This window comes from Cherax quadricarinatus, chromosome 8, assembly GCF_038502225.1.
Source record: "Cherax quadricarinatus isolate ZL_2023a chromosome 8, ASM3850222v1, whole genome shotgun sequence".
Classification (NCBI taxonomy): domain Eukaryota; kingdom Metazoa; phylum Arthropoda; class Malacostraca; order Decapoda; family Parastacidae; genus Cherax; species Cherax quadricarinatus.
In genome coordinates this window covers 25124142-25190014 of record NC_091299.1, presented here as the reverse complement: position 1 = coordinate 25190014, position 65873 = coordinate 25124142, and the positions used below count along the sequence as shown (strand labels likewise).

Below are 65873 nucleotides of genomic sequence, written 5' to 3'. Positions count from 1 at the left end.
AGTGGAGGCAGGATCCATACATAGCTTTAAGCAGAGGTATGATAAAGCTCACGGCTCAGGGAGAGTGACCTAGTGGCGATCAGTGAAGAGGCGGGGCCAGGAGCTCGGACTCGACCCCCGCAACCTCAACTAGGTGAGTACAACTAGGTGAGTACATGTGGTAATGCTTTATTTACAGCTAGCAAAGTCAGGGTATTTCTCCAGAATGGTCTGTAATATACCACTGTGGATAAAATACTTAGCCATTTCTTGAACACTTCTGAGTGAGTTGTTTCTAAATTCATTAATTTTATCGCACTCCAGTACATAATGACGCAGGGTGTGACAATAATCCATCTGGCAAAGTTTACATTTCGTTTGGTCTACATCTGGTGGTGGTGATTTAACCTGCCAAAGATACTTGTAACCCAGCCGGAGCCGGGCGGTAGTGACATCCAAGAGTCTGCTTATTTTGTTGGATGCACCATAGACATGTGGCTCCTCCTGCATGATAGAATGATGATAGATGGACTCACTGGTGTCAATCTCCCTGAGCCTTAAGTTTACCTGGAGTTTACCTGGAGAGAGTTCCGGGGGTCAACGCCCCCGCGGCCCGGTCTGTGACCAGACCTCCTGGTGGATCAGCGCCTGATCAACCAGGCTGTTGCTGCTGGCTGCACGCAAACCAACGTACGAGCCACAGCCCGGCTGATCAGGAACTGACTTTAGGTGCTTGTCCAGTGCCAGCTTGAAGACTGCCAGGGGTCTGTTGGTAATCCCCCTTATGTGTGCTAGGAGGCAGTTGAACAGTCTCGGGCCCCTGACACTTATTGTATGGTCTCTTAACGTGCTAGTGACACCCCTGCTTTTCATTGGGGGGATGGTGCATCGTCTGCCAAGTCTTTTGCTTTCGTAGTGAGTGATTTTCGTGTGCAAGTTCGGTACTAGTCCCTCTAGGATTTTCCAGGTGTATATAATCATGTATCTCTCCCTCCTGCGTTCCAGGGAATACAGGTTTAGGAACCTCAAGCGCTCCCAGTAATTGAGGTGTTTTATCTCCGTTGTGCGCGCCGTGAAAGTTCTCTGTACATTTTCTAGGTCGGCAATTTCACCTGCCTTGAAAGGTGCTGTTAGTGTGCAGCAATATTCCAGCCTAGATAGAACAAGTGACCTGAAGAGTGTCATCATGGGCTTGGCCTCCCTAGTTTTGAAGGTTCTCATTATCCATCCTGTCATTTTTCTAGCAGATGCGATTGATACAATGTTATGGTCCTTGAAGGTGAGATCCTCCGACATAATCACTCCCAGGTCTTTGACGTTGGTGTTTCGCTCTATTTTGTGGCCAGAATTTGTTTTGTACTCTGATGAAGATTTAATTTCCTCATGTTTACCATATCTGAGTAATTGAAATTTCTCATCGTTGAACTTCATATTGTTTTCTGCAGCCCACTGAAAGATTTGGTTGATGTTACCTTTGTAACTTGTGAGCTCATTACCTTTGTACCTAGTTCAGCTATCAAAACTTTGGGGGCCCAGTCCCTGGACCCATTACGTACCTCTGTAATCTGTAAATACCTTTGTAACTTGTCATGATTGTGACCAGACTTACCTGGAGTTCATTACCTTTGTAAATTGTGAGTTCATTACCTTTGTAAATTGTGAGTTCATTACCTTTGTAAATTGTGAGTTCATTACCTTTGTAAATTGTGAGTTCATTACCTCTGTAACTTGCTCAGCTATCAAAACTTTGGAGTCCAGTCCCTGGACCAATTATGTACCTCTGTAATCTTTTGACTACCGCCCACAGGATGGGTATGGGGTGCATAATAAACATATTAAACTAACTAACTGTCCGCCTGGAGCCTTGCAGTGTCTGCAATGGAAGACACTGTCATGCAGATTCGGGTGTCATCTGCAAAGGAAGACACGGTGCTGTGGCTGACATCCTTGTCTATGTCGGATATGAGGATGAGGAACAAGATGGGAGCGAGTACTGTGCCTTGTGGAACAGAGCTTTTCACCGTAGCTGCCTCGGACTTTACTCTGTTGACGACTACTCTCTGTGTTCTGTTAGTGAGGAAATTATAGATCCATCGACCGACTTTTCCTGTTATTCCTTTAGCACGCATTTTGTGCGCTATTACGCCATGGTCACACTTGTCGAAGGCTTTTGCAAAGTCTGTATATATTACATCTGCATTCTTTTTGTCTTCTAGTGCATTTAGGACCTTGTCGTAGTGATCCAATAGTTGAGACAGACAGGAGCGACCTGTTCTAAACCCATGTTGCCCTGGGTTGTGTAACTGATGGGTTTCTAGATGGGTGGTGATCTTGCTTCTTAGGACCCTTTCAAAGATTTTTATGATATGGGATGTTAGTGCTATTGGTCTGTAGTTCTTTGCTGTTGCTTTACTGCCCCCTTTGTGAAGTTCTTTTCGTATTATTGTTCTCAAACTACTACCTGACAAGCCAAGATTGTAATCTACTCCCTCTTTGAAAGCATACAGCTTAGCCAATTTATCAGTTCTTTCATGCATCTGAAGACCAATGTGAGGTGGAATTAACAGCATGTGCACTCTGACTCCACTGTCCACAATCCTACCATACCTGTGTCTGGCTTCTGACACAAGCATGCCACAATTTATGCTTAATGAGTTGAGAGCATTTATGGATGACAGAGAATCAGCTACAATTAAACTGTCAATCTTTGATACATAGATGCATTTCAGTGCAAGGAGTATGGCAAACAGTTCTGTCTGAAGGGTAGAGGCCCAATTATTGATGCGTGCTCCAATTTCTTTAAGAGAGCCATCACTCTGTACGACAACAGTAGCACTGCCAGCTGCACCAGTGGATTGGTGAACAGAACCATCAGCGTAAATAATTTGCGAGAGTGTGCTGTGTGACTAAGTTATCAATACAGCTTAAGGCCTCATGTTTGGCTTCAAGGCGAAGTTTTGGTTGTGATTTAAGAAGTAGTTTGGGGGGAAATGGAGGAATGGTAGTTTGGAATAGGGTAATATTCCATGGAGCGGAGAAGTGCCGCTGTTGCCTTACTTGACATAGATCATGTATCTGATTCATGCGGAGGTCGGTTCCAGTTTTTTCGATCCATCTAGAGGAGTGTTCACCAGTGCTGAGGAAAGTTTGGAGGGCTTCTGTGCAGGGGTTTGAATGAGCTTGCCTGAGCATATTAACCCCAATTAGGATATTTCTTTCAGTAACACAATCTCTGATGCTTGGAATATCAAGTTCTTTTTGCATATTTAAAATTTTGCCAGTACGAAGGCATCCTAAAATGATCCTCATTGCTTCGTTCTGCAGTTTTTCCAGCCCTCCAAGCTTCCAGTCAGACACAAGAGCAAGTAGTGGCGCAGCATAATCAACCAATGATCTAATATAAGCAAGATACATCATTTTCACAATTTTAACATTAGCACCATACCTGGGGTAAAGCCCTGCCACAACTCTAAGTGCTCTTAGTCTTTGTATTGGCGACAAAGTCTTGTTACAACAGGTCCAAGTAGTGAAACCTCAAAGCCTAGATACCTGTATCTGCTTACATATTCTAGAAGAGACCCATCATGACTCAAGAAATCGTAATGACACGATTGCAAATAAACCATAACGCGACGGGCTGGAGTTTTGAGACTCTATGACCGCGGGTTCAATCCCGGCCGGGGGTATGGTTTAGACCCATCATGCAATTGGATCTGACGAACTGTGCCTCTCTGTCGAGGAGGACGCCTATTGAGTATCTTTGTTTTATCAGTAGAGATTATCAACCCCAGGTCCTGACACGAGGCTAGTACATGATTAAGAATGTTTTGGGTGTTGGAGAATCCGGTGGTGTGAATCATTATGTCATCAGCAAAACTAATCACATAATGATGGGGCTGACTAGGCATAGCATTAAGTAATGCATTAATTAGAATATTGAACAGTGTGGGACTGAGCACACCTCCCTGTGGGGTTCCTAATTCAAAGTCTTTAGTTACACTTCTATGTCCCTGGAACAACACAGACGATTTTCTGTTGGACAGGTAGCCTTTAATCCAGCGGAGAAGCCATCCTCCAACATCCATTCTGGCAAGTTCACTAATGATTACATGTCGGTTGGCTACATCGAAAGCGGATTTAAGGTCAAGGAAGGTAGTGTATGAGCTGTCAGTGTGCAGGGTGAGAAAGGTGGCTATGCAATGATGCACGCTCCTTCCATGCCTGAAACCATGTAACCGGGGAGACAAAAATTGTTTGATTCTGTACATGAGACGATTAAGAATCATTCTCTCAAATGTTTTACACAAGCAGCTAGTAAGAGACATTGGGCGAAATGCATTTTGTTGATTGGGCTTAGAGATTTTTTTTTTTTTTTTTTAGATTTTGCCACCGAAGTGGCTAGTTTATTGTGCACCCCATATCCATCCTGTGGACGGTAGCGCGAGAGCATGTGGATACACAAAAGGCCTAGGAACTAGGCCCCAAAGGGTTAACAGGAATACATATGGATTTATATCTACATATCTATAGTTCACTTATCTGTTACAAGCAAATTTAGGAAATTTGCTTAGTATATCTGGTATCTTATTTTCATTAATAAGATATCTTGACATGTCACATAGGTTATTATACTGTCTGTCTCTGTATTCCTCAATAAGTGGACAATTAAGCACATAGTGTTCAAGACAGTGACCATATGCCTGATCACATAATTTACATTTAGTTTGATCATCTGTGTGTCTCCCAAACTGCCAGAAGTACTTGTAACCAAGCCTAAGCCTGGCCACTACAACATCAGTCAGTCTGTTCACATTGCAAGTTGCTCCATAAACATACTTATCTACGTTCATGTTATCATAGTGGGTTATAGATCTACTCAGGCTTCTAACTGCATTCCTATAACAATCATCTTCATTATTTACTTCTCTCCTAATATTATTCCTAATGCTAGACACAGTTATACCAAAGTTATATTCTACGTTCTCCTTCTGGATACTCTTCTTGGCTAACATATCAACTTTATCATGAAGGAGTAATCCAATGTGTGATGGGATCCATAGCAATTGTACATTAATTCCTTTGTCCCTAATTTTTGAGTATCTATACCTGGCTTCCCCAATGAGCATGTTGTTGGAGTCATTATATGAGCCAAGAGCCTTCAATGATGACATAGAATCAGTAATGATGATAGAGTCAAGCTCAGTGTCATAGGTTAGCTTTAGCGCCATTAGGATTGCAAACAATTCAGTTTGCAGTGTAGACGCCCAGTTGTTAATTCTTATGCCTAACTCAACAAATTTATTATCGTTCTTAACTAGGGAGGTGGCAACAAGAGCAGATGCAGCCCTGCCAGAAGACTCCTGTTTAGATCCATCAGTGTATATAACTTGTGATAACTTATTACTACCAGCTAGGCGAAAAATTTCTTCTTGAGCAGTTGCTCTAACAAGAGATTTAAGGAAGGGATTACTAGCAATGAGCTTCTTGGGAGGGACTTGTAGGTATGTGATATTAAATGAACACATCTTCCATGGAGGGGTGAAATGCTCTTGTTGCCTACAGTGATACAGTTCATGCAGGTTATAAAACTTAATGCAATTGCACGTTTTCACAATCCATTTAGATCTGTGTGTATTTACCTCTAGACACTTGGTAAGATTCACTGTGACAGTGTCTGGTTCGTTTCTCAACATTCTAATACCGAGTACAGTGTTAATTTCAACAATCCTATCACTGATACTAGAAATACCAAGCTCCTTCCTCATGTTAAGAACTTTTGTAGATCTGGGACAGCCAAGAATAATCCTGAGAGCTTCATTTTGCATTAACTCCAAGGGTCGGAGGGAACTTTCTCTAGCTAATATCAACATGGGAGCAGCATAATCAATTAAGGACCTAACATAGGCTATGTACATCATTCTCACGATTCTCACATTAGCACCATAGTTGGGATTGTAGCCAGCAACAGCTTTGAGAGCATTTAGCCTAGCTTTGCATTTCTTGTTTAGTTGTGGTATAGTGGATTTGTTAAAGGGTACATCTACACCAAGATATCTGTAAGTTTTAACGTAGCTAATGATTTCACCCTGCAAATAGATGGGTGGGGGATGTCGTTTGCTTGTTAATATCTTTGTTTTAGAGGAAGATATTATAAGGCCTAGTCGATTACAAATTGCTTGAACTTCATTAAGAATGGTATTCATCTTCTTATGCCCTGTTGTATGGATCATGATATCATCAGCATAGCTTATAGCTATATGTTTAGGTGAGGCAGGTAGAGCATTTAGGAGAGCATTAATCAGAATATTAAATAGCATGGGACTAAGAACTCCTCCCTGCGGTGTACCTAAAGACATTTCTTTAGAATCACTTCTGAAGCCTTGGTAAAGGACAGAGGATACTCTATTTGACAGGTATCCTATTATCCAGCAGAGTAAGCTACCACCAATATTCATTTTGCCTAGTTCATGTAGTATAACTGTTATGTTTGCAATATCAAATGCAGATTTTAGATCAAGAAAAGTGGTAAAACTAGTAGAGGTGTGTGCAGTGAGAAAGGTGGAAATACAGTTCTGCACACTTTTACCTTTCATGAACCCATAGAGGTAGGGGGAAAGTTGATGTCTGATTCTGTAGTACAATCTGTTAAGCATCATTCTTTCAAAAGTTTTGCAAAGACAACTAGTTAAGGAGATCGGCCTAAATGTATCAGGCTGTTGGGGCTTAGGGATAGGCACAATGAGACTATTGGTCCAGGAAGTAGGAAGAACGCCCTCAATGTAACTGAGATTATACAGTGCCAACAAAGGGTTATCAGGCACGTGCCTTAGAGTTCTGAGAATATCATAGGTTATACCATCCTCTCCAGGAGCAGTTGATCGACCTTTGGTTAATGCATTATCTAATTCATACTCGGTAAAGAGGCAATCACTCTCATCAATATTTTGGCTCATAAAATTAATCAGTTTCAACATTTCTTCAGAAGTACTCTCTAAATTTTTTCTAATATGAGATGGAAGGCTTTCATGCCTGGATGTTTTGGACCAGTCATTTATGAGGTCATTTGCTTTTTCAAGAGGAAAGGGATGAGCAACATTGCCAGTCTTTTTCCTGGTTATTTTATTTATACCTTTCCAAGCCAAACTCAAAGGGGTGGACCTATTTAATCCACTAACAAACTGTTCCCATTCCTGTTGCCTAAGTTCTTCCTTTCTATTCCTTGCATTTGTTAGTGCAGCTTGGAACGTTCTGAGCAGGTCTGGGGTTCTACATTCACGGTATGCTTTACCAATCCTCCTAGCTGCATGTGTTAGATTGCGCAGCTGTGGATCATTATAGTATTTACATTGGTTTTTATTGTTATTTATAGTGGAGGGTCTTTGTTTCCTATTCCTGCCCACTTGATCTGTGAGAACACTCTCAATAGTGGTAATTAAATCATCATTAAATTTTTGTGTGCCAGTGGGCTCGTAATTCTTATACCATTGATCCAAGTGGTTAATAAAGTTGTCTCTGTGTTCTGGTTTGAGAATAAGTTTCCTCCTTCTGTATTTAGCTCCTTGATTGCTGGAGATGTGATCAAGATTGACAGTTGTTAGTCTTGGGAAGTGATCAGATAGAAGATCATCAACTATGACAGAGTCATGCATCGTATATGATGTATTAAATCCAAGACACAGATCTAGTATGCCACCATATATGTGAGTAGGCTCAGTAGTGCCCACAATTCGAACATTATCATGTTCATTCAGCAATCTCACTAGTTTAGTTCCATTGGTGTTTGTAATAGACCCACCAATATTCTTATGTCTGGCATTAAAATCTCCAAGAATGATGGTAGGTTCACTATTGATGCGATCTGGTAAAGCATCAGGTCGAAGCTGGTTCGCTGGGGCATAGAGATTAAAAATGTTTATGGAAAAATCGCCTGCATATACTTTGACACCATGATACTGCATGTTAACTCAACTCTGCAAGGAAAGGAGTGAATGTGGCAAGTTCTTTCTGACATACATCACACAACAGTTGGTTGACCTTAGGTTATAAGCTGCATATCCAGGCAAGTTTGGTGGAGGTGCTCCATCTTTCAATCTACATTCCTGCAAACAGATGACATCAATATTCTTGGTTGCACTAATATGATGTAAGTCAGGCAACCGCTTCCTGATGGAAGCAATGTTCCATGAAAAGATTTGTAATGTATCCATTGTAGTGAGTTATTACAATCTCTTGCTCATAAGATGGTAAAACTATTATGCTTTGACTGCAGTGTGCAGACACTTAAGAGCAAATAGCATAGTTTGTACGTCTTTATCTTCAGAACCTTTATTTTTAAGCATTTTTCGGCATTTTGGCAGCCAGTTATAAGGCAATTTTTGAAGGCAAGAGTTATGGGCTTCTTTCTCACAAATTGCTGGAAGCTGAACGGAGATTGCTGCACTTTTGACATCATCACCATGCTCAAGAGCATCATCCTGATTACATATATTTATTAAACTTGTCAGGATCTGTTCAAGATGCTCAATTTTTTTCTGGAAATTTGTTATAATATGAGGAAGGTCAGGCGAATCCAATGCCTCTCCGGAGGATGGCACTTCTGGGTTAGAGCTTCCTTTAACACCTATCACCTTAACAGGTACCATGGTTACATTAGTGTTCTCTGTTTCATCATTCATTGCAGGTAGGTCCTGTGCATCTGACTCATCTCCAATTTCCAGGGGGGTTACCTGTGTGGTGTCCGTCTGACTGTTGTAGTTGTGTGTATTGGGAGAAATGACAAACTCATCCCCATATTCAGGTGTAGCCATAGGTATCTGTAGTGGCAGACCAGTAGTTCCATATGTGCTAGCAGGGATGGCTAGCTCCTCCACAGCTGGTGTGTGTGATGGCATTCTGGTATCACCAGAATTGTTTGCAGTGAGGTGGGGTTCTTGCACACTTTGCAGAGGTTCAGTCTCAGATCTGGCTGTGGTAGACTGGATGGCCCCATCCTCAGTTACCATTAAAGGACTGTTATCAGGTTTACCTCGAAGGTTGTTTGGGTTCTGACTGCAGTCCTTGTGGGAAACTGTAACCCCAACTTCTTTACAGTTAATACATTTAAATTTTTGGCTGTCAGGGCCTACTGTGCATTCTCTAGTGGAATGTTTCCCAGCACACTTACCACACCAAGAATGTAGTATTCCACAGTCTACTGCAACATGGCCATAGTGCTGGCATTTGTAACACCTACGTTTAGGGGGTAGGTACACTTCGATGTTTAGGAAACGTAAACCATGCACCCAGATATTCCGGGGGAGGGGCACAGGACCCACCCAACTGGCAATAATTTGGGATTTTCCTTTAAGTCTTTTAGGCTTGATGATATGCTCACTTAGAGTCAGATGGGATGGGTCCATGCAGAGAGGGTATCCAAAGATTATGATACTGACCCATTTTTTAAAGTGGTGAGTGTCTGATTGAGGTCGGAGCAGCTTAATATCCCCATAAGGTGTACTAAGTAGATCATTGATCAGCTCTTTATTCTGTTCCACAAACACAAAGTTGTGTGTGTTTTTCCTAAATTGGATCCTTGAGTTAGGATGCTTGTTTACAGCTTCCATTAGCCATGCACACTTAGCAGGCAGCGGGGTGTTGTCAGGGAAGTTCAGCTTAACACATTCTTCCTTTGAAGAAAGACTTCTTGCAGCCTCTGTGCACCAAGGACGTTTAGTATCACATTGTGTACGAGTCAAGTGAGTCTGACTACGTCGACGCTCTAGCCCTTTCTCACTTTTTCTCTTTTGTTTACTTTTAAAGGTCTGGAAGCTATCATCATTTCCATCACCTGCAGAAATAGGTTCCTCTATGACAGTTGCCATGTTTGCCAGTGATGATATCTGGTGTAAGACTCACAACACAAGAATTCCTCGCTTATCTTTCCCTTATAGCTTATGCAAGAGCAAATATTCACTACAAAGTCAGAAGTCCAAAATAGATCACAAGACACAAGTGCTCAAATTCAATGAACACCTCCAACCATACTCAACCCAGACCACCACCACTCAATACGACACACACCCCACCAAAAACACACTCAGAGACCTCTTGTATGTGTGTTAATAATATGGTACATATAATGATATAATGGATGGTACAGGCGAGGTCTTACACCATATCACAAATTACAAAGATGAACAGAGAGAGAGAGAGAGAGAGAGGGAGAGAGAGAGAGAGAGGAAAAAGGTAATATTGAGCATAAAATTAGAATTCTGACATACATCACATTAAACATGAGGTTCAAATGATAACTTCCACTTGAGATAGTTCAGGCTACTGCCACCTAATGTACCTCACTGAAATAATAATATAGCAGACATCACAATGAATGCTGAAGACAACCTCTTACCCCAACCATAGATTGTAAACAGAATTACTAAAAAAAAAAAAAAAAAAAAAAAAAAAAAAAAAAAAAAAAAAAAAAACTAGGTGATGTTACAATGACAATGAGATAAATCACTCTGGTTGACTTCCTTGATCCATCCTGGGTAACTCACACGTTACTATGTTATACATGTATGCAAGCATAAGTGTGCAGCTGTAGATAGATGAACCAGTACCTAAACAATCTCACTTACACACGCATTACTATGTATGACAAGTGTTACCAAGTACACCAAGTGTACACTTTATCACTTAGAATACACTTTTGTTGATGTAAATATAGGTGAGAGTGGTACACCGCTGGTCGTAATAAACACACTGAACTTCTCAAGGTCACACACTAGGCCCAGCTTCTGGAGTTACCAGCGTTTTAATGTGTTTATTATGTGTCAGTGCGTGTCTGCAGTCATTAAATTGGTGTATCAGAAGTTAAACACTACAATCCAGTTGATCAAATAGTCTAAAACAATTTACACAATGTATAACTAGAAGTATAATGATTGCAAATTGTTACTATTACAATTTTAACTAGGAGCTAGACCCACTAGATGAGATTGCAAGGAACATAGATGTTAACAGGCTGACTCTTGCTTAACACAGTTGAAAGGTAACCGAATTACTCAAGTAAGAAAGTATTCATGAAACTGAACATTAAGCAGGAGTAAACTTGTTCACAGTAAAAATACAAAGCATAAGTTACACACTCACACCACAGATGAACACTGCAATTTGAAATATTACTGGGAATTTAGCAGTAAAGTTTCAGTCTGAACGAGAAAATGTATTAGAAAACACAGCAATGACACTAGGACAAGCAACTTAATTATGTAACCGTATTTAATAGTTCAGTTACACTGAGCAGAGCATGTATTACACTGATTTATCAAATGTAAGGAGTCACTACACTGAAGTACACTCTGAGCCTTTTAAAGTCTTAATACAGGCTTACAAGTGACAATTAACTGTTGGGGAAAGCAGCACTTAACACTTCTAGCACACGTATGACAGATGAATGTTCACTGTGTACAAGCCAATCACCACAAGCTTACTATGTTTATAAGTGAACCTCTGGCATGTCCCACTCAAAATGTCAGCACTGCAATGCTCGTCAAATTGTTCTCAAACCACTACAGGAAACACTGGTATGCCAGCAGCACTGCAGAACGTATACAGACATGCTGGGCCCTAGGACAGCTATTATTGCAGGCTGCCTTAGCTTGTTCTGGCTAGCTTTTAGTGCTGCCCTCAAGCTTGCTTGACTGTGCTCACCAAGCCCGCGCCAACCACCCGGACACCTGCTTACAGCAGGCAGGCAGGCAGGCACACAGGAGACACTCGCAAGATGAGCGGAGTGCGGGACAGAGGACACGGGCACTCAAGCACCCATGTGGTCTGGCAAAAAAACCGCCTCTAGACCACAAGCAAATAGAGGCGAACGGCTGAGTTCCAAATCGAGGAAGGAGAAGGGACAAGGAAAGGATATTCACCTCGCTAGACACAGGGTGTAGTGGCCTGCAGGTCGCAGTGCAATTTTCAAGGTCATTCACTGGGCCCACAGTCGTCTCGAGAGTCACCAACCCTGTACTGCTTGTTAACTCCAAACCTGCAGCACTTAACACATCTAGCACACGTGTCTTGGAATGACACAAATTTTCACTACATAAGAACTAGTTCTCACAACACCGAAGGTACGGCCGGAACACTGTAGAACGTTCACAAAGGCATTCTGGGATTCAGAACAGATGTAGCCTTGGCCTTCACTGGCTGGCTTGGAGCGCTGTTTGGCCTGGATCAGCTAAACTCGCCCTTATCCCATATGCAGATAATGGCGACGAGTTAAGGGATACCGGTGAATAGGAAAGTCGAGGAAGGGACATTCACCTCACTAGACACACGCAGTATGGGTGTAAGTGGCATGCGGGTCTTATAGTGCCATTTTCAAGGTCACCCAGCAGGCCAGACATTCCTCACTCATTTTAAGCCTACGTAGGTACTGATGGTAGCACAATGTCCTAAGTCAGCGTAATCCACTCATGCAAATAGTTACAACAAATCTGCAGCACTTGCGGAACTCACATATTCGAGTACCAGCGGGGCAGCAAAATACGTCTCTACACTGCACGTCGTTGTGAGTTCATTACCTTTGTAACTTGTGAGTTCATTACCTTGTACCTAGTTCAGCCATCAAAACTTTGGAGCCCGGTCCCTGGACCCATTGTGTACCTCTGTAATCTGTAAATACCTTTGTAACTTGTAATGATTGTGACTAGACCTACCTGGAGTTCATTACCTTTGTAAATTGTGAGTTCATTACCTTTGTAAATTGTGAATTCATTGCCTCTGTAACTTGCTCAGCTATCAAAACTTTGAGGCCCAGTCCCTGGACCCATTATGTACCTCTGTAATCTTTTGACTACCGCCCACAGGATGGGTATGGGGTGCATAATAAACATATTAAACTAACTAACGTCGTTGATAGAGGCGAACGGCTGAGTTTAAAGGAGGAGAGTTGGGGATACAGGAGAACAGCAGAGGTAACTGAGCACGCACATTCGCCTTTCTTCTCATAGTCAATATGGGCGAAAGTCTCAGGCAGGTGATGCAGTGCCTCGCTCAAGGTCACAGGCTGAGGCAGACTTCTCAAGAGTTACCACACACTGCAATACTCGTAGAGATTGTTACTCACTCCAAGCTTGCAGAACTTCTAGCACACGTGTCTTGGAGTGAAAGACGAATTTTCAGTGTGTGGACACCTGGGTTACCAACTCACGTAGGACTGCACGCTCGTCGTTATTCCTCAGATTGGTAAAGCGATGAGTTGTGAGCATTTTGAGAGGCACGAGTAGTTGGGCTTAGGAATTGGAATGATGAGGCTGTTGGTCCAAGATTGAGGGAGCTCCCCCAGTTACATAGCTCATGTTATATAATTCAAGTAATGGATTACCTGGTACTCGACACAGCAATCTGAGTATGTTGTAAGTAATACCATCCTCACCAGGCGACGTGAAGTTGCCCTTAGTTAGTGCTGCATCAAGTTCATAATTAGTGAAAGGAATGTTGCAGTCATCTGCCTTGCCGAGCATAAAGCAAACAAGTCTCTCCCTTGCATCATATTTGTCATTTAATTTTGCCTGTGTGGTACTGGGAAGATTGTCATAGCTAGATGTAGCAGCCCAAGCACTGACTAACTCATTCGCCCTATGCAAGGGATGAGGGTGCGCGATCAGCCCAGTTCTGTTACCCTTAATTCTATTTATGTCTCTCCATGCCCGGCTAAGTGGGGTGTGAGCATTAAGACTGTTGACAAATTTTTCCCAGTCTGTTTGCCGCAGCTCTGTCATACGCTCTCTGGCAGCAGCAAGGGCAGTTTGGAAGAGCCTCAGCATTCCAGGGGTACGATGTTTTCTATAGGCTAGGCCTAGTCTGCGAGCAGTACGTTTCAGTGTACGAAGTTTAGAATCATTGTAATAAGTATGGTTTCTGAAGGAGGTATGATTATTATGGAAGTTTGTTGGGTTTAGAGTACCAAGAGGTTGCAGTGGCGGCTCTAAGTAGTTCTGAATACTGCTCACAAGGTCATTGTTAAAGGTCTCTACTGAGGAACACTCATAGGAATTGTACCAGTCAGTCACATGTGCAACACTGGTCCACTAAGAGAAAACACAGTAAGTGTCCGGAGCCCAAGACTGTTCAACAGCCTCCCACTAGCAATAAGGGGCATTACGGGAAGACTCCTGGTTGCCTTCAAGAGGGAGCTGGACAGATACCTAAAGACGGTGCCGGATCAGCCAGGCTGTGGCTCGTACTTTGGATTGCATGCGGCCAGCAGTAACAGCCTCGTTGATCAGGCCCTGATCCACCGGGAGGCCTGGTCGTGGATCGGGCCGCGGGGGCATTGATCCCCGGAATGCCCTCCAGTTTGTTTCAGGATGCAACCCACATCAGTCCACTAACTCCCAGATACCCATTTTACTGATGGATGAACATGGATAACAGGTGTTAAGAAACACGCCCAATATTTCTACCCTCGCTGGGAATCGAACCCTGACCCTCGGTGTGTGAAGCGAGAGCTTTAGCCACCAGGCCATGGGGCACCGTAGCTCGATTGCTAGCGTACCCATCAATATAAAATGGGTACTTGGGTGTTAGTGGACTGGTGTGGGCCGCATCCTGGGACAAAACTGGCCTAATTTGAGAGAAATGTTAAGCATAACAAGGGGCTTTCTATATAGTAGTCCCCTCAAGGAAGGTTCCTTGATGTTGGTGAGGGGCTCTTGATTTAGGGAATTGAATCTGTGCTCCAGTTCCCCGAATTAAGCCTGAATGCCTTCCACATCCCTCCCCCCCAGGTGCTGTATAATCCTCCTGGTTTAGCGCTTCCCCCTTGATTATAATAATAATAATAATCTATATAATAGTATGTCATTGATGTCAGCTATGGTCTGTATACCTTGTACATGAACTGGTAGTAAATATTATTATTATTATTATTATTATTATTATTGTTTTATTATTATTATTATATACATTATTATTATTATTTATTATATACATTATTATTATTTATTATTATATACATTATTATTATTTATTATTATATACATTATTATTATTATTTATTAATTATCATTATTATTATTATTATTATTATTATTGTTGTTATTATTTGCGTGAATTTTTGTTGGGGGTGGGGAGTATTAATTAGTAGGAAGTGTTGTAGGTGTGAGTGTCAACATTGGAGGAAGTGTTGTAGGTGTGAGTGTCAACATTGGAGGAAGTGTTGTAGGTGTGAGTGTCAACATTGGAGGAAGTGTTGTAGGTGTGAGTGTCAACATTGGAGGAAGTAAACAAAGATGGCGGGGGAGGAGTACTTTGCTGCTCAAGGTTCTCTCAAACTTAAAGGAGTAGAAGACTCGGGAATTAAGAAGTAAGTTAACTTTCGACTCTAGCTTAACACTTGAGCTTGTAGAGATGGAGAGAGTGACTATTGTGAGTTTATAAGTAATGTACATAGGGAACAGTGTAGTAAAGAGAGGGAATGCCAGACTGAAGTTCCTCTATAGATAATAATATCTTTATTTACTACATGTACAAGGTATACAGACCATAGTTGACATCAATAACAAATTACGATATAAAAAGCAGCTTGTTATGCTGAGCATTTCCCGCAAATTAGGTCAGTTTTGCCCCCAGGATGCGACCCACACCAGTCCACTAACACCCAGGTAAAGATAAAGATTTATTTCTTTGTAAAGGTTACAGTGTGTAATTGCAATTTTGGTTTGCCAAGCACAAAGCCACTATCATGCTAGGGCATTCCGGGCAGAACGTGGACAGTGGGTGTCTTTAGGAAACACATCTTAATGTTTTCCAGCCGTACTGGGGATTCGATCTCCGTTCGATCACGAACGCAAACACGGACCACTGAACCATGGACACGCTGAGTATCAGTGGTTCAATCCCCATCAAGGGTGGAAACATTGGGTGTGTTTCCTCACTCCTGTTGTCCCCGTTCACCTAGCAAGCAAGTAGGTACTTGGGTGTTAGTCGACTGGTGTGGGTCACATCCTGGGGAACAAGATTGAAGGACCTCCAATGGAAATAAGACAGACAGTCCTTTATGATGCACTGCCTTTCTTGGGTTATCCTGCGTGGCTAATCCTCCAGGGTTAAAAATCCAAACAAACTTATTTTATCTTATCTGGGTCTAAGAGAGCATGTAGGCCAGCAGCTGGATATGCTGAATGTTGAAGACAGTAAAACAACTAAAGTTAAGTTTGTTGGCAGTTTCTGTAACTTAGTTGTTTTAACTTTTAAGGTTTAAATAATAAGATATTACAAGGACCCTAGTGGAAATAAGCCACTTTGTCTGATTGACTTTTTTTTTTTTTTTTTAGGCTATCCTAGGTAACCTACACATATACTGCTATGTAAGACAATTTATGTAAATTATTTGTACCTGTACCTGAATAAACTTGCTTGCCTACTTACTGCTAGGTGAACAGGGACAGCAGGTGTAATAATCTTTATTTTCACAAGTACATGATACTACCTAGTTGACATTGGCATATAGAAAGTCCCTGATTATGAAGAGCAGTATGAGCAACTTAAGTTAATTTTGTCCCCCAGGATGCCACCCACAACAGGTACCTACTTACTGCTTGGTGAACAAGGACAGCAGGTGTAAGGAAACATGACTAATGTTTCACCCATGCCAGGACTCCATCTCAGACCCCTCAATGTGGGAGCTGAGGAAGTTGTCAACCAAGGGAAGGCAAGCTGGTTTAGGGCACTTGCCTTGAAGCAGCATTATTATTATTTGAGGGACTGACTGAATTTTTGAGGAGGCTTCAATTTCTTCCTTAGTGCTGGCTCTTGCTACCTGTATACCCCAACACTTGTCCGGAGATGTTGAGAAATATTTGGATATGTACCAGCTCATCATCTCGTGGAGCTATATAACCCTTCTGGGCTTAGTGCTTCCATATGATTTTTAATAATAATCCTTCAGAAGGGGGTGATATACATTTGATTTACCTTTCTCTAATCAATCCCTACCTCACCTATGGTGAAGTATGTATGTAGTGTCACACACAAATTCCTACTTCACCTATGGTAAGGTAAGGATGTATGTGTGTGACTTGTAGATGGTCTAAGTTCAATTCAATTCAATTCAATTCAATTCAAACTTTATTCTCTATAAGTATTACAATGCTGAGTTTACAGAATTTGGTTATTGTGTGGTTTACATGTAGTAAAATAATAATTACAGAGTGTACCACTAGAACGCCTAGCATGGCTAGGCATTTCGGGCAGACTTATGTTAAATCTTAGGTTTAAAATGTTACAGAATTATGAGATAAGTTGGTATTATGGCTAAGTGACTAAATACTAGTTGTGAGTTTAGCAGTGTGAATGCTTTTGTTTTGGCACTATACATAGTTTCAGTATTGGAGTATCACAGGCCAACTTTTGACTAGTTAAGATTCATTATTTTGAGATTGAGATTGATATTTCTGTTTATGGTCAAATGGGTGAGTGAGTGTAAGTGTGAACCACCAGGTGGTATTCGTATTATTAGTTGACAGGGTGTATCAGGGAGATAAGATGTTTTCTGATGGTAGTTTTGAAGGTGATGAATGTGTCTGCAGTTTTGGAATTTTCAGGTAGGGTGTTCCAGATTTTAGGGCCTTTGACATACATTGAATTTTTGTAAAGGTTTAGTCGGACACGGGGAATGTCATAGAGATGTTTGTGTCTGGTGTTGTGCCTGTGGGTTCTGTCACAACTATCAAGAAAGCGTTTTAGGTTAAGGTTAATATTGGAATATAAGGTCCTGTAGATGTAGATTGCACAGTAGTAAGTGTGGATGTACTGAACAGGGAGTAAGTTTAGATCTATGAAGAGTGGGGGGGTGTGTTGCCAGGGATGGGATTTAGTGATTATTCTTACTGCGGCTTTTTGTTGGGTTATTATTGGCTTTAGGTGTGTTGCTGCAGTTGAACCCCAAGCACAGATAGCATAGGTGAGGTATGGATATATAAGTGAATGGTATAGTGTGAGAAGGGCAGTTTGCGGCACGTAGTATCGTATCTTGGAGAGGATCCCAAACGTTTTGGATACTTTTTTGGTTATGTGTTGGATATGGGTGCTGAAGTTCAGGTTGTTGTCGAGGTATAGGCCTAGGAATTTGCCCTCATTATGCCTGGTAATTAGAGTGTTGTCGATCTTAATGTTAATTTGCGCATCTCCTGCTCTGCTACCAAACATAATGTAGTAGGTTTTGTCAACGTTAAGCATAAGTTTATTGGCTGTCATCCAAGTCGATATTTTGATCAGCTCCTCATTAACAATGGTGTTGAGGGTTGCAAGATTATTGTGAGAGATGACATAAGTCGTGTCGTCAGCAAAGAGAATGGGGTTCAGGTGTCGAGATACGTTTGGAAGATCATTGATGTATATGAGGAAGAGCAGGGGACCAAGGACACTTCCCTGCAGAACTCCAGTATCAAGTGGCTGTGTTGTTGATGCTGTGTCTTTAATGGTGACATACTGATACCTATTAGTAAGGTAAGATTTGAAATATGCAAGCGCATGGCCTCTTATACCATAATGGTCAAGTTTGTGGAGTAGGATGCCGTGGTCTACTGTGTCAAAAGCTTTTCTTAGGTCAATAAAAATTCCTAGTGGATATTCCTTATTTTCCAATGCTGTGTAAAGCAGATCTAGCATTTTTATAATTGCATCATTAGTGCTTTTATTTTTCCTGAATCCAAATTGGCAGGGGTTGAGTATGTTTTGTGACGTTATAAATGAATATAGTCTCCTGTGCACGAGTTTCTCAAAGATTTTGGATAGCAATGGTAAGTTTGATATTGGCCTATAGTTGTTTAAATCTGTAGGGTCACCACCTTTATGTATTGGTGTAACCCTTGCCGTCTTGAGTAGTTTCGGGAAGGTGCTAGCTTCTAGTGACTTGTTAAAAAGCAATGAGATAGTATGCGAGAGGACATGGGCCACTTTCTTGTACAATAATGGTGGGACATGAGACAGATTCCCTGAGTTATTTTTAAGTGACTTTATAATCTCGGTGACTTCCGTGGGCTCAGTTGGAGCAAGATAGAAGGAATTTGGGAAATTCCCATCTAGGTAGTCCCCGGCATGGGCATTGGTATGTGGGATTTTATTGGCGAGATTAGAACCTATGGTTGAGAAGGAGTCGTTTATCTTGTTAGCTGTGTCGGTGGGTTGCAGTGGTGTTTCATTAGGTTTAGTTAGGACAATATTCTTGTTTTTTTTCAGTTTGTGGGTCCCTAGAATCTGAGAGTGTTTTCCAGGTCTTTTTTATATCTCCTCTTGTGTCAGTGAATCTACTGGAGTAGTATAGTTGTTTGGCTTTCTTTATTACTTTGGTGAGGACTGATGAATAGTGTTTAAGAATATCTTTGTGTATTAAGCCCTGCCTATATTGCTTTTCATATTGGTGTTTCTTATCAATGGATTTCAGAATGGTGCTGGTTAGCCATGGGCAACCAAGCCATTTGTTTGTGATCTGTTTCGTTTTTATAGGACAATGTTTGTTGTATAGTCTAAGTAGTTTAAGAAAAATGTCTGTCCAGTCGTCAATACCATTGGCCTTGGAGAATTCTGTAGGCCAGTCAACAGTCTCTAGGTCAGCTGTGAACTTCCTTATTGAGGCCTCATCATGGAGTCTAAATGAGACTTTGTTGTATTCAAGTGGTGGTTTACTAATGTTTGTCAAGAGGAAGGTAGGGTAGTGGTCTGTAGTGCTATCTGTGATTATCCCTGATTTAAGGGGGGCTAGTATATTGGTCTATATGTGGTCTATTATGGTTGCACTTGTTTCAGTGAGCCTGGTTGGTTTAGTTATTGTTGGTATGAGAAGTGTGTTGTTCATATTGTTGATGAAATCAGTTACAGGCTGATCATCTAGTAGGCCAAGGTTGATGTTGAAGTCTCCAGCTAAGAGAAGGTGGTGCTTATTCATTTGTCTGTTTGTTATTAGTGCCTTTAATTTCTCACTGAAGTTTGGGATGTTAGTGTGGGGTATCCGGTAAATGGCACCGATTGTTATAGGCGTCTTAAGGTTTTTTACAGTAAAATTAGCAAAAATGTATTCTCCATATTCATCACTAAAGCAATTGGTGCTGATACAAGATAATTGGTTAGAGTAATAGATTGCAATACCACCCCCAACTTGGTATGGTCTGCAGTTGTGGATTGCTGTGTATCCTGGTAGAGGGTAGATATCTATTGTGTCCTGTTTTAGCCAGGTCTCGGTAAGAATAATGCAGGAGAAGGGTGTCTTTAGTGATTCAAGGAGTGCCAGGAGGTCATCATAGTGTTTGCTTAAGGACCTGATGTTGTAGTTAAGTACTGATAGACTTTTATCATTGTTTAGGATAGTGCTGGCTTGTGATGCTGTGTAGTAAAGGCAGTTACTTTCCAATAGGTTTTGATTGTGTGTCAGATTATGTAGGTTTAGATCAGGGTCAACGTGATCAATCATCTTCTAGGTTTAAATTATGGTTATTTATATCCTGAGTTGTGTGTTGAGTTTTAGTACTGATATCTGTAGTGGTGGGAAGTTTGGACAAGTACATATATAGCTATAGCATTTTGGTCATGTAGAGTATAGTCACTAATACACATAATGAAGTTGGTGTTGTCTATGTGTTGTGCTGGAATGAGCTAAAGTACAACTAGGTATAAACTAATAATATAAAAATACAAATTAAAAATAGCACAAGACTCTCACTTGTAATTGCACTAAGGTCTAATGTAGTGACTTTGGTATAGTCTATGTATTGACCTAGAGTGAGCAATAGTACAACTAGGTTTAATCTAATAATGTAGAAATACAAATTAAAAATAGCACCAGGCTCTCACTAGTAATTACACTATGGTCTAATATAATGACTTTTGTACTGACTATGTATTGAGCTAGAATGAGCTATAGTACAACTGAGTTTAATCTAATGATATAAAAAAGGCACAAGACTCTCAGTTGTAATTGCACTAAGGTGTTATAGAAGTTGTTTACAAGAATTAGAGTATAACTAGATTTAAATTGACAAGATAAAATATACAAGTTAAGGTAGCAAAAGAATAAAAAAAAAAAAGTAGAAAAAAAAATATATGAGGTAGTTGGTACTAGTTAGCAAAAGATAGTTAAGGGCCTTGAACAATAATATAATTGAAATATACACTAATTGCACACACAATATAGTCACTAAGATATGAAAACAATCTTAGAGTAGGACTTACAATATAAACTTATAATATAAAAATACAAATTGAAATGGTACTTGCATTTGCACTAGAGTCTGGTATATGTTGTTGACAAGATCAAGAGTATAACTAGATTTAAATTGACAAAATAAAATTCACAATTAAAGTACCAAAAGAATAATAGTAAAAAATAACAATGGTAATGTCTTGGTTATAATATGATAGTAAGATGGTAGACAGGTACACAGGTACAAAGAATAATATAAAGGTTGGAGTTGAATATACAAACTTGAAAATTTGGCAACAAAATGTTATGGGAAGTATAAAATAATGTTTAATGTAAAAAAGTAAAATTGACTGGTAGTAAATATGGTGTTTAATAAAATTTTAGTAAGTAATAATGATTACAAAAAAAGTGAAAAAGTAATGTTTATTTCATTCAATATTGCACTGGTAGTTATACTTGAGGTTATTTGGCAGTACAAGGTAATTAAGAGTACTCTAAGATAGTAAATGTGGTATTAAAACAGATAAAGTGCAGGTTATTTGTGTATATACTCAGCTATGGTACAGTATATGTGCATGGAGATCATCAACAGCAAATCACCTTAAACCTGCTGTTACAAAGAAAAAATCTTCTCTTAGAATAATCACTAATTAAGGTTCCAGACAACATTGCCCCCTTTTTCAAAACTTTAAATTTGCTTAACATACAAAATATATACAGAACCATGTATGCTGTAGGACACTTAGTACAAATATTTACACAGAGCTTAAACTCTTCTGGAGGGCTTCAATAGAATAGGTGAGCACAATACAAAAACAATACTCTCTCTGATTCAATATGGGTATGACTTGGCCAGTTCAGAAACTCCATTCAAATAAAAGACCCAAAAATGTGGAATTCACTGTATGAAAATCCCAATAGTTCCATATTTGCTAACAGCTTTAATAACATTGTTAACCCTTTCACTCTCCAGACCCCTGATCTGAAACTTGTCCACAATGTCCAGGAATTTAAAAAAAAAATTGTTCTTATGAAATGGTACAAAATCTTTTTCTGAAAGTAATAAAACAAAAAGTATAAAATTTGATGGAAAATTGATGAAATTACACTTTCATAAATTTTGCTGCATCAAAGATATTTACACATCAGCGATTTTGCCCACTTTGGGTTCTATTTTAGGCCAATTACATTCTTCCAGTTGACCAAATTCTTACCTGTTTCACTAGTATGTCTTCCATTTTATACAACATTCCCCGTGTCTGACTTAACCTTTACAAAAATTCAATGTATGTCAAAGGCCCTAAAATCTGGAACACCCTACCTGAAAACTCTAGAACTGCAGACACATTCATCACCTTCAAAACTACCGTTAGAAAACATCTTATCTCCCTGATACACCCTGTCAACTAACTACATAAAAACCACCTGGTGGTTCACACTTTCACTCACTCACTCACCCATTTGACTATGAGCACAGAAATACATATCTTAATCTTAAAATAATGATTCCTAACTAGTCATAAGTTTGCCTGTGATACTCCAATATAGAAATTATGTATTGCGCTAAAACAAAAGCATTCACATTGCTAAACTCACAAACTAGTACAGTGGACCCCCGCTTAACGATCACCTCCCAATGCGACCAATTATGTAAGTGCATTTGTACATGTATGTTTGGGGGTCTGAAATGGACTAATCTACTTCACAATATTTCTTATGGGAACAAATTCGGTCAGTACTGGCACCTGAACATACTTCTGGAATGAAAAAATATCGTTAACCGGGGGTCCACTGTATTTAGTCACTTAGTATTTAGTCAACTTACTCCACAGTTTGTAATAATTTAGGGTTAAGAATTAATCAAAGTTTGCCCGAAATGCCTAGCCATGCTAGGTGTTCTAGTGGCCCCCTCTGCAATTAGTATTTTATTACATGTAAACCACACAATAACCAAAATCTGTAAACCCCGCATTGTAATCCTTATAGAGAATAAACTTTGATTGATTGAGCACAAGAACTGGCCCAGTCAACTATTTCAGCTACCCAATACAGTGATCAAAAATTGGTAATTTGACTAATTTCACACAAATTTCAAAATACTGTATTCCAGTTTCAAAATAGGGTTCAGAATAAACAATGCAGGCATTCCTGGCACTAAAATATAATTTCCTCTGTTCATTAGTTGTTACCAGGCTTTATTCATGAATAACAATTTGATTTTTATTACACAGAATTTTTATTCGTACAAAAAAATAGATTTATTGTTGTGCAATATTGCAGTAATTGTATATGCAATGTAACAAGAGTTACAGAGACTAGTGTTTCCCTACTTGACCACATCTGGACCAACACCATATCCCCTTTAAAATCAGGCATAATTACAGATAATACCACAGACCACTACCCTACTTTCCTCATAACAACTCTTGGTAAACTACCCCAAGACACTACTAAAGTCACCTTCAGACTTCACAATGAGGCAGCCATTAATAACTTCGCAACAGCATTAGCAAACATTGATTGGCACACTGAGCTAGAAATCTATACAGATATTGACGAATGTATTAATAATTTTCTAAAAAAGACCCAATACCTCTATAACAAGCACTGCCCTAAAAAAACTAAACAGATGACAGCAAAGAGACTGAACAGTCCCTGGCTAACACCCAGCATTCTCAAATCCATAAATACAAAACACCAATATGAAAAACAGTACAGAATGGGTCACATAACCAGAGACCAAACAAAACGTTACTCGTCAATCCTAACCAGCCTGATAAGAAGGGCAAAAAAATTGTATTATGAGAACAGATTATCCAACTTACGAGGTGATATAAAAAAGACCTGGAAAACACTATCTGAAATTCTGGGAACAAAAAAGATATCACGAAATAGCGAAATAAAATTAGCAAAATCAGATGAACCCCAACTCCCACCAACAGAAACAGCAAACAGACTCAATGATTTCTTCTCCACTATAGGACAAAACCTTGCCCATAAAATCCCAAGCTCAGATACCCCACCAAATAACTACCTCACCGGCAACTACCCGAACACACTGTTCCTAGCTCCGACTAACCCATATGAAGTCTCCCTTATTATCAATGCACTAAAAAACAAGGCAGGAGATTTAAGTACCTTACCACCCTTTATATATAAAAAAGTGTCACAAGTGCTATCTCCAATCATTGCAACACTCTTTAACAAATCCATTGAATCCTCCACCTTCCCTACAGTACTCAAAATAGCAAGGGTCACCCCGATCCACAAAGGAGGAGACCAAACAGAGTTGAATAACTATAGGCCAATATCCAACTTACACCCTCTCTCAAAAATCTTTGAAAAACTAATTCATAAACGAATCTACTCCTACCTTATCTCCCAGAACATACTCAACCCCTGCCAATTTGGATTCAGGCCTAATAAAAATACTAATGATGCTATTATACACATGCTAGAACATATATACACTGCAATAGAGAAAAAAGAAGTCCCACTGGGGATCTTCATTGACTTACGTAAAGCTTTTGATACAGTTGACCATGACTTGCTCCACGTAAAATTGTCACACTATGGTATAAGAGGGCACTCCCTCAATTACCTCAAGTCATACCTCAGCAACAGAAGCCAATATGTGTACGCAAATGGGGCAAACTCTTCTGCGCAACCAATTACAGTTGGTGTCCCACAGGGAAGTGTCCTTGGCCCTCTTCTCTTTCTCCTATACATAAATGACCTTCCAAATGCTTCGCAATTACTCAAACCCACACTATTTGCAGATGACACTACATACGTCTTCTCTCACCCGAGCCCAGTCACACTAGCCAATACTGTAAATACCGAATTACAGAAAATATCTACCTGGATGAGGACTAACAAACTTACACTAAACATTGACAAAACCTACTTCATTCAGTTTGGTAACAGAGCTACAGATGTCCCTCTTAACATAATGATAAACGGATCACCTATCACAAAGCTAACAGAGGGAAAATTCTTAGGAATCCACCTTGATAATAGACTCAAATTTCATACACATATACAACAAATTTCTAAGAAAATTTCCAAGACTGTAGGCATACTATCGAAGATACGGTACTATGTTCCACAGTCAGCCCTCCTGGCCCTATATCACTCTCTTATTTACCCCTATCTCACCTATGGAATTTGTGCATGGGGCTCAACAACAGTTAACCATCTCAGACCACTAATTACCCAACAAAAGGCTGCAGTTAGAATGATAACAAATTCTCACTACAGGCAGCACACTCCACCAATATTCAATACACTAAACCTACTCACCATACAAAACATCCATACTTATTACTGCACCTATTACATACATAGAACACTTAACTCTGATATTAACCCTCCCCTCAAACATCTCCTTGCCAACCTCAACAGAACACATGACCATAACACAAGGCACAGATCACTCTTTGATGTTCCTCGTGTTCATCTCACACTATGCAAAAACTCAATGCACATAAAAGGCCCTAAAATCTGGAATTCATTACCTGTAAATATAAAAGAAACACTACCTGTTTATAAATTCAAGTCTCTACTCAAAGATCACTTACTCACCCAAAACCAAATAAATACTGAATAACTGAACCTTATAAATTGTATATCTTAAATGTTTCTCACAATTATATCACATAAATGTTAAACCTAAAACCCAATCTAACTTTATTATTTTTTAAATACACTACCTAACAGAATCCTTCATATGACCTGTCTTTGTAATACTCACTTGTGCTTTATAGTAATCTGTTTACATTAATGTTTTATCACTGACTTCATCATTGCTTAATTAATCTTAAGTTAATTTTAAGCCAGCCCGTAATGCTATGCATAGTATAAGTGGCTTTGGCATACTGCTCTTATCTGTATTTTTTTGTACCTCTGTATGTGTGCACAAATTTATAATAAATAAATAAATAAATAAATAAATAAATATTAGACTCGCCACTTGACATGTACTATTGAACGCGTAACGTGATTGTTTATTCTTGAACATCGGCAAAAATCGAGCATTTCTGCCACTTTGAGCTGAATTTCAAGCTATTTTCAGTTTTAAAACCAATCTCAATCATTGCTATTTCTGTAATATATCTTCCACTCTATCAAGTGAGACCAAGAAACCAAGAATATGATCATAAAAAACCATGTGAAAATACACCGCAAAGTCACTGTTTCAACCCCTTAACTGTCCAGACGTAAGTAAGTAAGTTTATTCAGGTATACACAAATACAGTTACATAGAATTATCATACATAGCAGCATATGTGTAGAGAACCTGGGATAACCCAAAAAAGTCAGACAGAGTGACTTATTTCCATTGGGGTCCTTTTACCTTCTTATTATAATATAAAGGTTATAATATTTTCTTATTATTTTATAATGAAGATAACATCTTATTATCATACTAAAAAGACTACCACACGAGGGTCATTAAGACTATCTACAATACGAGGGTCATTACTAGGAATAAGGTAAAATTTACACGTATGTTAGCTAAAAAATAGAAAATCATTCCCCTCCCTTTCTGTAGCTACATTCATCAGACACCTTTTGGCACTCTTCTTGAACTGGTTCATGCTATGACTGGCTTTGACATGTGTGGGTAGTCTATTCCATTTCTTTATTGCTGTACAATAAAAGGTGTTTGAAGCCTGGCCAATGACTGTGGGTACTACAAAGTTGTGCTCTCTCCCCCTAGTACTATGATTGCTTTGGTTCCCAACCTTGACAAAATTGACAGCAAGATATTCTGGACACTGTTTGTGAGCAGTTTTATAAACATGATTTAGCTTCAGTTGTTTTACTTTGTCTTCAACATTCAGCATATCCAACTGCTGTAATTCATCCTGGCCTACATGTTCTCTTGGTCCCAGCCCCAGGATGAATCTTACGATTTTGTTCTGGGTGATTTGCAGTCTATATTTCAGTTTTTTTGTCAAGGCAGAGTACCATGAAGAGCAAGTGTAATCCATATGGCATTGTATAAGGGCTAGACATAGGGTCCTGCGAGCCTCAGTAGGTAGACTCTGTGCTTGTCTATACAAGAACTTCAGTCTTGCATTCGCTTTCTTTACTACACTGTTCCCTATCAATTCTCCTGACATGCATGGGTCAAAGGGGATTCCCAGATATTTTACTGATGAAACCAAAGTGATGGGCTCCCCGTTACACTGGACATTAAAATTATTTACCCTTCTCAGTTTATGTTTCGTGCCGAAGAGAATGGCCTCAGTTTTCCCGAGGTATAATGATAGTTTGTTGTCTAATAACCATTTGCTGCAAGACTCCAGTTCCAGTGTTAAAACATTAGCTATATCTTGTGGGTCTTTACCTGACACTAACAGGGCACTGTCATCTGCATACAGTAGGAGTTTGCACTTGACACTGATAGGCATGTCATTGACATAACATAAGAATAATAAGGGACCCAGAATACTACCTTGGGGAACTCCACATGCTATCGGCAGGGGTTCTGATTCCATTTTGTTGATTTTGACAATGTCTCCTGTTGCTAAGGTAGGACTTAAACCAGTCTACAGAACCTATACCGATAGCTTGAAGTTTCTTACATAATATATTGTGGTTGACAGTATCGAAGGCCTTTTGCAGGCCTAAGGTTACCGTACCTATGAGGTTCCCCTTTGACATTTCAGTTCTCAGGTAATCCATCAGATTAATTAGGGAGGTGTCGGTTGAGTAAGATCCTCTAAAGCCCGATTGATAGCTATGGAGAATGTTGTTGTCATTAAGGTACTTAACTACTTAAGAGTACACTGCCCTCTCTAGAATTTTGGATATTATACTGAGTATACTAACAGGCCTATAGTTGCTGACATCAGACCTACTATTTTTCATGAAGATAGGAGTAACTCTGGCCTCCTTGAACCCCTCCGGTAAGGTGTTAGTGGAGATTGATAGATTTATTATGTGAGCAATAGGGATTGACAGTTCAGAAGCACCATCTTTTAGGACCTTAGATGGGATGTTATCAGGGCCTGTGCTCTTAGTTGGGTTTAACCTGCTTAGTTCTTTTTGAATAAAGTCATGAGATACACTTACTAGTTGACAACTGTTTGGGGTTACCCCTTTATTGGTATAGTATGTTTGAAACTTATCAGAGTCTGTGTTAAAGGTATTTGATGCAGCTGGTAGTTTACTTACTAGTGTTGATGCAACAGATGTGTAGTAGGAATTAAAGCAATTTGCCACCTTAGATGTTTCGTGGCATACCTTATTATCGATAGTGAGTACTATGTTAGACCTATCTACTGGTTTATGGCTATACCCCAACTGTTTTAGTTGTTGCCAGAGCTTTCTGGGGTTATGTTTATACTCTTCAATTTTTGAGCAATAGTGCTTTGCCTTTGCTTCTTTTATAAGTCTCTGTACTCTGTTCTTCACCCTTTGGAATTCATTTAGTGCTGCAGTATCCTGTCTGTTTGCTTTAAATCTTTTTAGCAGCTGGTCTCTGAATTTCATATTATCTAATATCTCTGTAGTCATCCAGGGTTCAGTTCTTCGTTTAATCCTAACCTCTTTAACTGGTGCAATATTATCAAGGATGGTAGTGAACATTGTTTTGAATTTCTCCCAGGCATCGTTTACATCCGTGCAACTTGTTATCTCTGTCCAGTCACAATTGTGTAGCCTATTTACCAGTGTTGACCTCATTTTTATTGTCCTGTGTAGGCCTATCCTATCCCTAGTGATTTTCCTGGTGCAGTAAATGATGTAATGATCACTAAGACCTGTGGTAATGACGCCTGACTGACTAATGTTCTCAGCGCGATTACAAAGTATGTGGTCAATTAGGGTGACCGAGAACTGTGTGATCCGGGTTGGTGTATTATTTAGTTGAGTGTAACTATTTAAACCTAGAATTTGCTTATACCTTTTGCATAGCCTGTTATTTTGCTGCTGAAAACAGATATTGAAGTCGCCCAGTATTATTGTCTCGCAATTGTTTTCAAGTCCGGACAATACTCTAGAAAAGTCTTCTAAGAACTGGTCCTGGGTAGGAGGGTGGTAACTAGTTCCTACTAAGATGGGTTTGGTCTTGGGAAGCAGCACTTCAAACCATAGAATCTCCAGTTTATTGTTATTTAAATCAGGTCTTGGGTTGTAAGCTAAGTCATTTCTAATGTAGGCACATACTCCACCACCCTTTCTGTTCCTATCTAAGCGTTTTATATTGTAACCTTCTATTTTGACCTCGTCGTCAGTCACTGTATCATCCAACCAGGATTCAGAGATGGTTTTAACTGCCACCCTAATTTTATTAGCTGGAATCTTAATCTCTGCCAGTTTAGGAAGAAGTGATCTTGCATTAACATGAATAAAGTGAAGGCCTGTTTTCATAAAACAATTATAATCATCAGTATATGGCAATGGGTCATTTGTATTAAAATTAGGTAAATCAATGTCATCATTGCTAAAGGGTAACTGTGCCAAAGTGCATTTGTTACACACAAAATGAATTTTGGCACCGTTGCTATAATTGTACATCCATCCATCATGCACCCACCCCTTACACATTTTACATAAGGTGCCTTTTCTGTTTTTCATGTGTACTTTAGTACAGTGTATGCACCTGTTTGGTAGTGTTTGAGATAATAATGGCTGTATTGTCTCACATTGACCTATGTATGCATTACATATGGAGTTAAGGTTATCATTCCTAGCTACTAGACCGTCATTATCACTGTCATTTATCTGTCTGTTTTGCCTCTGCACAATAGTTTGAGGTCTTGGATTAATTTGGATATCACCACTTAAGAGTGCTACAATAAGAACTGTGTGCCACTGTTTTTGTTTGGGTATGTGGTGTTGCCATACCTTGCAGCGATAGTGACATTTACTTTTCTGGTAGGATGGCAACTGTTGGGCTTTTACTATCCAGGGCGCTGTTACTCCATTCACCTTTCCCAGCCCCCATGACTGATTTCTTTCTTCATGGAATTAAAGAAGAAAGATAAATATAATTATGGCAGCCTGTACCCCCCTTATGCCTGCCATTTTCACTCTTCGCTCTTTTACTCATATACAATAATATTTATTTCTCTTTTTCAGTCACCTAGTACACTTAGTATCTGCTTTAGCAATCACCACTGAATTACTAGTAAATTTTCTTCTTCAAAACCCTCTTCACTGCTCACTTTTCCCTTAACTTCACAAACCCCTTTCAGTTAACCCCTTATTACACACTCCCCTTCCCACCTCGCTTCACAGTCCAGTTTCACCTATTAACTTCTAACTCCTTTCCATTCTGGTAAACCAGAAAGGTTTAATCAATGGTTTTATCCTTCCAAATCCCCCTCAATTCCATTTATCGGGGGTTGTGTCGTGTTGTTGACTGCCTGACCTGGTCTGCTGACTCGGCCATTTTTAAAACACTGAGGGAAGTAAACGCCACCTACAACCTGACTTTCCTTGTACAATGTACACTGGTCAGCTGAATATAGGTCAGCTACTAAAACATTTAACCTTGACTGTTTACCTGTTCACTTCTTTTCCACGATTGGCACTAAGGGATAACTGTCCTATATAATCTTGGAGTTTTGTACTGTTGATCTGACGATGTCTCCTGTGTTTCCCTCTCGTTAGCACTGGTACAGGTGATATGATGGTGGTACAGATATGATGCTACTGTCAACAGATGAACGTCAGTAAAGATGAGAATTTCACTTCGCTAATTGTACATCTGGCAGTAGCTGGTGTTTGGATGCCGGTCAGCCATGTTTAAATGCTCAGTTCTTTCCCTCGGTTGGCACTGAGGAAAAAAGTCCTACAGACCTGTCATTTCCTTGGAGTTTTGGAGTTTTGTTGATCAGGTTTTCTGCCATGTTGTCTTCCCATTGAACACTGGTGCAGTTGATATGGAGGTCAGTTATTTCATTGTAGTGAAAAATGTCTCATGTCTGGTTCACGTCTGGCAGCAGGTCTGGTACTTGAATGCCGGTCCCTCTTTTGTCATATTTAGTCCATTTCATTGTCGTCACCATCAGTTTTTATGTCACTATAGGTTCCTTGCATGTTGTTGCAGCAGTACTTGCAATTTGGCCACCACTGGAGTTTGGATAGGCCCAGGGGACAGCAAGATATAGGAGCAGCCTTGTTGCTGCTTGCTGCGGCTGCGGCTCCAGCCCAACCACCCGAACGTAGATCTACGTTCTTACCGCTAGCGATCCAAACGTAGATCTATGTTTTATTTTTCCTTCCTCCAGATTTGACACGATTGGCCTATGATGCCTGGTCAGCATAGAATGGGTCTTAACCCTCGGTGTGTGCAGTATTAAAAAAATCTGGGACCACTTAGTACCTTGTGGGGGCACCAGTTCAACTGAGTGCCAGCTAGAGCAAACAGCATGGCAAACACCAAGGATTCACTGATGTCATATCGTATTAACACTCCCCTTGGAGTTCATTACCTTTGTAACTAGTTCAGCTATCATAACTTTGGGGTCCAGTCCCTGGACTTGTGTACCTTTGTAATCTTTTGACTACCACCCACAGGATGGGTATGGGGTGCATAATAAAGATATTAAACTAACTAACACTCCCCTTTTAACCCTTTGAGGGTTTTCGTCGTACTAGTACGTCTTACGCCTAGGGGTTTTTGACGTACTAGTACGCATAAATTCTAGCGGCCTCAAATCTAGTGGGAGAAAGCTGGTAGGCCTTCATATGAAAGAATGGGTCTATGTGGTCAGTGTGCACAGTCTAAAAAAAATCCTGCAGCACACAGTGCATAATGAGAAAAAAAAAACTTTGACCATTTTTTTGGAATATATCAGCGACTTTGCAGTGTATTTTCGTATGGTATTTATTGTTGTATTCTAGTTTTCTTGGTCTCATTTTATAGAATGGAAGACATATTACAGAAATTGAGATGATTTTGGCTGGTTTTACAATGAAAGGTGCCTTGAAATTGAGCTCAAAGTAGCAGAAATGTTCGATTTTTACCAAACTTCAAAAGTAAACAAATCGTGCCAAGCGTGCAATACACGTCAACTGGTGAGTTTAATATTCTTTCACAAGTGCACCAATAATATTTATACCATTTTTTACACTAGTGCAGTAGTCTGCATAACAGTAAATCTTATATTTTTTGTGAGAATAAAAATTCAAAATGGAAAGCAAAAGAATATAAGAGGGGCCTTGAGACGTGACTAATGACCAGAGGAAATGTCATTTTAGTGCCAGGAATGTCTTTCTTGTTTATTCTGGACCCTATTCGGAAATTGGCATCTTTTGAAATTTGTGTGAAATTGGCAAAATTGCTAAATTCTGACCACTGTACTGGATAGTTGAATTTCATAAATGGGTGGTTTCTTGCACCTATTCGATAGAAAAAATGGAGTTCTAGCAAAATATTCATGTTTTTTGTCGACTAGTACAGCGAAATTGGCCGAAAATGGGGCTCAAAGTGGGCAAAATCGCTGATGCGTAAACATCGCCGAGACCGCTAACTTTGCGAGAGCATAATTTCGTAAGTTTTCTATCAAATTTCAAACTTTTGGTGTCTTTATGATCGGGAAAAGATTCTCAATCTTTTCATAAGAGAAAATAATTTTTTTTTTTTTAAATTTGGCCGACCCTGAGAACGAGTTTCGGAGAGGGCCTGTCGACCCTCAAAGGGTTAAGAGGAAAGTGGCTTTAGTGGTTTAGAGGTTTAGTGGCTTTAAGGTGGATGTGGCCACAAGTGGTCGCAGAAATATCAAAAACCTCGATAATAACCCATGTGCAACATTTGTGCAACACCCTTTCAATTTTGGTACCAGAATGTTCTATAACCTATGCCGTAAGTAAAAAGAATTCTGGAATGTGTAATATGTGTTCGGTGGGCTGGCTGGCTGGCGGATGGCTGGCTGATTGGCTGTCTCTGTGTCCATCTGACTGTCTGTATCTCTGTCTATCTCTTTCTATATATCTTTGTTTCTATCTGTGTCTATCTCACAGAAACACATAAGTAAATACAATTATACATAGTGTAAATTACCTAGGATAACCCAAAAGAAATCCAGACAAAGTGCTGTACTGTGCTTGTAGATATAATGCATAATAAACATGACTTGCAACTGTCAAGTAATACGTATTTTCACTTGTTGAGGAAGCAGACGTGATCATGGGTAATACTGGTTGGTTCATTAGCAACTCTCTGAGACAAGAGAGACAAGCAGACAGAAAGACACACATTCCTGGAGTGGAACCACAGTCGATGGCCTCCACTCCAAACCAACAGATACAGATACTAATGCCGGAAAAAAAATCCCCCCCCCAGTACCAACAATACCACCAGTCCGATAACATTCTTCTTTGCAAATATACAGGGTCTAAAGCCAGCAACAAACAACAAAATACCTTTCATCCGTGGACTGCTTGCAGAGGCAAAGGCAATGTTCGCGGCTTTCACTGAGACCCACATAAAGGATCACTTGGACAACGAAATATGGATCCCAGGTTACAACCTATACAGATGTGACAGAGTGAACAGGCAAAAGGGGGGGTTAGCCTGTACATTGCAGAGTCACTTGTTTGCACAGAACTGCTTAATGCCTCAAATAATGTAGTGGAAGTTTTAGCAGTAAAGGTCGAGAACCAAAACCTAGTCATTGTGGTAGTCTACAAGCCTCCGGATGCAACATCCCAGCAATTCCAGGAACAGCTGTTAAAAATTGACCACTGTCTGGAAAATCTTCCAGCTCCTGCACCCAACATCTTGCTCCTGGGGGATTTCAACTTAAGGCACCTAAAATGGAGGAATATAGCAAATAATATTGTTGCAGTAATAACACCAGGAGGCAGCTCTGATGAAAACTCTCACTCACACGAGCTTTTAAATCTCTGCACAAAATTCAATCTAAACCAGCAAATAATAGAGCCTACTAGACTGGAGAATACACTAGACCTCATCTTCACTAACAATGATGATCTGATAAGAAATGTCACCATATCAAAAACAACATACTCAGATCACAACATAATTGAGGTTCAGACATGTATGCGTGGAGCCCCAGACCGACATAATGAGACTAGTCACGAGGGAGCATTCACCAAATTCAACTTCAGTAACAAAAACATAAAGTGGGACCAAGTAAACCAAGTCCTAACCGATATAAGCTGGGAAGATATACTAAGCAACACAGACCCCAACTTATGCCTAGAACAGATTAACTCGGTGGCACTCGATGTATGCACAAGGCTTATTCCTCTAAGAAAAAGGAGGAGTAGATGTAAAATAGAAAGAGACAGGCGCTCTCTTTACAGGCGACGGAAAAGAATAACAGAGCGGCTAAAAGAGGTCAATATATCTGAAATGCGTAGGGAGACACTGGTCAGAGAAATAGCAAGCATCGAACTTAAGCCAAAAGAATCCTTTAGGAGTCAGGAATCGCGGGAAGAACTAAAAGCCATAAATGAAATCGAAAGAAACCCAAAATATTTCTTCTCCTATGCCAAATCAAAATCGAGAACAACGTCCAGTATTGGGCCCCTACTTAAACAAGATGGGTCCTACACAGATGACAGCAAGGAAATGAGTGAGCTACTCAAGTCCCAATATGACTCAGTTTCTAGCAAGCCGCTAACCAGACTGAGAGTTGAAGATCAAAATGAATTTTTTATGAGAGAGCCACAAATTTTGATTAACACAAGCCTATCCGATGTTATCCTTACGCCAAATGACTTCGAACAGGCGATAAATGACATGCCCATGCACTCTGCCCCAGGGCCAGACTCATGGAACTCTGTGTTCATCAAGAAGTGCAAGAAGCCCCTATCACGAGCCTTTTCCATCCTATGGAGAGGGAGCATGGACACGGGGGTCGTCCCACAGTTACTAAAAACAACAGACATAGCCCCACTCCACAAAGGGGGCAGTAAAGCAACAGCAAAGAACTACAGACCAATAGCACTAACATCCCATATCATAAAAATCTTTGAAAGGGTCCTAAGAAGCAAGATCACCACCCATCTAAAAACCCATCAGTTACACAACCCAGGGCAACATGGGTTTAGAACAGGTCGCTCCTGTCTGTCTCAACTATTGGATCACTACGACAAGGTCCTAAATGCACTAGAAGACAAAAAGAATGCAGATGTAATATATACAGACTTTGCAAAAGCCTTCGACAAGTGTGACCATGGCGTAATAGCGCACAAAATGCGTGCTATAGGAATAACAGGAAAAGTCGGTCGATGGATCTATAATTTCCTCACTAACAGAACACAGAGTAGTCGTCAACAGAGTAAAGTCCGAGGCAGCTACGGTGAAAAGCTCTGTTCCACAAGGCACAGTACTCGCTCCCATCTTGTTCCTCATCCTCATATCCGACATAGACAAGGATGTCAGCCACAGCACCGTGTCTTCCTTTGCAGATGACATCCGAATCTGCATGACAGTGTCTTCCATTGCAGACACTGCAAGGCTCCAGGCGGACATCAACCAAATCTTTCAGTGGGCTGCAGAAAACAATATGAAGTTCAACGATGAGAAATTTCAATTACTCAGATATGGTAAACCTGAGGAAATTAAATCTTCATCAGAGTACAAAACAAATTCTGGCCACAAAATAGAGCGAAACACCAACGTCAAAGACCTGGGAGTGATTATGTCGGAGGATCTCACCTTCATGGACCATAACATTGTATCAATCGCATCTGCTAGAAAAATGACAGGATGGATAATGAGAACCTTCAAAACTAGGGAGGCCAAGCCCATGATGACACTCTTCAGGTCACTTGTTCTATCTAGGCTGTAATATTGCTGCACACTAACAGCACCTTTCAAGGCAGGTGAAATTGCCGACCTAGAAAATGTACAGAGATCTTTCACAGCGCGCATAACGGAGATAAAACACCTCAATTACTGGGAGTGCTTGAGGTTCCTAAACCTGTATTCCCTGGAATGCAGGAGGGAGAGATACATGATTATATACACCTGGAAAATCCTAGAGGGACTAGTACCGAACTTGCACACGAAAATCACTCACTACAAAAGCAAAAGACTTGGCAGACGATGCACCATCCCCCCAATGAAAAGCAGGGGTGTCACTAGCACGTTAAGAGACCATACAATAAGTGTCAGGGGCCCGAGACTGTTCAACTGCCTCCCAGCACACATAAGGGGGATTACCAACAGACCCCTGGCAGTCTTCAAGCTGGCACTGAACAAGCACCTAAAGTCAGTTCCTGATCAGCCGGGCTGTGGCTCGTACGTTGGTTTGCATGCCGCCAGCAGCAACAGCCTGGTTGATCAGGCTCTGATCCACCAGGAGGCCTGGTCACAGACCGGGCCGCGGGGGCGTTGACCCCCGGAACTCTCTCCAGGTAAACTCCAGGTAATACACAGGCAGACAGATAGACAGAGAGCTAGACAAAGATCTAGACAGACAGAGTTGATAAATTAGACACATGTGCAACACTTGGGTATCTTTAATGAGGAAACATATTGCCACACTGTAGCTTCATCAGTTCATACAAAGGAGACTGGTGAAGAACAGGAGGAGTTTGAGGTAATCAGTCCTTCAGCCTTGAGTTGATGTAGTCAGTCCATCAATCTTGAAAAGTATACAGCATATGTGCAAAGGAGGAGCTTATATACTGTAGGTAGGAGAGGTGCAGCAGTCGTAGGTGGTATCACATTTGTCCAATGTGGAAGTAGGTCGTGCCCAAGGGTTAGGCAAGTGAAGAATTCTCTGTATTACGATCCCAAGATGTTGCTGTGTCAGACGAGAATGTAGATGAATGGTTCAGAGAACCGACAAGTTGATAAATTAGACACATGTGCAACACTTGGGCATCTTTAATAAGGAAATGTTTTGCCACACAGTGGCTTCATCAGTCCATACAAAGAAGAAGACTGGTGAAGAACAGGAGAAGTTTGAGGTAATCAGTCCCTCAGTCTTGAGTTGATGTAGTCAATCCATCAATCTTAAAAAGTATACAGCATATGTGTGAAGAAGTAGCTTATATACTGTTGCAGGAGAGGTGCAGCAGTCGTAGGTGGTATCGCATTGTTCAATGTGAAAGTAGGTCATGCCCAAGGGTTAGGCATTTGAAGAATTCCCTGTATGACACAGCAACATCTTGAGATTTAACCCTTTCAGGGTCCAGAGGCCAAATTTCAATGGGTGTGCCAGTGTCCAAGAAATTTTGAAAAAAAAAAAAAAATTAATTTTTTCTTACAGAATTAAAGATAATAATTATGTGAAGGTAATGAAACAAACAAAAAAATTTCTGATCAGTAATTACCGAGATATAGAGGCATGAAATTGACCCAAAATGACTGGGTGGTGACAACATCCACGACTTCCACAAAGTCGCATTTATTTATTTTATGTTTTTTGTACTTTTTTCTAATTTTTTCTTTTGTCTAGTAACATTTGTGGCCTGAGACCAATATTGTATATAATGTATATATATATACTCTCTGTATTGAACACAATAACCACACTAAAGTTATTATTATAATATTGTTTACCAGTATTGTTTACAACAATAAACATGCACAAATGTTGTATATTACTAATGTTCTATTATATATTTACATATGTACAGTTACTGGACATGTTTCTAGAACTGCTGCAGTCTGTCGAAGTCCTTGAAACAAGGCATCATGCACAGTGGTATCTTGCATTCCTCACACATAAACCAAGTGTCTTTGCATCTTTGTTCCCGTCGTTTTGTTTGTGCACAGACAACACATCTCTTCTGAGCCCATTCCTTTTTAGTTGCAGGAAGCTGTATTAGGAAGTGATCACCTTCCCTCCTCAAATGGTTGGGTATTTCCTGAGGAGTTCAAGGATGGATTTGTATAGCAGGTGTTGTTACCTGGTACATACTTCATTATTAGTTGTCTAATGACAGACAGACAAAATTCACCATACGGTGGTCTGTTGCTGGTCTTTATTTGGTACATATTATATGCACTGATCATTGAAGTGTCCACGAGATGGAAGAAAAGTTTCGTGTACCACTTGTAACTCTTACGAACACAATCAACAAAGCCAATCTGCATGACACATTTGTCAACCAAATGCATGTTTTGTGTATAATCAATTGCTGTTACTAGTTTTAGAATACGTTCATTAGTCAGTCTATCAACTTTGCCACTGTCTTTCATTTCATTAGGGTGAATGATTGTCAACAGTGTGACATCTCGTTTGTCATGCCACTGTAATGCCATGATGTCATTGGCAGCAAACACCTGCACCTCACCACCACGATTGCCTGCGTTGAACCTGGGCATACGTTTATAATTAGAACACACTGTGCCACACACATCTGTCATGTTTGCTCACAAGAAATCACTGAGTAAAGGGCTTGTGTACCAGTTATCAGTATACATGTATATATGCCCCATACCAAGATAAGGTGCCATCATGCTTCTCACTACGTCACCTGAGATACCCAATAACATCCTGGTATCTTTCAGTATTTTACTCCCTGTGTATACAATTACGTATATCCAATACCAGGCCATTCTCAGTCACAGAGTACAAACAGTTTTATACCAAAGCGTTTCCTCTTGCTCGGTATATACTGCTTGAACGACAGTCTACCTTTGAGCAAAATCAAAGACTCGTCAGTTACAAGATTCTTGAATGGATAAAAGTACGTGTTGAACTTTTGTTTCAGATGCATAAAAACATTTCTAATCTTGTATAACCTGTCATTTCTGTCAGGCCTGGTTTTGTCAGAGAAGTGCAACATACATAACAGTAAGATAAACCTGTTCACTGGGATGATTTCGCTGAAGGCCGGGGTACAAATTAGCCGATCTGTGGACCGGTATGATTTTATATTATGCTTATAGACATGAGGCATAAGCATTATTGTTGCAAAAAGCAAATATTTCAGCCACAGTTGACTCTTTCCACCGGTGTAGTCTTGACTGTGGTGATATGATCATATTTGCCATGGTGTACTCAAAATGTTTGTTACTTTCCCTGACAATAATTTTCATCAAGGGCTGATCAAAGAATATTTCAGAGAATTCCAGTTCATTTGCAATGTTTCCAAGGGAACAAGCTGGTAGGATTCCACTTTGAGAGTCATCAGACTGGAGTTTTACCTAGAGAGAGTTCCGGGGGTCAACGCCCCCGTAGCCCGGTCTGTGACCAGGCCTCCTGGTCTGATGGGGGATTGGGAACAAACTTGGGATTTTGCTGCCAATCCCAGATTCGGTTTGCTGGTGGATACTGGACATCATAAGCTGGTTGAGGTGTGGTGGTGGATGATGCTCCGCTTTGTCCTGGATCTGATGAGTCAGTAGCGTGGGTCCCAGCCTGGGCTGGTGAGTCATGTGTGGCTGTGGCACTACCACCACCTCTATCACCACCATTACCATGTCAAGTGTAGCCATGTCATCCTCACTTTCACTGTCTATTCCTGGTGCAGGGCCATGGGATCTACTCAAACTTTATTCTCTATAAGTATTACAATGCTGAGTTTACAGAATTTGGTTATTGTGTGGTTTACATGTAGTAAAATAATAATTACAGAGTGTACCACTAGAACGCCTAGCATGGCTAGGCATTTCGGGCAGACTTATATTAAATCTTAGGTTTAAAATGTTACAGAATTATGAGATAAGTTGGTATTATGGCTAAGTGACTAAATACTAGTTGTGAGTTTAGCAATGTGAATGCTTTTGTTTTGGCACTATACATAGTTTCAGTATTGGAGTATCACAGGCCAACTTTTGACTAGTTAAGATTCATTATTTTGAGATTGAGATTGATATTTCTGTTTATGGTTAAATGGGTGAGTGAGTGTAAGTGTGAACCACCAGGTGGTATTCGTATTATTAGTTGACAGGGTGTATCAGGGAGATAAGGTGTTTTCTGATGGTAGTTTTGAAGGTGATGAATGTGTCTGCAGTTTTGGAATTTTCAGGTAGGGTGTTCCAGATTTTAGGGCCTTTGACATACATTGAATTTTTGTAAAGGTTTAGTCAGACACGGGGAATGTCATAGAGATGTTTGTGTCTGGTGTTGTGCCTGTGGGTTCTGTCACAACTATCAAGAAAGCATTTTAGGTCAAGGTTAATATTGGAATTTAAGGTCCTGTAGATGTAGATTGCACAGTAGTAAGTGTGGATGTACTGAACAGGGAGTAAGTTTAGATCTATGAAGAGTGGGGGGGTGTGTTGCCAGGGATGGGATTTAGTGATTATTCTTACTGCGGCTTTTTGTTGGGTTATTATTGGCTTTAGGTGTGTTGCTGCAGTTGAACCCCAAGCACAGATAACATAGGTGAGGTATGGATATATAAGTGAGTGGTATAGTGTGAGAAGGGCAGTTTGCGGCACGTAGTATCGTATCTTGGAGAGGATCCCAACCGTTTTGGATACTTTTTTGGTTATGTGTTGGATACGGATGCTGAAGTTCAGGTTGTTGTCGAGGTATAGGCCTAGGAATCTGTCCCCTTAGCACTGCATATGGAACACTACCCGAGCGCATGCGGCGGCATATATACTGATGCTTCACTGGTGAATATGATTGATCACTGTCACTACTTGAATGGTCAAGAGCAATAAAATCAAAGTCCACATCACTATCATCACCATTACTCAAGTCTAAGGCCTGGCCACGTGAAAATATTAGTTTTCTCTTGCGATGAGCTACAACTGAATGTGACTGAGACATGCCCACACCAGAGGTAGAAGGTTTAGGATTGTCAGGATTTTCCGCACTATTTTTGATATCCTGGTCATTGCTTTCGGTCACTAATTGATCAAAACCATAGAATTCCTCTTCATTTCCACTTCCATCAGAGTCAGAACTATCAATTAGGAAGAGGAGAGTCCAAATTCGCCTCAGAGTGAGAGCTGCCGTGCCGCGAGGCATGGTGAACAAAGCTTATTGAGGTGGCTTTCCCACAATGCCATGCAGGCGCCTAGAATTTTTGTTACAGCGCACACACATCACACAGACCCATTCTCTTAACTGTAGGCCTACCAGCCTTCTCGAGCTAAATTTGAGGCCACTAGAATTTTGGCATAGTTTTACGGTTTGGACCCACAACTCAAAGCCATAGAACTATGGCACGGACCCTGAAAGGGTTAATACAGGGAATTCTTCAATTGCCTAATGCTTGGGCATGACCTGCTTCCACATTGGACAAGTGTGATACCACCGACGACTGCTGCACCTCTCCTGCCTACAGTATATAAGCTACTTCTTTGCACATATGCTGTATACTTTTCAAGATTGATGGACTGACTACATTGACTCAATGCTGAGGGACTGATTACCTCAAACTACTCCTGTTTTAACACCATTCTCCTTTGTATGGACTGATGAAGCCACTGTGTGGCAAAACATTTCCTCATTAAAGATACCCAAGTGTTGCACATGTGTCTAATTTATCATAAGAACATAAGAATGGAGGAACGCTGCAGAAGGCCTACTAGCCCATACAAGGCAGGTCTTTATCAAAACCACCCTTACCCTAAACTACCCAAGAACTTACTCCTGTATCCACTACACCAATCAAACCCAGCCCTTCCCACTATTTTTTGTTATGAAATAATAGAGAATCTTTTCCCGATCATAGTGACACCAAAAGTATGAAATTTGATGGAAAACTTACGGAATTATGCTCTTGCAAAGTTAGCAGTCTCGATGATGTTTATGCATCGGCAATTTCGCCCACTTTGAGCCATATTTTTGGCCAATTCCGATGCATCAGTCAACAAAAATCATAGCTATTTCTTTAGAACTCCATTTGTTCTATCGAATGAGTACAAGACTCCAGCCAATTACCAATTTCAACTATCCAATAAAGTGATCAGAAATTGGCAATTTTGCCAATTTCACACAAATTTCAAAAAATGTCAATTTCAAAATAGGGTCCAGAATAAACAAGACAGACATTCCTGGCATTAAAATAACATTTTCTCTGTTCATTAGTCATGTCCCCAGCCCCTCTTACATTTCTTTTGCTTTCCACTTTGAACTTTTATTCTCACAAAAAATAGAAGATTTACTGTTACACAGACTACTTACTGCATTAGTGTATAAATGGTATAAATAATATCAGCGCACTTGTGAAAGAATATTAGACTCACCAGTTGACATGTATTGGACGAATGGCCCCCTCAAGGAAGGTTCCTTGACGCTGGTGAGGGGCTCTAGATCTAGGGAATTGGATCTGTGCTCCAGTTCCCTGAATTAAGCCTGAATACCTTCCACATCCCCACCACAGGCGCTGTATAATCCTACGGGTTTTGCGCTTCCCCTTGATTATAATAATAATAATGGACGAATGGCATGAGTTGTTTACTTTTGAACATTGGCAAAAATCGAACATTTCTGCTACTTTGAGCTTAATTTCAATGTACTTTTCATTGTGAAACCAATCAAAACCATCTCAATTTCTGTAATATGTCTTCCATTCTATAAAATGACACCAAGAAAATGAGAATACAATCATAAATACCATACGAAAATACACTGCAAAGTCGCTGTTTTAAACCAAAAACACGATCAGAGTTTTTTTTTTTCTCATTGTGCACTGTGTGCTGCAGGATTTTTTTTTATAAGGTGCACACTGACCACGCAGACCCATTCTTTCATATGTAGGCCTACCAGCTTTCTCTCGCTAGATTTGAAGGCACTAGAATTTATGAGTACTAGTATGGCACCAACCCTGGCGTGCAAGCCGTACTAGTACGACACTGACCCTGAAAGGGTTAAAGCTTCCCAAATTCCTAGCCTCGATCACCCTACTCGGAAGACCGTTCCACACATCCACAATTCTGTTTGAAAACCAGTACTTCACATAAGAAAGGAGGAGCACTGCAGTAGGCCTGTTTGCCCATTCTAGGCAGGTCCTTCACAATCCATCCCACTGTTAGAACATTTGCCCAACCCAACTTTCAGCACTACCCAAGAAACAAGCCCTGATAACTCCATTCACTCACATGCAAGTCCCCCACAAATCCAACCTCTTTCACTCATGTATTTATCCAACCTAAATTTGAAACTACCCAAGGTCCTAGCTTCAATAACCCTACTAGGCAGACTGTTCCACTCATCAACTACCCTATTTCCAAACCAATATTTTCCTATATCCTTTCTAAATCTAAACTTATTTAATTTGAATCCATTATTGCGGGTTCTCTCTTGGAGAGAGATTCTCAAGACCTTATTTATATCCCCTTTGTTAATACCCATCTTCCACTTGTACACTTCGATCATGTCTCCCCTCATTCTCCATCTTACAAGTGAATGTAATTTAAGGGACTTCAATCTTTCTTCATACAGAAAATTTCTAATGCTATGAATTAATTCTGTCATTCTTCGTTGAATGTTTTCTAATGAATTTATATCCATTCTGTAATATGGAGACCAGAACTGAGCTGCGTAATCTAGGTGAGGCCTTACTAATGATGTATAAAGCTGTAGTATAACCTCTGGACTTCTATTGCTTATACTTCTTGATATAAATCCCAGTAATCTGTTTGCCTTATTGCATACAATTAGGCATTGCTGTCTTTATTGAAGAAACGCTTCACCACACGGTGCTTCGTCAGTCCAATACATCAACACTCGTTGCAGGCATTTTCTTTACGAGATCTTCATGCAACTGCCTTGCCTTTTCACAAGTTATCAACTGCATAACACTGTCTCCTGAGAATTGTTTCTCATTGATCCACACCAACAGTCTCCACATCTTCCAGTATTTGCGATCTTTGTTTCGTAAGCATATTTGTACCTTTCGCAACAACAGGTTCCTTGCTTTCCTTTTTCTTGGCCACAATAGAAGCGATGGTTGTATGGGGTTTGTTATACAACCTGCCCAGCTTTGCAACACATACTCCACTTTCATATTTTGCAGTGATGTCTTTCTTGAATTCTATAGTGGTTCTCACATTCTTTACCAAAGGGCTGGCACTAGAAGCTTTCTTTGGGCCCATGGTGGCTTATTTAGCAGATACAAGCACTAAAGAGAATGGAATAATACAAAATGTATCATATGAACACGTGGGATCGTCCTCACTGGCTGATAAACAATGGCACACTGGCTGTAAATGGTGTGTCGGGCCACTCAGACCGCACGGACATGTTTGGGACGAATGACTATTACTGAGCTCAATGATGATCACTGAGCCAATATTTTGATGAAAAAATGTTACCTATTCCGAATATTGCGAAATCCAACGACGATGTAATACGGGGGTCCACTGTACAGCGGTACGTCGTGTTTTGAACAGCTCCCAACTCAAACAATTATGTAAGTGTATTTTTGTAAGTGCTTTTGTAAATGTATTTTTGGGGGTCTGAAACCAACTAATCTAATTTACATTATTCCTTATGGGAACAAATTTGTTTGGTATCTGCACTTAAACAGCCTTCTGGAATGAATTAAGTTCGTAACTTGAGGTACCACTGTATACGTACTTGGATGCAAGTTCAAGGATAAGTTTGCCCAAAAATGTTATGCATATAATAAATGGCTTCGTTTTTGGATATTTAATTGTATCTGATTGTCTTTTAACTATAATTGTATGAAAAAGATTTTATTACTTTTTTTAAACAAGACAGATGTCATAAGTAAATTTATCTGTATGTTTAACACTACATTCTTAACTGAATTGTGTTTGTGGAGAATTTTTTTCTAAGTTTTTCCATTTTGGGTTAGTTTATTACAGTACAGTATAGAATACTATATCAGGAGCAGAAAGACTGGCTTTTCAAGGTTGCTTCCAGCCAAGAGCAACGAGGTAACTTGATGGTAGTTTATAAACAGGTAATTAAAGGGTAATTATGCATATTAGGTATTGTCAAATTGTAATGCAGTAATTTAACTTAATTTAAGAAAGAAAAAGAAGAAGAAGAAGGATATTGAAAAGCAGATGGAGGCAAACATTCGTCGAGAGATAGAGACTACAAGTGAGCCTACGTCTTCAACCCGCTCCGTAACGCAAGCTGAGCGAAGATTCATGGAACGCCGGAGAAAAATGGTGAGGACTCATAATTAAACCTTGTTTTTTTTTTTTTTTTTTTAAACATTTTAAAATGTTTTTTTTTTTTTCATTTTGTATAGTAAGACAATTGTTAGCAGGTCTTACAGATGGGTATTATGTCAAGCATGAAGAGGAGACACAACTGCTTATAGTTCCTAAAAAGAGCAGAAAGGCTAGAAGGATCTTGTAATGTACATGGAAAGAAAAAAGGTAGCCTTCAGAGTTCATTAAGTTTTGCCTTATACCATTTAACTATAATTTATGGAGAAAATTAACTTAGTTTTCCAGTCAGAAAAAAACATTTACAAAAAATGTGATAATCCATATGGGTCATTTGGTACTCCTGTTAGAATTTTCACATGTTAAACAAATAAAACAAAAAAGCAAAACAAATTTTATTTCTTTGCAAGATTACATTGAGATTATGAAATTATAATAATGAGTTGCAGTGCAAAGAGAGCCACTATCATGCCTGGGCATTATGGGCAGACTTAATTTAATGGCTTACAGACTACTTAATACTAAATAAATTGATCATAGTTTGTTAAAGTTGTACATCTGTTTTTATTTATAGTGGACATTAGTTGTACTCAAATTACAATAGTTTCAATAATAAATATTGAAATTATGTTATCTGAATATAACATTGTGAGTTGTTGAAAGTAGTTTGCACTATGAGAATGCTACATTTGGGTGTAAGACAGTATTGTTTTGGGTAGGTATGTTTACTACAATGCAGTATTAATCAGTGTATGAACTTTGGGCATCTAGTTTTGGAGTTTTAAGATTTAGGTAATTGGGAGATTTTTTGGTAAAGTTAAGTATTTAGGGTGAGTAAGTGGTTTTTGAGAAGAGGCTTAAATTGATGTTCATAGAGTTTTTACACAGTGAGATTTGGACTCTGGGCACATCAAAAAGAGATCTGTGTCTTGTGTTATGGTTGTGTGTCTTGTTAAGGTTGAGGAGAAGTTTGAGTGGAAGGTTTATGTTTGAGTGTAGTGCTCTATGTATGTAGTAGGCACATGAATAAGTATGGGTGTTCTTTACGGTAGGCAGTTTTAGATTTTTGAATACATGTGCAGTAGTTAACAAGCCAGATTAAAAATCTCTCATTTATTGAAAAATATATATGTATTCAGAAAATGGCAAGAATGGAAAGACTGATGGTCTCGTTTTACTTTAATAATATCCATTGGTAACATTACCTAACATGAGATCTTATTCACTCACTCACTCTCTCTCTCACGCACACACACGCACTGATGTGCATGTACACCTACCTACCTACCTACCTCTTTATGCATGTGCAATGGATAACATCTTTGTTATCATATTCACAAAAAAAACATTAAACCCATACGAGGCATTCATTGCATCTGTTTTGAGTAATTATCTTGCAGTAATAATCATTAAGCTGCACCTACTAAGTCCAGTTGGCCAATTCTGTTAAACTTTGCCTGTTGTGACTGAAATGTAACTTAGGAATTAACTCGGAAGATCTTGCAGTTTTTGTTTATTCTGCAATTTTAAGTAATAAAGGCAAACTAAGGTAGTGTACATACAGTAATTTCTTATACAGTGGACCCCCGCATAACGATTTTAATCCATGCAAGAGGGCTCATTGTTATGCGAAATAATCGGTATGCGAATGAATTTTCCCCATAAGAAATAATGGAAATCAAATTAATCCGTGCAAGACACCCAAAAGTATGAAAAAAAAAATTTTACCACATGAAATATACATTTTCCTACACACAAAGAGAAGGATACATGCACAATAGTAGAGTAGTACATGCACAGTATATATTGTGCATGTACTAGTCTACTAAATGAAGAATAAATGACACTTACCTTTATTGAAGATGCAGCAATGACTGATGAGACACTGTGTCCTGGGAGTGCCTTTTCCTCCTGAGTACTGTAGGTCCTGTTTGGCATTTTCTTCCAGAACAGGCCTTATCACACTGTGTATGCCACTACGATTCTTAAATCTCTCAAACCAACCTTTGCTGGCTTTAAATTCACCAATATGAGCACTAGTTCCAGGCATTTTTCCCTGTTCACCTGGGTGTTAGTCGATTTGTGTGGGTTGCATCCTGGGAGACAAGATTAAGGACCCCAATGGAAATAAGTTAGACAGTCTTCGATGACACTGACTTTTTTGGGTTATCCTGGGTGGCAAATCCTCTGGGGTTAATTTTTTCTTGGTATTCTCAATAAGCCACACCAACAACAGTGCTACAGCAGCAGCAGCAGCTGACGGTGGTACAACAGCAACAGACGATGCTACAGCAGCAGCAGACGATGCTACAGCAGCAACAGACGATGTCACAGCAGCAGCAGACGATGCTACAGCAGCAGCAGCAGCAGCAGCAGCACCAGATGATGCTACAGCAGCAACAGACGATGCTACAGCAGCAGCAGCAGCAGACGATGCTACAGCAGCAGCAGACGATGCTACAGCAGCAACAGACGATGTTACAGCAGCAGCAGACGATGCTACAGCAGCAGCAGCAGCAGCAGCAGACGATGCTACAGCAGCAGCAGATGATGCTACAGCAGCAACAGACGATGCTACAGCAGCAGCAGCAGCAGACGATGCTACAGCAGCAGCAGACGATGCTACAGCAGCAGCAGACGATGTTACAGCAGCAGCAGACGATGCTACAGCAGCAGCAGCAGCAGACGATGCTACAGCAGCAGCAGACGATGCTACAGCAGCAGCAGACGATGCTACAGCAGCAGCAGACGATGCTACAGCAGCAGCAGCTGTACCACCAATAGTAGCGATGGTTGATTGGGGTTTATTATACAACCTGGCCAGCTCGGAGACACGCACTCCACTTTCATACTTATCAATGATCTTTTTCTTCATCTCTATTGTAATTCTCACCCTTATTGCTGTAGGGTTGGCACTAGAAGCTTTCTTGGGGCCCATGGTCACTTATTTTCCAGAAAAAGCACCGAAAACACTGTAATAATACGAAATATTCCGATTGTATGCTTGGATGTTACCGCGGAGGCTGGCTGGTAAACAATGCCACTGGCGGCACATGTGAGGCTGGCTGAGGGCGCACATTGGACGCGTCTCGGACGAAAATCGGTGAGCGGGTTTTTAAGCGGTATGCGAGGCAAAATTTTTGCGATTAAAGCAAGCGGTATGCGGATTAATCGTTATGTGATGCCAACGGTATGCGGGGGTCCACTGTATTGTTAACCTTTTAAAAGCCATAAGTATTATAGCTCATTTCCACTGGGACCTTTTGATTCACTTCCCCAAGATTAAATTTGCAAGTTTATGCCCCAGATACCTATTTACTGCTAGGTGAACAGGGGACAGCAGGTGAAAGGATGCTAGCCTGCACGTCTCAACTTACTTGGGATTGAATCTGGGTCATTCAGTCGTAGAACATGTCAAGCTGTTTTAAAAATATATCATAGTATTGAGCACTGTATATATGTACTTTAGATTTTCACATGTATAATAAGTTCTCACTTAAAGTCGTCGATAGGCTCTTGGTAACTGCAGCTTGAAGTGAAACGACATACAACAAAACCAACTTTACCATAGGCTAATTAAAACTTCTAGTTTTGTTTCTGATGTCACTTTTTTTTTTTTGTTTTTCATAGCCACAGACATCAGGGGTGCACAGTGCCCCTTCAGCACTCATTGCAACAGGGTTAAATAAAGGAATAAATGTTAGCAAAGCAAAAATTGTAAGGAGCACCTCCTACCACCACACAGTTCAAAAACAGACAACAAATATGGCGGGATCACTGAGAGTTTTTGTACTGCATTGTTTATTGTTGTGCATTTGTAGTATTATCCTATACTTTATGAATTATAATTTTACAAAAATTTGTCTTCATTGTATTCATTTTATTTTTTCTTGTTTTAATGAAACGTTATTATTTGAGGACCCGCTGAATACCTGTCTAGATTGCATTTTATCCCCACTTATGTATTTTTTATATGTGCATTTTTAAGTTGTGTATTACAGAAATTAATTATTCATTTATAGGAAGCTGATCGGATTTTAAAAAAGGCAAGCAAGACTCACAAGGAAAAGGTAGAAGATTTCAATCGCCACTTGGACTCTCTCACTGAACACTTCGATATTCCTAAAGTGTCCTGGACTAAGTGAAGCATCCTCTCCTACTGGCTTTTTTTTACTTTTTGTGCCATTCAATAAAACTTTTTCCTAAATATTTGTAAGTATTTTATGTTAGCAAATAGGTTATAATAATTACATGACTAGAAAGTATTTAATTTATAAAAATGGTATGAAGACTGTTGGACTCACTACAGAAATGCATATTCAGTATTTTGTATTATCAATAAAGAATACTAAACATGCTCATTTGTCTTTATTCCTTTATGTGTATCTTATTCTTTACTAGCAGTGCAGTATGACCCTTTCGGATTTAGTGATTAACTTGATTATATATTAATACTACAGGTCCTCCATCACAATTCCGGCATCATTGGGACCTATAGTGTGTCGGATTACAGAGTGGTTAGGTTAGAATACACTTAATAAAATTAACCAACTTGACTTACACAAAGTTCATTGAACATTGGCAAAAATCGAACATTTCCGCTACTTTGAGCTCAATTTCAAGGTACTTTTTGTCATGAAAGCAATCAAAATCATGTCTATTTCTGTCATATATCTTCCATTCTATCAAATGAGACCAAAAAAACGAGAATACAACCATAAAAACCATGCGAAAATATACCGCAAAGAGGCAGCTAATGGCTGAGAAGTGAATTCCCTTATTTATCGTCCGTTATTTTTGTTTTTGTTGTACATTAAGAAGCATCTTTCCATCATACATTGCCCAAGTTTTAATAAGACACCCCAACAAACAACTGAGAGAAAATAATATTTACCAAAAATCATATATGGCAAGCCCAAGCCAGGTACTGGAAATAAGTCACTCTGACTTTTTTGGGTTATCCTAGGTTCTCTATACATACACTGCTATGTATGATAATCTATGTAATTGTATTTGTGTATACCTGAATAAACTTACTTATTTACGTACTTCTAGTCTGTCAACTGAGTACAGTACAAGAAACCGCCCATTCACTTATTTCAACTACCCAATATAGTGGTCAGAAAATGGCAATTTGGCCAATTTCACACAAATTTCAACAGATGCCAATTTCAAAATAGGGTCCAGAATAAACAATGCAGACATTCCTGGTACTAAAATAACATTTTCTCTTCATTAGTCACGGCTCCAGGCCCCTCATATATTACTCTTGCTTTCCATTTGTAATTTTTATTCACAAAAAAATAGAAGATTTACTGTTATGCATACTGCTGCATTATTGTAATAATTGTACAAATAATGTCAACCCATTCTTGACTCCGTATTGGAATTTGGACTGGGAGGCAGACAGGTATTGGACGGTGACGTCATTTGTTTACTCTTGAGCTTCACTAAAGAATAGAACATTTTCGCTACTGTGAGCGCAATTTCAAGGTACTTTTCATCATAAAAGCAATCAAAATCATATATATTTCTGCAATATATCTTTCATTATCAAATGAGACCGAAAAAACAAGAATATAATCATAACCATACAAAAAATATACCGCTAAGCGGCCGCTAATGGCTGAGAAGTGAACTCCGCTATTTATGGTCTGATTTCTTTCATTTTTCGTGTACCTTAAGAAGTATCTTTCCATCATACATTGTCCAAGTTTCAATAAGATAACCCAACAAACAATTGAGAAAATAACAATAATAATAATAATAATATCTTTAGAATATGTGCGGCCAAGGGAGTGTGGAGGGAGGGCCCATACGAGGGGCTTTCGGAGGGTTCCTTCACCCTCAAGATAACGTTAAAACAGCCAATTCCATCATACATTCATCTGGAAAACTACAGGACCCAGGTTTTTGTCTACTACGCAGGCCAACGGAAAACATGCAGGTTATGCAACTCATACGACCATATTTAGTCACTTAGCCATAATACCAACTTACCTCATAATTTTGTAATATTTTAAACTTAAGATTTAATCTAAGTCTGCCCGAAATGCCTAGCCATGCTAGGTGTTCTAGTGGTACACTCTGTAATTATTATTTTACTACATGTAAACCACACAATAACCAAATTCTGTAAACTCAGCATTGTAATCCTTATAGAGAATAAACTTGGAATTTGAATTTGAATTGTCCCAGGCACCTGGTTGTCCGCATCCGAGAACCTTCTCCTGTTGTCCTACGAACCGAGGCCTTCAATCTCTGGTCTGGTCCCTCGGCTGGACAGGGAAATAAGGTTTGTAGTGAGGAGGTACAACAAGAGGAAACGCAGTCTATGGCATGTGCTACCCTGTCGGTGGACGCTACGAACGTGCCGATGCCATCTGTGGGGCCTGCGGAGCCTGTGGAGTTGTCACAGGAGAGTTTTTTGGAGAGCGTGCTGCACGATCTCCTGGATGGGGCAGAACATGGCCCTGACGTTACACCTGTGTGTCAAGAGTTGGTGAAGGAGGTTTCGCTGAATGTGAGGGACCTGGACGAAACTACGGTTGCATGGGGTGGAGGTGGAAGTCCACCAGGAGGCTTCGTCTGGTGAGGAGATGTGTGTGGAAGGTGGTTCCCACAAACGGTCGGCGGAAGCGTCGGATATGGACGAGGTCCTGACACCGGGACAGCGTCCAGGGAAAAAATCTTGGTCAAAAGTGGCTGAGGCGCCTCTTGTGGAAGGGGTTTTGGCAAGCGGCCAGCATACGGGTAGGACATGGGGGGGGAGGTCTTGGGAAGTCAAATGTAAAAGAAGGTCAGTGAAATGTGTGAATGAGAACGGGAAAGACCCACAATCATAGAGGTAAGCCACCCTTTTTGTGAATTCAAGTGTGTTACCATCAACGTAAATGGCCTGCAGGCGGAGGTTAAGTGTGTATGGATGTAGTGGTTTTTGCGCAGGTACGCTGTGGATGTTTGTTTCATACGAGAACATAATTATAAGTTTGGTCGAGAATTACAGTTAAAAGGCTACCGAATGTATGTTAGTAGTTCTTTAAAATTTAAGGGCGGGGCAGCCATAGTGGTGAAGGATTCCAGTCCTTGGCATGTCTTGAGCTGTATAGTCCTTGTGGCTTAGCGCTTCTTTTTGATTATAATAATAATTGGCATGTCTTGAGGTGGGAGGAAGGGGGAGGTGGGAGGGTGGTGAAGGTAGATGGGTACTAGGGTGAGGTGAGGGTTTGTTTCATCAGAGTTTACATGCCTGCGGAAAACAACTCTAAAGTTAAAATAGATTTCGTAAAGGAGGTTTTAACGTTTCTCACTCGGGGATTGCCCTTACTGTCATGGGTGGGGATTGGAATTGCGTTATCCATCATGGCGATGTTAAGCCGAGGGGGGGCGAGGTGCATTTTACCTGTCTTGAGGAATCTGCTGGAGGATGCAGGGGTTTATGACGTAGTGGGGTGGGTGGGGGGTGGAGCACACGTTCGTCCACAGGGGCTATGCGGCCTGCCTGGATAGACTTTATGTAACACCAGGAATTCGAGTTGGGTGCATACAGACCTTTGATGTGGGGTTTTCAGACCACCGTGCAGTGCTAGCGGACTTGGACTGGGATGGAATGATCCAGCTTTATCCAGGTTATTGGAAACTGAATGAATGTGCTCAAACTGTATGTGTGCTCAAATGTGCGGCTATTGGAGGGGGAGGGGGATGGGTCCACTTTTCAGGATTGGTGGAAGAATCTCTGGGAAATGCGAAGGGCAGGTGAATGTTTGTTGGAATGGTGGGAAAGGTGCGCCAAGCCCGGAATAGCGAGTTATTATAGGAAGTGGGGGGAGGAGGAGGCGAGGTGGAGGTATGGGCTACAAAACTATCTGGAGGGGCAGCTAAATAATTATTATGTGGGGGCGGGAGTAGCAGGTATGACGACATTGAACATCTCTGTAGTCGACTTGCAGAAATTCACAATGAGCGTTTCAATGCAGTTAGAGTCAGAGCGGGTATGGAAGAGGTGCTATGGGGTGACAAACCATTGTGTCTTGCGCAAATTTAGGGTCAGACAACAGGCAACATCCCTCTTGCAATTGGAAGTATGCATGGATTTGGGTGGTTACCTGCCAGGTCAGGTACTCCTCACCATGGGCAGCACGAGTTTTTATGCTAATCAATGGTTTGGGGAAAAGCTACGGCAGGGAGTAGGGGGGAGTTTATGCGGGTGGCCTGGTGGGGAGGGATTTCAGGAAAGTTATAAGTGACAGGCATCAGACGGTACTAGAAGGTAGAATTCGAGTGAAGGAGGTAGAGGAGGCGATGTTTAGTATGAGTAAAGGAAAAGTATAGATGGTATAGAAGGTATAGATGGCATTTTGAATGATTTTTATAGGGCACATTGGGGAAGTATTAAGTATTGTTTTTGTTGATGTGTTGAATTGCATGCTCACTGAGGGGAGGTTAGGTATGACACAAAGTGCGGGAGTAGTTGTGTGGGTGCCCAAAAAGGGAGGGGGGGGGAGAGGTCTAAGCACATGTAGAGCAATATCTCTTATGTGTTCGGACTATAAAATCTTTGCAAAAGTCTTAGGAAACATGATGAGGAAGGTCATGGGGTTGGTTTTTCATGAGGGACAGCTAGGCATACCAGGTAGGAGCATGAGGGAAGGACATTTACATATTAGGGAGTGTTTGGGGAAATGTCAAGGAAGGGGGTGTCCTCAGGCTTGACTGGCAAAATGCTTATGACTGTGTTCACAGGGATTTATTGAGGCTTATTTTATTGAAGCAGGGTTTTGGAGAGGGGATTGTAAGATGGGTTGATACATTGTATGCCTCGGCAATGGTACGAGTACAGGTAAACGGTAAGTTGGGGCAGCCGGTCCATATGGAAAAGGGTTTGAGGCAAGGGTGCCTCCTCTCCCAGCTGCTTTTTGCTCGTATGCAAAACCCCTTTTATGAACTGGTGGATGGTGGTTTGGGGTGTGGGGCGCTGGGCAGTGACTGTGCAGCATGTGTGGTTGGGTACGTAGATGATACCACGATTTTGCTAAAAGGGGAGGAGGACTTGCAGACCGTGGTATGGGTTGTTGAGTTTTTTGGGGCAGAGACTGGCATGTGCGTCAATAGGGCAAAATCGAAATTATTGGAGGTGGGTTCGTGGGGGGGGGGGGCGAAAGGTGTGGGTGGTCAGTCGTGGTGCAACTTAAAATATGTGGTATTGTGTACATGGCAGATGAGAGGGAGGGACGAAGGGTAAATTCTGAATTGGTGGTCAACAAGACTTTAGGTCGGCTTCGGGGGTTAAGAGCTGGGGATGTCTCATTGCAACAGAGGGTAGTATGTAGTGGTCAATACACTTGTTTACAGTAATGTATGGGGTGTGGCTGAGGTGTACTTTTTAAGAGACGTGGATATTCAGGAACTGCAGAGAATGGTCTTACGTTGTGTTTGGGGTTTCGGGAGAGCATGGTTAAGTCGGGGTTGTCATGACTCATGTTTGTCGTGGGGGTTTAGGTCTTTTGGCTTTGGGGGCACCTTTTACTAATATCACTGTGTACAGGCAAAGGTATATTTTTTGTGGGTTTATAATTAGTTTAAGAAACTAGGTAGGGGGTTGGTCGGGGTATTAGGTGTCTTAGTGTTTCTTTGTATGTGATCATACATTCTAGATCTGTAAAAGTCTTACGTTAATTATTTTTTTTTATATTTTGTTAAAAAACAGAACGGTATATACATGTAGCATACAATGGTAACATACATGCTCTTATAACAAAACTTACACAGATAGGACAGACATATCTTCCACATCAAAGGGGTATAAAACCAATACCCTTTCATAATTTAACACATCCCACATATATATAAACAAAAAGCCTAATAATTTTCTTTTTAAATTGTATTTAAGACAATACAAGACATTAAAAAAAATAAAAACACGTATCGAATCTTCCCAGAAATTATAAAATTTTCATTGTCAAAATACACACTGAATGTTTAACTTTGTGCTGACACAAAACTGTCCATCATCCCCTGTGCATTATATCCTTTTACACCTATGTTAAAAACAAGATTACACAAAATTATACATACATCAACCAAAATTATATTACAAAACCATTATTATTAGTAACTAAAGGAAGCGCTAAACCTACAATATGCATTAACATTTCAATTAGTGAACTTATCACTCGACAGACAGGTGCAATGTTCTTTTTTTTTTTTTTTTTTTTTAATTTTTATTTAATACTAGGTAGTACACATGTATACAAAAATTTTCAAGAGCAGATTGCTACAACTCATCATGTAGTATTGATTACACACCAACCTAACCACCCATCTATAACAGCCTATTCCGAGCATCCAATCTCGTTTTCCACACTACGAGTAACAACAAAACAAACATTCGTATATTCAACTATGAAAACGTTACAAGGAAGACCGCAAGACTGCTGTATGAGAAAACCACACCGTGGTTCTTGCTGTATGAGAAAACCACACCATGGCTCTTGCTGTATGAGAAAACCACACCGTGTTTCTGAGTACTGCTTCCCCCCCTTTCGCAGACAATGACACTCAATCATGCAGGCAGGAAACAAAACCCCAGACCACACAAAGGTCCCCCTCCCTCCCTACAATTACACCCCGAAAACCATACACACCAAATCAAATGTACATTCCAGTCACCAAAGAAAAAAAAAATCTAACTCTTCCCTCCCTCCCCTCCCAGAAGACCAGCCCCTTGGCTCCACTGAGGGATTTATATACCAACCTACACCTCATTACTCCTTTAACATTATCATCGTTAGATTCCTATACCCCAAAAAAAGGCTCCCTCCCAACGTTGCCCGTACACCTCTCTATTCCTACATTTTGTCCTGTAAAAATGGCACATCAGTGCTCTGATGCCCATTGCACCCCTATTCTGCATACCCCATGACAGTATAAATAGTCAAGTACCAAATATGAAACAGAACATTGTACCACATCTGGACAATATCCCATCTCAAGACTCAAAGCTCTAAGCATCGACAACCCCCCCCCCTCCCACTCGCCTGAGAACACCCTAGAACCAAATCCTAACCTTATATAAACCATCACAAAAGTATACGATGTGAAACGCCATTTCCAGCCACCTGCACAATGCACAGGTCTGATCCTGAAGCATTCCCATAATGTACAATTGTGCCTTGGACGCCAAAATCCCATGGCAGTAGCAGTAACCAGTTTCCCGAACCCGTGGTTGTAAGCGCAAATTTTTGAACCCCTGCCATATAGTCTTCCAATGATATCCTGGGAAAACCTCATCACCGATGACCTCTCCCGAAGTTATACCTATATTGTCTAATTTACCTGCCCGAACTCTCCTAGGGTTATGCATTACCAGTAAGTGCCATAACAGTGCTTCGCACCTTGTGAGGCCTTTCCCCACCCACCATCGTCGAACCTCCCTCATCACCGCATCAACCCTCACCCCCATGACCCCACCCCTTAGCTACATGCATCATAACGACGTCCTTCCCTAACCAATGCCTATGGTAACCCCATATGAAATCCAAAACCTTCCTCTGTAACCGCAACACATCATTCGTCATCAATGGATAGACTGCTGAAGCAAACCACAATTTACTATACACCAGTACATTGACAACGATTACTCATTGGTGTAATGTTACATCACCCGGTCGCCATCCTGCCATCCTACGAATTGCGGCTGCTACTACAATCGATGAATTAAATGCATGCGCCGCCTGTTTGTCATTGTAGAAATACACACTGCAGATCTTTAACTGCGGTTCTCCACCCATACTCCTTACCTAACGTCCCCCCCACCTAGGACTCCACCTCCGAAAGTTTGGATTTTTCTCTATTAATGCGCATGGAAGACGCTTCACTAAAAAACTCTATAACCTTATTAACAAAGGCCAAACCATTCCTACTAGGCACCAAGATGGTGGTATCGTCCACATAACCTAAAATCCCTACTGCTTCACCCTACGTACAAACCTCCCCCCCACACCACTCATTACCAATCTATAAAAGGGGTCATGTAAACAGGCAAGCAAAAGCTGTGAGAGGGGACACCCCTGCTGCAGCCCCCACCCTATGCCTATCGCGGACCCCAACCCATTGACCTGGACCCGTACCTGTGCTTCCGTATATAACACATGCACCCACGCTACTATTTCTTCTCCAAAACCCTGCCTCAATAATATCCCTAATAATGTTTCCCTATCCACATTGTCAAAAGCCTTTTCCCAATCTAATCCTACAACTCCGCCTCCACTACAATCCTCCACAAAACTTTTGAGGCGTTGATGACCATCTTTCATAGACCGTCCAGGAATCCCGTAATGCCCTTCCCATATTACCTTGTCTAAAACCTGTTTCATCCGATTTCCCAAAATATGCACAAAAATCTTATAATCCGCCCCATCAACATGATGGGCCTATATGCCTCCAAAGATTCGCAGACCTCGGCCTTTGGTACCAACACCCAACCCCGCCTCACCGCCCATCGTACCTCTAATTTTCATTGAATTGTAAAGTCGAACCAACACGTATTTTAACAGTTCCCAGTGAACTACATAAAAATCACCTGGTATCCCATCCCAACCAGGCGATTTCCTCAGTGCCTGTCCTTGACCAGCCTTGTAAACCACCTCCTCCGATATACAACCCTCCATGTTCTCTCGATCCACATCTCTCAAATTCGGCTCAATGCCACGCAGTAAAGCTTCCCTCGCCTCTTGATTCCCCTCTCTACCCTTCCATTTTCTCTCAAACCATTTATCTGCATACATCCCTATGCTCTCAGTTGTAACTAGCCTTTGTCCTTTATGATAACCTCCCAAGTCATCACCGACCATCACTGACAATACTGTCGTCGCCATACGTCTCATTTTGAAACTACGTAGAACTCCCACAGAGGGTTTATTCCCCCCAAAGCACCTCCTCAATCCCTGCTCGCACCCTCAATGCCTGAAATTATCATTCTGAATTTCCCATAATTGACTACAAGGCACTCTATTTCCGCGAGATCATACCTAACACCTGTATGGTAACAATCCGGCAGCTGTCCCTCTAAATACTTTTGCTTACCATATCTATAACAGGTAGTAGGTTGGTAGACAGCAACCACCCAGGGAAGTACTACCGTCCTGCCAGATGACTGTGAAACAAAAACCTGTAACTGTTTTGCATGATGGTAGGATTGCTGGTTTCTTTTTCTGTCTCATAAACACGCTAGATAACAGGGATATCTTGCTACTCCTACTTACACTTTGGTCACACTTCACAGACACGCACATGCATATATATATACATACATTTAGGTTTTTCTCCTTTTTCTAAATAGCTCTTGTTCTTCTTTATTTCTTCTATTGTCCATGGGGAAGTGGAAAAGAATCTTTCCTCCGTAAGCCATGCGTGTCGTATGAGGCGACTAAAATGCCGGGAGCAATGGGCTAGTAACCCCTTCTCCTGTAGACATTTACTAAAAAAGAGAAGAAGAAAAACTTTATAAAACTGGGATGCTTAAATGTGCGTGGATGTAGTGCGGATGACAAGAAACAGATGATTGCTGATGTTATGAATGAAAAGAAGTTGGATGTCCTGACCCTAAGCGAAACAAAGCTGAAGGGGGTAGGAGAGTTTCAGTGGGGGGAAATAAATGGGATTAAATCTGGAGTATCTGAGAGAGTTAGAGCAAAGGAAGGGGTAGCAGTAATGTTAAATGATCAGTTATGGAAGGAGAAAAGAGAATATGAATGTGTAAATTCAAGAATTATGTGGATTAAAGTAAAGGTTGGATGCGAGAAGTGGGTCATAATAAGCGTGTATGCACCTGGAGAAGAGAGGAATGCAGAGGAGAGAGAGAGATTTTGGGAGATGTTAAGTGAATGTATAGGAGCCTTTGAACCAAGTGAGAGAGTAATTGTGGTAGGGGACCTGAATGCTAAAGTAGGAGAAACTTTTAGAGAGGGTGTGGTAGGTAAGTTTGGGGTGCCAGGTGTAAATGATAATGGGAGCCCTTTGATTGAACTTTGTATAGAAAGGGGTTTAGTTATAGTTAATACATATTTTAAGAAAAAGAGGATAAATAAGTATACAAGATATGATGTAGGGCGAAATGACAGTAGTTTGTTGGATTATGTATTGTTAGATAAAAGACTGTTGAGTAGACTTCAGGATGTACATGTTTATAGAGGGGCCACAGATATATCAGATCACTTTCTAGTTGTAGCTACACTGAGAGTAAAAGGTAGATGGAATACAAGGAGAATTGAAGCATCAGGGAAGAGAGAGGTGAAGGTTTATAAACTAAAAGAGGAGGCAGTTAGGGTAAGATATAAACAGCTATTGGAGGATAGATGGGCTAATGAGAGCATAGGCAATGGGGTCGAAGAGGTATGGGGTAGGTTTAAAAATGTAGTGTTAGAGTGTTCAGCAGAAGTTTGTGGTTACAGGAAAGTGGGTGCAGGAGGGAAGAGGAGCGATTGGTGGAATGATAATGTAAAGAGAGTAGTAAGGGAGAAAAAGTTAGCATATGAGAAGTTTTTACAAAGTAGAAGTGATGCAAGGAGGGAAGAGTATATGGAGAAAAAGAGAGAGGTTAAGAGAGTGGTGAAGCAATGTAAAAAGAGAGCAAATGAGAGAGTGGGTGAGATGTTATCAACAAATTTTGTTGAAAATAAGAAAAAGTTTTTGAGTGAGATTAAACAAGTTAAGAAAGCCTAGAGAAATGGATTTGTCAGTTAAAAATAGGAGAGGAGAGTTATTAAATGGAGAGTTAGAGGTATTGGGAAGATGGAGGGAATATTTTGAGGAATTGTTAAATGTTGATGAAGATAGGGAAGCTGTGATTTCGTGTATAGGGCAAGGAGGAATAACATCTTGTAGGAGTGAGGAAGAGCCAGTTGTGAGTGTGGGGGAAGTTCGTGAGGCAGTAGGTAAAATGAAAGGGGGTAAGGCAGCCGGGATTGATGGGATAAAGATAGAAATGTTAAAAGCAGGTGGGGATATAGTTTTGGAGTGGTTGGTGCAATTATTTAATAAATGTATGGAAGAGGGTAAGGTACCTAGGGATTGGCAGAGAGCATGCATAGTTCCTTTGTATAAAGGCAAAGGGGATAAAAGAGAGTGCAAAAATTATAGGGGGATAAGTCTGTTGAGTATACCTGGTAAATTGTATGGTAGAGTTATAATTGAAAGAATTAAGAGTAAGACGGAGAATAGGATAACAGATGAACAAGGAGGCTTTAGGAAAGGTAGGGGGTGTGTGGACCAGGTGTTTACAGTGAAACATATAAGTGAACAGTATTTAGATAAGGCTAAAGAGGTCTTTGTGGCATTTATGGATTTGGAAAAGGCGTATGACAGGGTGGATAGGGGGGCAATGTGGCAGATGTTGCAAGTGTATGGTGTAGGAGGTAGGTTACTGAAAGCAGTGAAGAGTTTTTACAAGGATAGTGAGGCTCAAGTTAGAGTATGTAGGAAAGAGGGAAATTTTTTCCCAGTAAAAGTAGGCCTTAGACAAGGATGTGTGATGTCACTGTGGTTGTTTAATATATTTATAGATGGGGTTGTAAGAGAAGTAAATGTGAGGGTCTTGGCAAGAGGCGTGGAGTTAAAAGATAAAGAATCACACACAAAGTGGGAGTTGTCACAGCTGCTCTTTGCTGATGACACTGTGCTCTTGGGAGATTCTGAAGAGAAGTTGCAGAGATTGGTGGATGAATTTGGTAGGGTGTGCAAAAGAAGAAAATTAAAGGTGAATACAGGAAAGAGTAAGGTTATGAGGATAAAAAGATTGGGTGATGAAAGATTGGATATCAGATTGGAGGGAGAGAGTATGGAGGAGGTGAACGTATTCAGATATTTGGGAGTGGACGTGTCAGCGGATGGGTCTATGAAAGATGAGGTGAATCATAGAATTGATGAGGGAAAAAGAGTGAGTGGTGCACTTAGGAGTCTGTGGAGACAAAGAACTTTGTCCTTGGAGGCAAAGAGGGGAATGTATGAGAGTATAGTTTTACCAACGCTCTTATATGGGTGTGAAGCGTGGGTGATGAATGTTGCAGCGAGGAGAAGGCTGGAGGCAGTGGAGATGTCATGTCTGAGGGCAATGTGTGGTGTGAATATAATGCAGAGAATTCGTAGTTTGGAAGTTAGGAGGAGGTGCGGGATTACCAAAACTGTTGTCCAGAGGGCTGAGGAAGGGTTGTTGAGGTGGTTCGGACATGTAGAGAGAATGGAGCGAAACAGAATGACTTCAAGAGTGTATCAGTCTGTAGTGGAAGGAAGGCGGGGTAGAGGTCGGCCTAGGAAAGGTTGGAGGGAGGGGGTAAAGGAGGTTTTGTGTGCGAGGGGCTTGGACTTCCAGCAGGCATGCGTGAGCTTGTTTGATAGGAGTGAATGGAGACAAATGGTTTTTAATACTTGACGTGCTGTTGGAGTGTGAGCAAAGTAACATTTATGAAGGGATTCAGGGAAACCGGCAGGCCGGACTTGAGTCCTGGAGATGGGAAGTACAGTGCCTGCACTCTGAAGGAGGGGTGTTAATGTTGCAGTTTAAAAACTGTAGTGTAAAGCACCCTTCTGGCAAGACAGTGATGGAGTGAATGATGGTGAAAGTTTTTCTTTTTCGGGCCACCCTGCCTTGGTGGGAATCGGCCAGTGTGATAATAAAAAAAAAATCTATAACACGCCTCCTCCTTCCCTAACCTTCTATAAAAACCCTGTATCACATTTTTTGCCTTTGAATGCCACCACTCTACAACATCCTCTATCCCATTACCTTCGTTCCAGAGTCCATAACCTGAAAGCAAGCTTCCACAGCATCGACTCCATGCAACAAGTTGACATTTAATTTCCAATAACTAGAAAAAACACAGATAGCACTCTCCCACTCGAGATCTGAGAAACCCAAATCTACACAATCAACCCTGCCACTACGGATGAAGCTAGTGAAGCATAACCCCTTCTGCAGAACGTGTGTTCCACATTCCACCCGTCGCTACCCACTACATCCACTACACCAGTCGCCTGCAGAATCTCCCGTAAAACCCTTAAATTACACCCCTCACCACGTGGTTCGACATCTTTTTCCCGGATTACACAATTCCAATTGCCTGCAAAGACAGAAACTAAGGGTAGACTTCTGAGAAAATAAACCAAAACATCACATACAAAATCCTCCTTTACTCGTCGATTTGCTGTCGCTGGCATATATACTCCCACGAAACTCACCTGAATGTTCCCCCATGAACCCACCACATGCACAACCCAGCCTCCTCTGCCCCACTCCCATGCTACAAGCGTAAAAGGGCTGGTCTCCCTTATGCCTATCACAACCCCACCCTTGAGATTATCCGAATTCCCTGCATAACACTTAAACCCTTGCACACGTAATTCACTACCACACTTAAAATTGTGTTCCTTTATAAAAAAACGTCGACATCCATACGTCTGAGCGATACCTCTACCCAACGCCTCTTGTGGAAATTTATTTGGTCCCTAAAGTTCCGCAGGACAGATCCAGCATGGCCGTGATGGAACGGCTGAGCTGGATGGCCCTTAAAACCCTCCCAAACAAACAGCATTCTCTTTAGTTGGCGGTGGATTGTTGGTAGGCATTTATTTAATTTATAGATTTACTCTTCAGGGAAGGAGTAGGTAGTTTTACTGTTAGTACACTAATATTAGGTTTACTAAGGCATCTGTAGATAATAATAATGTAGACCTAAGACCTTAACATGGGTAGTAATAGGCCGATAATGTAGGCAAACACTAGGATAAGTTAGCTAGGGAGAACTGGCAGCCCTAGTTTGAACAAAGAGACGAGGGTATGGAAGAGAGACCAGCTCGTTCTTCTTAAGACAGACACCAACTGGACAAGACGTGCCGTGATCAGCAGACGGCGCCCCCCACGTGTTTTCACATTTGAGACCTGGGGAAATCTGGTAGAGGCACCTCGATGTACCGTAGATGACCTCCTCCATCAGGCCCATACAGTAAGACAAGACCTCCACTATTTCTCGTAGATTTCTGGCCAGTGTCTGGGGAGATTGTGAGTTGAGCTTTATCTGTGGGCCCGGTGTGCAACAGGCAGAGCATGCCCAGTAAGTACCAGTGTCTCAAGGCAGTCTGGAAGCTAGTGTCCATGTCTGCATAGTTATACTAGGGGATGCATACCCTCTTGGATATAGGAATTTCTGATGTGCAGGCAGGACACTAATAACGATTGAATATTGCAGGAATTAAGGCTCCCGGTTGCACGTGGTTTCTGAGGGAAAGTCCAGAGGGGCTAACGCTAAGCTTAGGGAAGTTGAAGATCAGGATATATGCTGCAACACCAAGTAAGTTAGTCCTTTATACGTGCATGCAGGCGAGTTTCTTGCAACATCAATCATTTGTGAAAATCTGTCCTATAAGCCACTTGTGAGGCTGAGGTACCGACCTCAGAGCTCTGTGTCAACAGAGTTTGCCAGGGTAGGCGACTCACTTGGAGGCAGTCCACACGAATTTTCACAAAAGTGGTCCTTCGAACCGGATGTGGAATAGCTAGGTTAAGCTATCATAGCTAGGCCACAGTTAGGAACCAGTTTAACAAAGTTAGGTTAAGTTAGCACACCTAGGCCCAAAGTTACACAGAGCTACGCCAAGCTGACTATACACAGAAGTCGTTATTTGCAGTAATTTACAGGCAGGCCAGGTAGGCTAGAGAAGCTTGTGAATTTAATTATTTACAGTGATTACAAGTAATCCAGAGTAGGAGACTTGTGTGTTAATTAATTACTTACAGTGGATTTGCAAGGTAGCCACAGTTAGGCTAGGCTGTCAGCGTGCCTCGTTGTGCTCCGGGTTATCTCGTGTTTTCACGGTCGCTCTTACGTGCTAGAACTTTAATTTGTGTCATCAATCCTATACGATACATCCCTCTAGCGCCTGGAACCAATCTTGGGCGGAAAACATTATATACTGAGTCAAAAAAAGGAGAATTAGTGTGCACTACCTAGCAGAGTTTACTGCCAGAGGGGAATCATAGGCCTGTGTCCCGTGTGGAAAAAAATAATAATAATTGAACTTTTCGTGTCAGAGGAAAGAAAGTCTCCCTGATAACATTGAGTATACATAGTGTATAGTGTATACTACAGTGGCTCCCTAGTATATTGATGATAAAGGCTAAAGTGTCATTTGAAAACAGGTGAATTTGTAAATGAAGTGATAAGCCTATAGAGGCAGGTGCCAGAAGTCGCCAGAAACTTACCACAGGTCAGCTGTTTTTAATAATCTTCCTGGCTTGCTAGTGTACTCGCATATAATCTAGTGATACCAGTGAATAGCAGAATACAGTGTTGTAGTAGCAACTAACCAGTATTATAATGGTACTTAGTGGAGTGGAGTGACTTTCATTAGTTTCTTTTTCTTGAAATACGAGACGTTACTGTGAATTTCATATAACCTGTAGTTACCAGCGGTCGCAATATACACAACGAGAAGCAATTATTACTACAGAAAAAGCGTCCTTCCTCCAAAATTTGCACCAGTCAACTATAGTGATAATATAGCATTTATTGTGGTGGAGACGGAAAAAAAAAAAAAATAGAAAAGCCAGATACAGCGATTGATAAACAAGGAGGTCAACCGTTCGTCATTGTAGGAGCTGCCAGATATCACCGGCTCTTCAACACGCAAGTCATACTTTTGTATCAGTCAAATCACATATTACTCGGGTAGATAATTTCCAGTAGATCCTTCATGTGTTAGCTCAAATCACCGACCAGTATGTTTTAAATAAGTGACCCACTGATCAGAGCAGATCGACTGGTCCGAACCCTTGACTGGTCCGAACCCTTGACTGGTCCGAACCTGGGACTGGTTTCAAACAGTTTCGTTGGACAATAAAGCAGACTGTAAACGGATGGGGTTGTAGGCGCCCTTATAAACACAAACATTAAAAATCAGGAACGTGACGGTAAGCTGTCCAATATACAAAAAGAGTTAGAAACAGAAATACAAATAGCTAGAGCTTCATTTAAGGTTATTAATATAATATTCAAGAGGTTGCTAGTAGAATTGCAGTAAATCAACCATTCAAATCATTATGAAGCTGTGTGTAGTCTGTGGTCAGTCAAAGAAACGGGCTTCCACATGGATAAATTGTCATTTTTGTGGAAATTGGTGTCACGCCCCTTGTGCAGATATCCCAGAACTAGCTACAAGCAGTATTAAAACAGAGAAGTGTTTTTGGGTATGCCCAAATGAGGAAAATCTGTGGACTAAAATCACAAGGGTATTAAAAGAGGACAACATCAAAGCTGCTTTCATAGAAAACCTGGAAGCTTTCTACAACAGATGGGAACATAAAAAGTCTGGGCTGAATGGTACTGCCCTTGATACTGGCCATGTAGTCACAAACTGTAAGGCTGGAGGTGATGTCCTGGGAGACAGTAATAGTAAAGCTGGAGGTGCTGTCCTGGGAGACAGTAATGGTGAAGCTGGAGGTGCTGTCCTGGGAGACAGAAATGGTGAAGCTGGAGATACTGTCCTGGGAGACAGTAATGGTGAAGATGGAGATTTTGTCCAGGTAGTCGGGAACTATACGCAGGAAGGAATACATATAAATGACCTCATAGGGGACAGGAGCCATAGTAGGGAAACAAGTGTAGTCAAAGATAAGATAAAACCAATATTGCAAACTAGAAATACCGCAGGAAATAGCAAACAAGA

The 65873-nt window shown here is 40.7% G+C and overlaps 1 protein-coding gene across 3 annotated transcripts; it reads left to right on the top strand.

Moving 5' to 3' along the window:
- Positions 1-12419: 12419 nt before the first annotated feature.
- On the top strand, positions 12420-49515 carry LOC128685467 (protein FAM32A). 3 transcript variants are annotated; one of them, XM_070082966.1, is made up of 3 exons: positions 12420-12529; positions 45011-45155; positions 49181-49515. In XM_070082966.1, exons 1-3 carry the CDS (start codon positions 12435-12437, stop codon positions 49301-49303), a joined length of 363 nt encoding a protein of 120 aa, XP_069939067.1. In that variant the 5' UTR covers positions 12420-12434; the 3' UTR covers positions 49304-49515. The 3 variants fall into 3 exon arrangements, with proteins under 3 accessions (XP_069939067.1, XP_069939068.1, XP_053627981.1); XM_070082967.1 differs by lacking the exon at positions 12420-12529 and adding an exon at positions 13263-13376; XM_053772006.2 differs by lacking the exon at positions 12420-12529 and adding an exon at positions 15090-15328.
- The last annotated feature ends 16358 nt before the right edge of the window (positions 49516-65873 follow it).

What these genes read in the sequence shown, in the direction of transcription:
- LOC128685467 (XM_070082966.1), top strand. Translation starts at nt 12,435, where the DNA reads ATGCAAATAGTTACAACAAATCTGCAGCACTTGCGGAACTCACATATT. An exon ending in TCTCTACACTGCACGTCGTT is followed by an intron (nt 12,530 to 45,010) that starts GTGAGTTCATTA and finishes ACTTAATTTAAG; the next exon opens with AAAGAAAAAGAAGAAGAAGA. An exon ending in TGGAACGCCGGAGAAAAATG is followed by an intron (nt 45,156 to 49,180) that starts GTGAGGACTCAT and finishes ATTCATTTATAG; the next exon opens with GAAGCTGATCGGATTTTAAA.